This window comes from Bubalus bubalis, chromosome 20 (genome assembly GCF_019923935.1).
Source record: "Bubalus bubalis isolate 160015118507 breed Murrah chromosome 20, NDDB_SH_1, whole genome shotgun sequence".
Lineage (NCBI taxonomy): Eukaryota > Metazoa > Chordata > Mammalia > Artiodactyla > Bovidae > Bubalus > Bubalus bubalis.
Genome location: NC_059176.1, coordinates 36027973 through 36097516, shown reverse-complemented (window position 1 = coordinate 36097516; position 69544 = coordinate 36027973). Strand labels below are relative to the sequence as shown.

Sequence of the window (69544 nt, the reverse complement as noted above, 5' to 3'; positions counted from 1 at the left end):
CAGTCCATCCTAAAGGAAATCAGTCCTGAATATTCATTGGAAGGACTGATGTTGAAGCTGAAACTCCAATACTTTGGCCACCTGATGCGAAGAACTGACTCATTTGAAAAGACCCTAATGCTGGGAAAGATTGAAGGCAGGAGGAGAAGGGGACAACAGAGAATGAGATGGTTGGACTCTCAGCGACTGAACTGATGTTAAAACTATCAATTTGTACAGTTGAAATGTGTTTGTTGTTGTTGTTGAGTTGCTCAGCTGTGTCTAACTCTTTACAACCCCATGGATTGCAGCACCCCAGGCTTCCCTGTCCATCACCATCTCCTGGAGCTTGCTCAAACTCATGTCATCCAAACTCATCAGTGATGCCATCCAATTATCTCATTCTCTGTTGTCCCCTTCTCCTCCTGCCTTCAGTCTCTCCCAGCATAAGGGTCTTTTCTAAGAGATGAGTTTATTGTTCATCAGTTTTACTCCCAATTATTTTTAAACTGTTAAAAATAAAAGCCACCCATCTGCAATCAATCAGTAGGATGAATCCAACCCTGCCCTTCTTCAGAGAACTTGTTTGTGCCAATAGTTATGAACAGAAAGGGCTTCCCTGGTGGGTCAGGTGGTAAAGAGTCTTCCAGTAATTCAGGAGACCCAGGTTCAATCCCTGGGTCAGGAAGATCCCCTGAAGAAGGGAATGGCAACCCACTTAAGTATTCTTGCCTGGAGAATCCCGTGGACAGAGGAGCCTAGCAGGCTACGGTTCATGGGGTCCCAAAGAGTTGGACACGACTGAGCGACAAACACCTTCACTTTCTGAACAGTAAAGCATGAACAGTGAGGTCAAACTTCTGGCTCCAGTCCTGGATCCATGGCTTGCCTCCCTAAACCCTGGTTTTCTCACTGTGAAATGGAACTGATCATATTACCTAGCTCCTGAAGTTGTTGGGAGGGGAACATGGGAGAATTTAGAGTGTTTAGTAAACAGGTTGTAATTGACAACATGCATAGGGTCCTGTGGGGACCCAATGGAAGGGGGAGGGAGCTGTTACTTTGCAGGGGAAGGAGGCTGGAAAGGTTTCTCCATTTTACTTGTTATGAACCAAATCTTGAAAGAACAGTCATCTAGAAGGAGGTTTGTGTTGGGGAAGGGGAGGCTCACCAGGCAGAACTAAGCTGGGGAGGCATCACAAAGACTCGAAACTTCTAGAAGCTTCAGTAGTTGTGCTGCAGATGGAGCTTAGAGACCAGGAGCATCCTGGTGAGTTAGGGCTGTAATTTAGGTGGGAGTCTCATCCCTGAGGGTCCCCGAGGAGTGCTGGCTTCATCCTCCAGGGCAGGGCTTCTCAGACTGGGATATGAAGAAATTTTCTCCAGAGACTAAGAGTTCTCTGAGAAATTTTGAATTTTTTATGTAATAAAAGACAAAAATTAAAAGTCCTATTTTCATGCAATGCTTTTGAATTGAGAGACATTTTCACCTAGTAGAAAGTACTCATTTCTGAAGACCGTCTTGATAAGGGTGGTTCTGAAAGTATATTATTGTGCAGCCATAAAGGCAATGGCAACCCACTCTGGTACTCTTGCCTGGAAAATCCCATGGACGGAGGAGCCTGGTGGGCTGCAGTCCATGGGGTCGCTAGGAGTCAGACAGGACTGAGCGACTTCCCTTTCACTTTTCACTTTCATGCATTGGAGAAGGAAATGGCAACCCACTCCAGTGTTCTTGCCTGGAGAATCCCAGGGATGGGGGAGCCTGGTGGGCTGCCGTCTATGGGGTCGCACAGAGTCGGACACGATTGAAGCGACTTAGCAGCAACAATTTTCCTTAAAAATTTTTTTTCACAGCTATATATTTTTTAATTGAAGTATAATTGATTTACAATGTTGCATTAGCTTGTGCTATACAGCAAAACGATTCAGTTATATCAGTTCAGTCACTCAGTTGTGACCAGCTCTTCGCCACCCCATGGACTGCAACATGCCAGGCTTCCCTGTCCATCACCAATTCCCAAAGTTTGCTCAAACTCATGTTCATCAAGTCAGTGATGCCAACCAACCATCTCATCCTCTGTTGTCCCCTTCTCCTCCTGCCCTCAATCTTTCCCAGCATCAGGGTCTTTTCCAATGAGTCAGTTCTTCACATCAAGTGGCCAGAGTATTAGAGCCTCAGCTTCAGCATCAGTCCTTCCAATGAATATTCAGGACAGATTTCCTTTAGGATGGACTGGTTTAATCTCCTTTCAGTCCAAAGGACTCTTAGGAGTCTTCTCCAACACCACAGTTCAAAAGCATCAATTATATACTTTTCGGTTATATCAGTTCAGTTCAGTTCAGTTCAGTCACTCAGTCGTATCCGACTCTTTGCGACTCCATGAACCGCAGCATGCCAGGCCTCCCTGTCCATTACCAACCCCCGAGTCCACCCAAACTCAAATCCATTGAGTCGGTGATGTCATCCAACCATTTCATTCTCTGTTGTCCCCTTCTCCTCCTGCCCTCAGTCTTTCCCAGCATCAGGGCCTTTTCAAATGAGTCAGCTCTTCCCATCAGGTGGCCAAAGTATTGGAGTTTCAGCTTCAACATCAGTCCTTCCAGTGAACCTCAGGACTGATCTCCTTTAGGATAGACTGGTTGGATCTCCTTGCAGGCCAAGGGACTCTCAAGAGTCTTCTCCAACACCACAGTTCAAAAGCATCAAGTCTTCAGTGCTCAGCTTTCCTTATAGTCCAACTCTTACATCCATACATGACCACTGGAAAAACCATAGCCTTGACTAGACGGACCTTTGTTGACAAAGTAATATCTCTGCTTTTTAACATGCTGTCTAGGTTGGTCATAACTTTCCTTCCAAGAAGTAAGTGTCTTTTAATTTCATGGCTGCAATCACCATCTGTAGTGATTTTGGAGCCCAGAAAAATAAAGTGGGCCACTGTGCCCATTGTTTCCCCATCTATTTGCCATGAAGTGATGGGACTGGATGCCATGATCTTAGTTTTCTGAATGTTGAGCTTTAAGCCAACTTTTTCACTCTCCTCTTTCACTTTCATCAAGAAGCTCTTTAGTTCTTCACTTTCTGCCATAAGGGTTAGGGTTTCGGTTATATACATTTTTATTTTTTTTTATTTATTTATTTTTTTAATTTTATTTTATTTTTAAACTTTACATAACTGTATTAGTTTTGCCAAATATCAAAATGAATCCGCCACAGGTATACATGTGTTCCCCATCCTGAACCCTCCTCCCTCCTCCCTCCCCATTCCATCCCTCTGGGTCGTCCCAGTGCACCAGCCCCAAGCATCCAGTATCGTGCATCGAACCTGGACTGGCAACTCATTTCATACATGATATTTTACATGTTTCAATGCCATTCTCCCAAATCTTCCCACCCTCTCCCTCTCCCACAGAGTCCATAAGACTGTTCTATACATCAGTGTCTCTTTTGCTGTCTCGTACACAGGGTTATTGTTACCATCTTTCTAAATTCCATATATATGCGTTAGTATACTGTATTGGTGTTTTTCTTTCTGGCTTACTTCACTCTGTCATCTTCTACGAGCATCTGAGCTCCAGGAAGGAGACTGCAGTGTGGAAATCTGGGCCTCTCAGCTTAAGAATCTAGACCTGGAGATTACAGACTGAGGCCTGAACTGCCGGGCAACCCCAGTCCTGTAGTGCCCAGTCACTCTGGCCCTCTGCCAATCCAGCTGCCCCCTGGCATTCAGCTCTAGAATACAGAAGCTTCAGGATCCAGACCTGAGTAAACCCCAGCTCCTACGGCAGGACCTAGAAGCAGTTAGAGCCCGGTGTGCCTCCTCCGCCAACCTGGCAGGGGCCCCACCACAGACTGACCCAGAGCCCTGGCATGGGGCTCACTCCCTTTCCTGTGACACGCTCGCCTTTCCTGTGACTCACTCCTGCCCACCACACAGTTTCCACCCTACTCACTCCCACTGCTCTCACATTTGCAGATGGAATTTCAGGAAGCAAGCGGGCAGCTGGTTTTAATCCCCGAGCCTCTTCTGAGTGGATTCTGGGACCTCTTTTTTGTTTACTTATTGTCAGACAACATTGCAGAGAGGCCAGGGCTCAGAGCATCGTTCAGAGCACCAGGGTGGTCCTCAGCCCTTCTCTCTCACCTGGCATTCGTGGAAGGTAATTCTGAGAGCGAGTGTGTAAAAAGCAGGGGCTGGAGGGACTTTCCTGGTGGCCCAATGGTTAGGAATCTGCCTGCCAATGCAGGGGTCATGGGTTCAATCCCTGGTGGGGGAAGATTCCATATGCCTGAGGGCACCTAAGCCCGTGAACCACACCTACCGAACTTGTGCACCTAGAGCCCGTGCTCTGAAATAAGAGGAGCCACCACAATAAGAAGTCCACATGCCACAACTAGAGAAAAGCCCATGCAGCAACAAAGACCCAGTGCAGCCATAAATAAATGAATATCAGGGGCCAGAACTCTCCACAACATCTTAATGGGTCACTGGACCAGGAATTCTCACATCATCTTATTGAAACTTACAACCAGCCTCCAAGGTAGCTGAATCTAGAGTTGGAAACAATTGCTGGGCTTTATCCCATCAGAGGTAACCACCGGCTTGGGGAGACTGGGGACTGGATGGATCAAAGCCACACAGACTGCAGGGTTCCACAACCCATCCTCGTCCAGGGCTTTGTAAATGTTAATACAAGAAACGTCATTTAGGAATAGGGTTGTGGGGTCCACTTTACAATTCTAGCCGCAAAGGGGACAGGCCAAGAGTTCCCACAAAGGGACTGCTTTCAAGACAAGTGCTCTGTCATCACTGATAAATGGTGTTTGGTACCACTGTTCTCTGGCCCACCTCCTTTCCCAGGCAGCTGACTATAAAACAGTATTTCCAATCACTGAAATTAACAAAACCCAAGCACTCCATCAAAAGGCACAGTGTGGAGGACCTAGGATTTCTACGCAAGAAATGCTGGCCTGCTGACCTGGCAACGCATGGTCAAATATGAACCTATGGGAGGGAAGAGAATGCGCAGGGCAAGCATGAGGGAATGAGGGACAGAAGGCTGGACTGCCCAGAGAGGAAAAGCGTCCCTGGGCAAACCAGCGTCTCCGAGGGGTGGAGCTTCGGATCCTCAGGCCAGGTGTGATTGGCTCAAGCTGCCGGGAGGGCAGCCAATCAGAGGGTGCGAACCGGAGGGCTCCCTGCGGGGATCCTGGAGAGCATCCTACCTGCTGCTGGCTGCGTGGCAGGGTAACCAGAGGACGGGGAGGCAGGGACTGGCCATCAGCTGCGGGTCACAGAGCGGGGGTGGGCAGGGCATCAGGGGACTTAGTCTGGGCCTGGCAAGGACCCTGAGTGTCACAGACCGCAGGCATGAGGATGGGCAGGCCAATCAACGCTGCCCGTTCGGACTCTGATTTGGAAACAGGAGCTTTGGGTCAGTTTGGTTTTTCAGTTTTGGTGAGCCAGTTTTGGCCACACTGTGGGTCATGGCCCAACCCCAGGCCTTGGCAGTGAAAACGCCAGCTGCACTCCCGAGTACCCTGTAGATGAACTCTCCAAGGGCCTAGAGAGAGAGCTCCATCTGGCCCGTGGCAAGGCGCATCCCAGGTACTGCCCCAGCCTCCAAGGCCCCCTGCCTGGAGAAGACCTGGCCACGCGGGTGGAGAGCTTCCAGGATGCGATGTTGGCCCCTTGTCCCTGCGCCTCCCCTCCCCTTCCTTCCCCACTGGCCCAGGGCAGTGTTCTCCGTGACAGCATGGCAGTGACAGATGCTTAAGACCCCCCACCCCCACCCCGCCGCCACCCCCAGGCCTCTCTCTTATTGGCCCTGGGAATCGAGAGCCCATGCCAAGCCCCCAGCGCCTCAGACCTTCTCCTCAGGTAGGAACCTTCCCCAGGAGGGGCGATTCCAACAGTCACCCCTGAACCCCCCAGACTTGCCCTACCTTTCTAAGCAGCCCAAGGGAGCGGGTTCAACCACAATGACCACACACACTTCCAGTGGCCCTCAAATCTGAATAACATATCAACAGACCTAAATGTCCTGTGACAGATAAATGGATGTGGATAGAGAAGATGTGGTGTATATACATTATATCCAAATCTACATATGCCATAGGATATTCAGATCAGATCAGATCAGTCGCTCAGTCGTGTCCAACTCTTTGAGACCCCATGAATCACAGCACGCCAGGCCTCCCTGTCCATCACCAACTCCCGGAGTTCACTGAGACTCACATCCATCGAGTCAGTGATGCCATCCAGCCATCTCATCCTCTGTTGTCCCCTTCTCCTCTTGCCCCCAATCCCTCCCAGCATCAGAGTCTTTTCCAATGAGTCAACTCATCGCATGAGGTGGCCAAAGTACTGGAGTTTCAGCTTTAGCATCATTCCTTCCAAAGAAATCCCAGGGCTGATCTCCTTCAGAATGGACTGGTTGGATCTCCTTGCAGTCCAAGGGACTCTCAAGAGTCTTCTCCAACACCACAGTTCAAAAGCATCAATTCTTCAGCGCTCAGCCTTCTTCACAGTCCAACTCTCACATCCATACATGACCACAGGAAAAACCATAGCCTTGACTAGACGGACCTTTGTTGGCAAAGTAATGTCTCTGCTTTTGAATATGCTATCTAGGTTGGTCATAACTTTCCTTCCAAGGAGTAAGCGTCTTTTAATTTCATGGCTGCAGTCACCATCTGTAGTGATTTTGGAGCCCAGAAAAATAAAGTCTGACACTATTTCCACGGTTTCCCCATCTATTTCCCATGAAGTGGTGGGACCGGATGCCATGATCTTCATTTTCTGAATGTTGAGCTTTAAGCTAACTTTTTCACTCTCCACTTTCACTTTCATCAAGAGGCTTTTGAGTTCCTCTTCACTTTCTGCCATAAGGGTGGTGTCATCTGCATATCTGAGGTTATTGATATTTCTCCCGGCAATCTTGATTCCAGCTTGTGTTTCTTCCAGTCCAGCGTTTCTCATGATGTACTCTGCATATAAGTTAAATAAACAGGGTGACAATATACAGCCTTGATGTACTCCTTTTCCTATTTGGAACCAGTCTGTTGTTCCATGTCCAGTTCTAACTGTTGCTTCCTGACCTGCATACAGATTTCTCAAGAGGCAGGTCAGGTGGTCTGGGATTCCCATCTCTTTCAGAATTTTCCACAGTTTATTGTGATCCACACAGTCAAAAGCTTTGACATAGTCAATAAAGTAGAAATAGATGTTTTTCTGGAACTCTCTTGCTTTTTCCATGATCCAGCAGATGTTGGCAATTTGATCTCTGGTTCCTCTGCCTTTTCTAAAACCAGCTTGAACATCAGGAAGTTCATGGTTCACATATTGCTGAAGCCTGGCTTGGAAAATTTTGAGCATTACTTTACTAGTGTGTGAGATGAGTGCAATTGTGTGGTAGTTTGAGCATTCTTTGGCATTGCCTTTCTTTGGGCTTGGAATGAAAACTGACCTTTTCCAGTCCTGTGGCCACTGCTGAGTTTTCCAAATTTGCTGGCATATTGAGTGCAGACTTTCACAGCATCATTTTTCAGGATTTGGAATAGCTCAACTGGAATTCTATCACCTCCACTAGCTTTGTTCGTAGTGATGCTTTCTAAGGCCCACTTGACTTCACATTCCAGGATGTCTGGCTCTAGGTCAGTGATCACACCATCGTGATTATCTGGGTCATGAAGATCTTTTTTGTACAGTTCTTCTGTGTATTCTTGCCACCTCTTCTTGATATCTTCTGCTTCTGTTAGGTCCATACCATTTCTGTCCTTTATCGAGCCCATCTTTGCATGAAATATTTCTTTGGTATCTCTGATTTTCTTGAAGAGATCCCTAGTCTTTCCCATTCTGTTGTTTTCCTCTATTTCTTTGCATTGATTGCTGAAGAAGGCTTTCTTATCTCTTCTTGCTATTCTTTGGAACTCTGCATTCAGACGTTTATATCTTTCCTTTTCTCCTTTGTTTTTCACTTCTGTTCTTTTCACAGCTATTTGTAAGGCCTCCCCAGACAGCCATTTTGCTTTTTTGCATTTCTTTTCTGTGGGGATGGTCTTGATCCCTGTCTCCTGTACAATGTCACGAACCTCATTCCATAGTTCATCAGGCACTCTATCTATCAGATCTAGGCCCTTAAATCTATTTCTCACTTCCACTGTATAATCATAAGGGATTTGATTTAGGTCATACCTGAATGGTCTAGTGGTTTTCCCTACTTTCTTCAATTTAAGTCTGAATTTGGCAATAAGGAGTTCATGGTCTGAGCCACAGTCAGCTCCTGGTCTTGTTTTTGCTGACTGTATAGAGCTTCTCCATCTTTGGCTGCAAAGAATATAATCAATCTGATTTCGGTGTTGACCATCTGGTGATGTCCATGTGTAGAGTCTTCTCTTGTGTTGTTGGAAGAGGGAGTCTGTTATGACCAGTGCATTTTCTTGGCAAAACTCTATTAGTCTTTGCCCTGCTTCATTCCGTATTCCAAGGCCAAATTTGCCTGTTACTCCAGGTGTTTCTTGACTTCCTACTTTTTCATTCCAGTCCCCTATAATGAAAAGGACATCTTTTTTGGGGGTTAGTTTATTACTCAGTCATAAAAGAGAATGAAATAATGCCATTTGCAGCAACATGGATCTAGAGATGATCATACTAAGTGAAGTGAAGTAAATCAGAGAAAAACAAATATCATATGTTATCTGTTATATGTGGAATCAAAAAAATGACACAAATGAATCTATCTACAAAACAAAAACAGACTCACAGACACAGACTTACAGTTGCCAAGGAAGAGGGTGGGGTTGGGGAAGCAGTTTGGAGTTAGCAGATGCAAACTATTATATGGAGAATGGATAAACAACAAGGCCTTACTGTGTAGCAAAGGAAACTAGATTCTACATCCTGAGATAAACCATAATGAAAAAGAATATTAAAAATGTATATAACCGAAACCCTAACCCTTATGGCAGAAAGTGAAGAACTAAAGAGCTTCTTGATGAAAGTGAAAGAGGAGAGTGAAAAAGTTGGCTTAAAGCTCAACATTCAGAAAACTAAGATCATGGCATCCAGTCCCATCACTTCATGGCAAATAGATGGGGAAACAATGGGCACAGTGGCCCACTTTATTTTTCTGGGCTCCAAAATCACTACAGATGGTGATTGCAGCCATGAAATTAAAAGACACTTACTTCTTGGAAGGAAAGTTATGACCAACCTAGACAGCATGTTAAAAAGCAGAGATATTACTTTGTCAACAAAGGTCCGTCTAGTCAAGGCTATGGTTTTTCCAGTGGTCATGTATGGATGTAAGAGTTGGACTATAAGGAAAGCTGAGCACTGAAGACTTGATGCTTTTGAACTGTGGTGTTGGAGAAGACTCTTGAGAGTCCCTTGGCCTGCAAGGAGATCCAACCAGTCTATCCTAAAGGAGATCAGTCCTGAGGTTCACTGGAAGGACTGATGTTGAAGCTGAAACTCCAATACTTTGGCCACCTGATGGGAAGAGCTGACTCATTTGAAAAGGCCCTGATGCTGGGAAAGACTGAGGGCAGGAGGAGAAGGGGACAACAGAGATAGAAATGGTGGGCTTCAGTCCATGAGGTCACAAAGAATCAGCCACGACTGAGCAAGTAACAATTTCCTTATAAAGTTGGGCTAAGTGTCTCACTGGTCTTTGTAGGATAAATGGATGAATAACTGTCAGGCCTTTATCATAGGCCCAGGCACATACAGAATGGAAGACACATGTGGGCTGTTACAATTATTATTGTTAATCTAGGATCCATCACTTTCTGGCAGGCTATTTGCTTTACTGAGTCTCAGTTTCCAGCTTTATAAAATGGTACTAATAATGTCAGCCAAATAATAGTCAACCAGTAGTTCACTCTGGGAACCTGACTTTGCCCCTCTCTTCGCTAGGAGGGGTCTGGTGTCATGCTCTAGGAGCATTCACTATGGGGATTTGGCTAGGTCTTAGACAGGATTCCTAGAGCATCTGGATCACTGAATGGCACGCGAGTTCCCTTTTGTCTCCTGGTGACTTCTCAGCTCCTTTACCTGCATGTCATCAGGTCCCTCTGGTTTGCAGCTGGACTCAGAATGGATTCACCTTGCCTAGGTGGACTCTGCTCAATCAGAGTCACCATCCTTCCCGGGACAGTTCTGCCAGCTGCCCTGACATGCAGTGGAGTTGGACTTGGTTTTAGAAGCAGGATGGTTTAGTGAGATGAGATGAGCAGGGGCTTTAGAATCCAACAGAACAAGGTTCAAAGCTCAGTGCTGCCCCGATGGGCCTGTGCCCTGGACTGGTCACTCCAGCCTCAGTGTTCTTATCTAGGGTTGTGCCCACTGAGTGCCTGGTCCTGAGGAGGTGCCCGACAACTACCCCCAGATCCTGAGAGAAAGGTGCTGTGGACGGGGGAGGCAGGGAAGGAGCTCTCCCCAGTGTTCAGATGCTAAGTCATGTCTGACTCTTTGTGACCCCCCTGGACTGCAGCACGCCAGGATTGCTTGTCCTTCACTGTCTCCAGAGTTTGCTCAAAGTCATGTCCATTGAGTTGGTGATGCCATCCAACCATCTCATCCTCTGTCGTGCCCTTCTCCTGCCTTCAATCTTTCCCAGCATCAGGGTCTTTTGCAATGAGTCGACTCTTTGCATCAGGTGGCCAAAGTATTGGAGTTTCAGCTTTAGCATCAGTCCTTCCAATGAATATTCAGTATTGATTTCCTTTAGGATGGACTGGTTTGATCTCCTTGCTGTCAAGCGACTCTCAAGTCTTCTCCAGCACCACAGTTCGAAAGCATCAACTCTTTATGCTCAGTCTTCTTTATGGTCCAGCTCTCATATCTGTACATGACTACTGGAAAAACCAGAGCTTTGACTATATAGCTCTTCCTAGGTTCCCCCGCTAATCAGCCGAAGCTCTCAGTCCTAGAGGATGCCCTGCTGCTCAACCTCTGCTGCCTCCTGCATGACCTACCCAGGAGGACTGAACGAATGACTTGTAGACAAGTGCTTAGCACAACGTAGGCCTTTCTTCATTACAGAAATGGCAGCATCCTTCTCTTCCCAGGTTGGCTTTTTAATTTTCAAGTCCGCATCACGTTTTCCAGCACCCTCTACCCACCACACACTTCTTTAGCATTTCTGCCTCCTCATTCAGCCCGAGCCTTTCCTGAGACTCTAACTAAGCTCTCCCCTTTGACATGATGGCCCAGGCCTGGAGCTCAGATTCTGGTATTGTCTTGGCCTCCTTTGAAGGACAGCCTTACAGTCCATTCCTGGGGGAGCTGTGTCCTTTGCCACACGTAGGGGTCTTGTCCACCTCCTGTGGATGCACTCATCTCACAGGCTGGTGCCTTTGACCTGGGATCCATCTAGGCACATGCCGTGCCTTGAGTCTGCTCCTCTGCTCCATCGTCTGCACCACACTGCCTTGTCTGTCATCAAGGAAGAAAGATCATTTCTCTTCCGGCTGCCGTTTGTGATAACCACACGGGATGCTGAAAACCAAGGCTGCTTCCTTTCCAAGCGTCTCCTCTGGCAGACCAGCACCAGTCTGAACCAGAAGGGGCCTGCATCCTGTCTCTTGTTGCTCGGGGACAGCCCAGAGGCACACCTGGAGCCCTACTGCCTTGTTGCCTGCAGCCACACCCCAGGGCTGGACTGCAGCCTAAGAAGGGACTTGGAAATGGACACAGCTTTTTAAAGAATGCCTGAGTACATTTTTTTTTTTGGCAAAATGTTTGAAAAATGCATAGTTCCTTTTTTTTTTTTTTTAATCCTGTGTCCATTCAACCAATCCAAGAAGGACAAAGTCACAGGAGGTGAGAACTCTCCTCTTGCTCCCAGAGGCCTTCCCGCATCGTCCTCAGCCTCCTGTGGCTGCTTGACTCAGCACCTTGACTCTGCCTGACCCCATCCGCCCCTGCCTGAGAGTGCCTCCGCCGACCCCATCGGCAAGGGCTTCCATTCTGCACCTACCTGGCCAAGGTGACTCACCCGCACCTCAGAATCAGTCTCGTCACCCCTGCCTGGTGTGTGTTGGCTCCCGATTGACCCTGGGGGCCAGCCTGGATGTGGCTCTGAGCTGGCTCTTGCCCACCACACCCCTTCCTCCCCCAATCCTCATGCTCCAGCCTCCCCATCCCACAGGGTGTCCAGAGTCTTCCCAGTATCCCAGACTGCAATGCCTCCCACTCAGCCTGCACTCCCCTCCTCTCAAAGCTCACTGTGGTCCCCTCACTGGACACAGAACCCTCTGGGCTAGAGCACCACCTGGCTCATCCAAATAAATCCTCGGGACCCAGCAGCTGTAGAGATGCACAGGCACATTCATCTATGCCCACTCACCTGCATCCTACCCCACACCCAGCCTTGGGATGGTGTGAGAGCTGCTGTCTGGATGCAGCTTCCTAAGGAAGGAACACCCTCCACCTGACTCAGAGGAATTGGTGGTTAAAAAGAACTGCTTCCAAGGATGGAGTGTGTTCCAGACCCTGGGTGGGAGGTTTTTTCATTCATCACATCTAGGTGTTGTTCCCATGCTATGGTCGGAATATTTATGTCCCTCCCAACCCCTCGCTGGAATCCTAACCCTCAATGTGATGGTGTTAGGAGTTAGGGCATCTGGGAGATAATTAGAACAGGAGGGTGGAGCCCTCATGGATGGGATTAGTGCTCTTTTAAAGAGTCCCCGCAGAGCTCCCTGACTTTCCTCCACGTGAAGATACGATAAGTCTTTGACCAGAAAGAGGACCCTCCTGACCAAGCTGGAGCCCTGATCTCTGGCTTCTAGCCTCCAGAACTGTGAAACATACATTTCTGCTGTTTATAAGCCACCCAGTCTGTGATATTTTATTATAGCAGCACAAACAGACTCAGACACTCCATTTCCGAATCAGGAGGTGGGGACTCAGAGAAGTTAAGTGACCAACCAGAGGTCACACAGCTCCAGAAGGGTGGGGCCAAGACCACCAGGACCAGTGTTAGGTCCTTCTGACCTCAAACATCTGTCCAATCCCAGGACATGTGCCTGTGGGTGGCTTAACCAGCTAACTGTGCCTGCTGGCCGCTGTGGCTCCTGCATCTAAAACTGTGGTTGCCAAACTAGCCCATGGGCCATATTTGGCTGATGGTCTGTTTTGGTGTGGTGAACGTGAAATGGGCTTCTTTTTTTTTTTGCTGCGCTGGGTCTTCACTGTGGCACGTGGGCTTCAGTAGTTGCAGTGTGTGGGCTTAGTTGCCCCATGGCATGTGGGATCTTAGTTCCCTGACCAGGGATCGAACCCACATCCCCTGCATTGGAAGGTGGATTCTTAACCACTGGACCACCAGGGAAGTCCCAAGAGTCTTACATTTTTTAGGGGCTGTAAAATCAAAGAAGAATATGTAGCAGAGACTGTATGTGGCCTGCAGAGTCTAGAGATATTTACTACCTGATCCTTTACGAAAGAAGCATGGCCCCGCCGCCCCGATATAAAAGGTGGACGTGCATGGGTGCTAAGTTGCTTCAGTTGTATCCGACTCTGCGACCCTTGGACTGTAGCCCGCCAGGCTCCTCTGTCTATGGGATTCTCCAGGCAAGAATACTGGAGTGGGTTGCCATGCCTTCTTCCAGGGCATCTTCTTGACCCAGGGACCGAACCCGTGTCTCCTGCATTGCAGGTGGATTCTTTACTGCTGAACCAGCAGGGAAGCCCAATATAAAAGGTCCCTAGGACCATCTCCTTTGGAGCTTACATGTAGCCCTAGGAGTTTAAGGCAGGCCTTGCAGTTTATCTTGGCTTGCCTTAGAGGGGCCAAATGCTGGAAGGGGTGCTGGCTGAGGAGGGGCTCCGTGGTTGGAGAGGGGAGCCAGAGCCCAGAGCAGGCTGACAGTCTGAGAGTGGAAGCTGGTTCCTAGACCCAGCTCAGAGCTGGACTTGGCATGGCTCATGGAGACCTTAGTAATATGGACCCTTCCAACCCACAACCTCAGAGACCCTTTGTTCAGTACTCACGGTGTGCAGATGGGGACACTGAGGCCCAGAGTCAGACGTACGTGCTCAGGGTCAGTGTGCAGATTCCAAGCCCAGGGCCGTCTCCTACCTTCCCCGCTGCATTTTGGAAGCCTTCTCGCCCTGCGCAGCCCAGGTCCACGGGCCATTTCCTTGGCTTCTTTGCTCCTTCAGTCGACATTAGTGAAGGGCTGGTGACTCGGTTCACTAGCGCTGGGGTGCAGAGGTGGAGAGGCAGCAAGAGGGGAGGTGGCCTGCTCAGAAAATGTAGCTGGCGACCATGGATGCTCTGGGGCCCTGCGCCGGAAGGCAAGGCTCTGGGGAGGGGCCTGCTTCTAGCAGAGGGAGCAGCGGTCACGGTCTTGGTGTTGGCTGTGTCAGAGAGGAGTGAAGAGACCCAAGTTTGCCCTGGGGTTGCTGTGAGGTGATACAGTAGGAAGCAAGGCTGGAAACAGGATCAGGCCCAGGGCTTGGGGGTCAGTCGGAAGACCACGCCGCGCTGTGTCTTGTAAACAGGGCACGGGTCAGCTGGCTTGGTGTTTCGGCAAGCCCCCTCTGGTTCCCACCAGGAGGGATGGGGGCTGGGCAGAAGCTTATTGGAGTCCATTTAGGTCACAGAGGGAAGTCCATGACCTTCCTGGTGAGGGAGGTCTTCTTGGTCCATGAACCAATTGTGAGTGGGTTTTTCTGGAGCTGCACATTTACTTTTCAAGTTTAAAATTTTATTTTTAATTTACTTAAAAAAACAATAATTTCAGGGCTTCCCTGGTGTTCCAGTGGCTAAGACTCCATGCTCCCAAAGCAGGGGGCCCAGGTGTGTTCCCTGGTCAGGGAACTAGATCCCACATGCCGCAACTAAGACCCGGCAGAGCCAAATAAATAATTAATAAAAAAATAATTTGACTTAACTAAGTATTTTTGGCCACTCTGGGTCTTTGTTGCTTTGCTCGGGCTTTCTCTAGTTGCTCCGAGAGGGGGCTATTCTTCATTGCAATGCGAGGGCTTCTCATGGCGGTGGGTTCCCTTGTTGCAGCTCGCGGGCTCTAGGCACATGGGTTTCAGTAGCTGTGGTTCACAGGCTTAGTTGCTCCGAGGCATGTGGAATCTAACCAGACCACGGTTTGAACCCGTGTCCCCTGCATTGACAGTCAGATTCTTAGCCACTGTGCCACCAGGGAAGTCCTATCTTAAACTTTTAAATTTCCGTAAGGAAACAGGCTGTCCTTCCTGTCGGCCGTGAGGAGGCTTGCAGCAGGATTCTTACCCAAGTCCAGGGACTGATAGAAGGCAACAGATTGAATTGCTGCTGACCTCTGACTGAGGCAGTTTCTTCAATTCACAGGAGGCCAAGCCAAAACCAAGCCCACTATGCTAATAGCCTGGCTATACTTTGTCACATATATTTTTATGTTGCATTGCGATCATTGTAGACATCTCTAAATGTAGTTTATGCCCATCACTATTTCAAAAGCCTGGTGGTTATTAGGCCCATTGTTATTAGATCTTGTGTGATTTAGTGTGTTGATAAGATTGTGTGTGTGTGATGAATTTGATTTTTAGTATTTTTTTTATTTTTAGTATTTGATAATAATTATTTTTTTCTTTGTGAATTCTGTTTATTTATTTAATTTCTTTATTATTTTGGCTGCACTACTCAGCTTGAGGGATCTTAGTTCCCCAACCAGGGATTGAACCCAGGCCCTCAACAGTGAAAGCGTGAAGTCCTAACCGCTGGACTGCCAGGAAATTCCTGCTTTTTAGTATTTTGTTGACTACGTTTTAATATGATTGGTTTCCTTGTAATTCTAGCTTTTAGTCTCAGCATTTAAAGCCTTCATTATGAGAAGGGGTGCACAGTAACAGTCCATCCCTCTCCCCTCAAATCCTCAACCTGGCTGCAGCCCTTACACATGTTCAAATGTAGCTTTTCTTCTGGAAACTTCCTGGGGCAGGGATGGTGCCCACTTATTTGCTCCCGAGATTGTAGCATCAAGCCCAGCCAGGGGCATGTGCTTAATTCCTGTGTGTTTCATTGACCTGGAATGAAGTGGTTTGGCAGAACCGGCCAACAGACCCTGGTCTCTTGAACTCTGCCTGCAACTTCACCAAGCTTACCATTAGTGGTCCCCCATCCGAGGTTAGAAGCCTGCCTCTGAGACTGATTCGTGGGTCTGGGGCCCCTCTGCTCCCTGCCCCACCCTGCTGGACCCCTAGTGTTCTATGCAACGTGTTTCCAGGTCTCCAAACCACCACACCTCCCAGGCCCCAGGCATTTCCAACTGGAAGAAGGTGTCTTCAAAACCACAGTGCCTTGTGGTGCTTAGAGCTTCCCCGTGCCTTGTCATCCAAAACTCTGGGACCTTGCTTCTGCTCCTCCCATTCATCACTTTGTAAACACAAAAAAGCTGAGCTTTTGGAAGCCAGTCAAGTCACACATCAGACAAGAGAGTAAAGCCACAATGAACCAATTTAAACGCCTGCACATTCTAACGCGCTTTTCAAAGGAAGCTTTCAGAGGCAGGGGGTGGCTGCAGGGAACATATTAAGTTGTTAGAAAAACATCAAAACAGCTCTGAAGGAGAAACAACAGGTTGGGAGACTGAGCTCTGGGAGCCCAGGTCCCAGAGGGAAGCCCACCCTGGATCCCCCACTGCCTTCCCCTTGTCCAGTGTGCATCTTGCCATCTGATGGCGGAGCTCCCAGTGCAGGGCCGGGGTGGGGCAGGATGCCCAGATTCCCAGTTAACCCCTGTTGAACAACCGACTGATAATTGAGAAACAACAAACAACAGGCATCTCAAGTGAATGATTTTAGTGTTTTTCTATATATGTTGTTGTTTAGTCACTAAGTCCTGTCCGACTCTTTTGCGACCCCATAGACTGTAGCCCACCAAGCTCCTCTGTCCATGGGATTTTTCTAGGCAAGAATATTGGAGTGGGTTGCCATTTCCTTCTCCCTGGGATGTTCCTAACCCAAGGACTGAACCCTTGTCTCCTGCATTGCAGGTGGATTTTTTACCGAATGAGCCACCAGGGAAGTTATGTGTGCAAGAATCCGGGGTCATGGAAATTTTCCCTTAGATATACATCATATCTAGGGACCAGTACAATGCAAATACTTCCTGTTTTTCTTCATCCTGAAGTCTCCTCTTCAGCGTGCACTGAGGGAGGGAGTCCCCTCAGGTGGGTGACCACAGTGGCTGACGCTTGATGTTTGTAGAACTGGAATGATGAGCTACATTCTTTCCTTTACAGTACTGAGTCTGGGAGGAGCTGTGTGGGCTGGAGTCAGCTGGAGGAGGCTGACTGCCCTGTCAGCTTCTCACTTAGCCTTGAGCTGGTGATTATAAGCTGAGTCCCAGGGCCCCAGGGCCAGAGTCACCTGCTGCAGTACGAGCAGAGACAGCGGCAGCTGTGGGGGCAGCATGCTAGCCAGGGGGCTTCCCCTCCGCTCAGCCCTGGTCAAAGCCTGCCCACCCGTCCTGAGCACAGGGAGGGAGGGCTGGGGCCACCACAGGGTGGGCACTGGAGAGGGAGCTGGCATCTCCACAAAGACCCCTCGCCCCTACAGTGAGATCCCCTCCCCTGGTGACAATGGCTGGCTTAACCTCTACCATTTCTGGAGGGAGAAGGGCTCACAGAGAATCCACTTTCGCCACATCGAGAACTTCCAGAAGTATGGCCCCATTTACAGGTAAGCCTGGCAGAGGATTGGGGCTGGCGGGATAGGGAAGCCTGTGGTGGCCCCCTCCGTGAAAGGTCTGCCCTCCCCTTCCAGGCTCTGGTTCACCTCTGACTTTATTTCTTCCTGCCTGGCGGTGGCAGGAGTAGAGTTAATGCTTCCCAGACAGTGGGTTCACTTCCCAGCCCTGAGGCCTCAACAGTCCCCGGGCTCTACACCCTTAGAAACTTTGGGGAGGTGGGGAGGCCAAGAAAATAAGCCCCGGTACCTCCATTATCTGCAGGACACTTTGCAAGGTGTGGTTGTCATCCCCATTTTCAGAGGAGAAGGAAGTTCAGAGAGGTTAGGACTCTAGCCCTGATCACTCAGCTAGAAGACCGTCCTGCTAGGGTGCTGGTCTTGTCTCCCCTTGGCCTGTGGGGCTCTGAGTGGCTGATAGGTCCCTTCCGCTAGGCCTGGCTGCTGTCCCTCTTCCCCAAACATCCGCCTTGCTTCCAGCCAGGAGGGAGACCCTTTGGTCTTTTGGCCTTGCTGTACCCCACCTTCTTGCCCTGGGGTGGGGGTGAGGTCTGGGGGCTGCCCTTCGGAGGGAGGCCCCACTTGTTCCGGTTTAGCAGTTTCTAAGGTAGGTGGGCTTCAAGAGACATTTGGGTTCCTTTCTGAGAGCATAGGTGAGGGGGATTAGAGGTGGCAAGGGTGATGGCTGAGGGCAGGGAGGGGATACCAGGAAATATAATGCTTTACTTTTACTTTATTTTTTTTTGGTTGGGGGGATGTACCGCGTGGCCTGTGGGATCTTAGTTCTCTTCAGGGATCGAACCTGTGTCCCCTGCAGTGGGAGCACTGAGCCGTAACCACTGGACTGACAGGGAATTCCCCCTTTTACAGTTATAAGTGCTTTTTTAGAACTGGTTGGAGACAGGGCACCCCTTTAGCCCCAGGCTGAATGTTAGGTTTGGAAGAAGTTTGCTCCTTAGTCTCTCTTCTTTGTCTTTCTGTCTCTTTCTCTCCCTTCTAAGCCTCTCTCCCCAGTCTTACTTCATGGATTTTTTCATTATTCCCTGCTTCCTCCCCTCCTCCTCCTTCCTGTTCCTAGCCCCTTGTAGGAACTCTTTATTTTATAAAGCCCCTATTTTCTGAGTCGCTGTCATCTGAGTCTTGCAACCTGTCCTTAAATTTGGCATTATTCCCAATTCACAGATGGGAAAACTGAGACCCAGAGAGAGGGTCTTGCCAAGGTCACACAGTTCATCAGGGCGAAGCCAGGGCTTGAACCCTGATTGTTTAGCTTCCAGTTCGGGGTGTCAGGCTTCCCAGGGGGCGCTAGTGGTAAAGAATCCACCTGCCAGTGCCGGAGATCCAAGAGATGCAGGTTTGATCCCTGGGTCAGGAAAATCCCCTGGAGGAGGACATGGCAACCCACTCCAGTATTCTTGCCTGGAAATCCCATGGACAGAGAAGCCTGGCGGGCTAGAGTCCATGGGGTTGAAAAGAGTTGGACATGAGTGAGCATGCATATTATTATATTATTCAGGGTGTCAGTATTCTAACTATAGCCTTGAAATAACAAACTTCTAAATGAACATGAGGAATTTCCAAGTTTCATGGACTTTCCCTTAATACAAGTCTATTTCTGTTCTTTATTCAATAGTTTAGAAAAATTGATATCAAATACAATCTCAGTTTTGATAATATTTATGTACCATTCAGAATGCGAATGTATTTATATGCTACTTTGTGTTGTCCTATAACAATGTACCAAGGACTTCTTTTCTCTTTTCTCTCTTTAATATAATTTTAAAAGGCAGCATAGTAGCCCATAGTATGGATAAGGCATATATTTTTCAGCTAGCTTTTAAAAGTGGATATTTAGACCACTCTAGGTTGTTTTTTTTTTTAACTATTAGACATCCTTATACATTTTTTTTTTCTATGAACATTTTCATCCATCAGGCATCACTGATGTCAGATAGCTGCCTTGGGCTAGATTCCCAGAGGTAGAATTGATAATAACAATAGCAGTTCAAGGACTTTGCTTAGCTGTTTTTAATGGAGTCAGTGGTTTGAGGATGTGTGGCAGCTGGAAAAACACTGAGGGGATTTTCTGGGAGGCCATGGTTGGCCAAGGAGACTTGGGGAAGATAGGCCTGGGCTCTGTGGGTTAGTGGCTAAAGCCGTGCTCTCTCCCACTCCCCAGCCTCGCCTTCTCCCCTCCCCCTCCCTCTCCATTCTCAAGGGAGAGGGAGGAAGAGAGGGGAAGGAGGGTAGAGAGAGGGAGAGAAAGAGAATTTGGCTTATACTTGTATGCTTTTATATTTTACCTTGAAGTGTATCTTGAATTAACTTTCTTATGCAAAAGGCAGATACAAGTGAGAAGCAGAATTTTCTGTTGTTTCATGACAGTTGTACATTAATACTCTGCAAAGTGCCTTAAGGTATATTTATACCTGGGGCTTGATGTTTTACCTCAGTTTTATTTTAATAGTGACAGAGTACTTTGTTGGGCCTCTAATTCCTGGGGGAGGGTGACCAGTTCCAGAACTTCAATCCTAGAGCTTAGAAGGGACTGCCTGGCCTGGTGTGTGACCTGCCTAGCAAGCTACATGGAGTCACTCTAGTCCAGAGTTACTCCCAGCTGCCATGAAAGTGCCATGTTTCTGAGCTCTGCATAGGTGAGAGGGTGGAGGGTGCTGAGAGTGTAGACACACAGGAAGAATGAACATTGGAGGACCTGATGATCCAGGGGAGGCCCTGGGTAGGGGTGGGCTTGGTCCTGAGGATGTGTAGGAGCCACTGTGATGATAAGATGAGCACGAAGCTGTTACTTAGAGAATGTCTTCCCAGGTGGCACAGTGATAAAGAATCTGCCTGCCAACGCAGGAGACGCGAGAGATGATGGTTCAATCCCTGGGAAGGAAGATCCCTTGGAGGAGGGCATGGCAACCCACTCCAGTATTCTTCCCTGGAGAATTCCATGGACAGAGGAGCCTGGTGGGTTACAGTCCATAAGGTCACAAAGAATCAGACTGAGCACAGATACACACAATAGAGGCCACACTCATAGATTTCATATCATCTTATTCTTCAGCAATCCTGTCAGGCAGGTACTGTATTTATCTCCACTGAAGAAACTGAAACTCAGAGGATGAGACTAAAGTTATACAGTGAGAAAACTATGGGCCAGGATCCACTCCCAGCCGGTCTGCTCTGTGCTGTCAGCCGCAAAGTGGTTACAGAGGAGCTGGGTCCTGTGCCCTGATTGTGCAGGGTCTGCAGGACTCTCCTCAGATCCTTACCTCACAGCACCCCTCTTCTGCCCCTCCAGGGAGAAGCTTGGCAATTTGGAGTCAGTTTATATCATTCACCCTGAAGACGTGGCCCATCTCTTCAAGTTCGAGGGATCCTACCCAGAGAGATATGACATCCCACCCTGGCTGGCCTATCACCAGTATCATCAGAAACCCATTGGAGTCCTGTTTAAGTGAGTCCTGGGCTCTCTCCCAGGGAATGGAGGGAGATGCTGGGTGGCTGGAGCAAGGGCAGAGGCTGGGGGTGAGATGCTGGGGCCGTGCTTGTCCTGCCCTTTCTGTTAACAGCTGGGCCTCTAGACAAACCCCTGTCATCTTCCTGCCTCCATCAAACAGATAATGGGGAGGGTGAACTGCCCTGCCAACCTTCAGGAACATGGTCAGGAAGAAGATTTTACTGAGTAATTAAAGACCTTGAAAAGTTCTCATTCATTGGTTCATCCAGTAAGACTCATTTTATTGAGTGCTTCCTATGTGCTAGTCCTGGTGCTGAACTCTGAGTGACAAGTAGGGTGGAGCCCTGCCCCTAGGAGAGTCCCTTATAGTCTAAAGGAGCAGTAAGAAGCATGAAGAAATCAGTGTATCTAAATGCATAGATACCATTTTCCACCAAATTGCTCATCAAAAAAAGAAAATGTGACTGTAACAAGTGTTGATGAGGATATGGAGCAACTAGAGTGCTCCTAGCTTGCTAGTGGGACTGAAAGCTGATGCCACCACTTTGGAAAATGGTTGGACATTACTTCCTGCAGTTGAATGTTTATAAAGCAGCCATTATAAACCCATGCTTATAATGCAGTCATTCTGCTCTCAGGAATATACTCCAAAGAATACCCGCACCCCACCCACTGAGATGGATATGTACTAAAATGTTTGCAATGCAGTAGTTCATAATAGCAAAAACTGGGAAATCACCTAAATGCCGAACAGGAGCATGAAAAGAGTGACAGAGGCAGACCCCAGTCAACAAGAACAGACTCCGTGTCTCACACAATACAGATGATACAACAATACAGATGATACTTAGAGATACAAGTTGAGTGAAAAAAAGCAAATCATGACAGCTTTTATAAGAAGTTAAGTTGAAAACAAGCATGCATTTTTATTTTATTATTTTTTTCAACATGCATGTTGAAAAGCATGCATTTTTAAAAAGCACGTTTTGGAAATATATGTTGATCAGATAGTAACGGCACCCCACTCTAGTACTCTTGCCTGGAAAATCCCGTGGACGGAGGAGCCTGGTAGGCTGCAGTCCATGGGGTCGCGAAGAGTCGGACGGGACTGAGCGACTTCACTTTCACTTTTCACTTTCACGCATTGGAGAAGGAAGTGGCAACCCACTCCAGTGTTCTTGCCTGGAGAACCCCAGGGACAGGGGAGCCTGGTGGGCTGCTGTCTATGGGGTTGCACAGAGTCGGACACGACTGAAGTGACTTAGCAGCAGCAGCAGCAGATAAAACTATTTACAAAAGCAAATAAGAGATTTAGGTTGGGAGGCAGGGAGGCAGGATGTGGGAGGACTGCGTTGGCATCTGAAAATTATCATCAAGTTTCTAGTATTCATGTTGGACTGTGAGTTTATAATAACATTCTTGTAAGCATAAAAAGCCCCCAAATAACAAAGAGGGCTTTACACGGATCTATTTTCAAGAATGGGTGTAAGTTGAGAATAGGAATGGGTATTAACCCAATTCTGGGCACCTGAGGTTCCCCACCAATGAAAGTAATGAGACATTGCGGGTGCAGAGGTTAGTCAGCTGTGCCCATGCAGGGGCCAGAAAAGGTGATGTAGAGGGACCCTTGAATGGTAGGAGGTGAGACTGACCAGGAGGAAGTGGAAGTGGTGGGGAGGGCAGGCCTGCAGCAGAGGCCAAGACTACAGGGCTTGACAGTTACTTAAAGGCTCTAAGAATAGGATTTCCATCTTGTTTAAAGCAGCAGCAGCAGCAGCAGCAGAGGGAGTAGAGCATGGTTGGGGGTTTGATCTTCACCCTTTTTTTTTTTCCTGTCACACAAGCCTCCCTATTCCCTCCCCTCTGTCCTGCCCAGGCCAGGCAGAAGCTGGGAAGAGGGGAGGGCAGGGAGGGCTGTGGATGTGAGCGCTGGACTTTGAGCTGTGGCTCAGCCTCCTGGGAAAGCCTAGTCAGCCCCCTCTGTATTTGCCAGGCCTGGGGTTTGTGACCATGAGGGCCCGATGGCCCATGTTTTCTCAGGAAGTCAGGAACCTGGAAGAAAGACAGGGTGGTCCTGAACACGGAGGTGATGGCTCCAGAGGCAATAAAGAACTTCATCCCACTGCTGAATCCAGTGTCTCAGGACTTCGTCAGCCTCCTGCACAAGCGCATCAAGCAGCAGGGCTCCGGAAAGTTTGTAGGGGACATCAAGGAAGACCTGTTTCACTTTGCCTTTGAGTGTAAGGAACTTGAACCTACCTGACCACAGTCCTGGGGATGGGAGAACCCAGCATCTCACCTTGAGACCCAGAATAGACTCCGAAGAAGTGTCAGGATTGGTTTCTGGGAGGAGCCGCTGAACACATTCTCTGTCATCAACTACCGGGGGGAGAGCTGCACGCTCTCATCTGATTCATGATATGGAGGCAAGAATTTGTAGAATGTGGGTCCCTGTCGCCCCTTTTCTCCAAAAGCCAGGGTTTGACTTGGCCTTTCATTCAGCAAATCTCTCTCTCTTGGGACAGAGACCTTCCCTTCGAAGTCTGGGAGGGGAGGGGAGGGTTAGGTGGGTAATTGAAACAGGGTATTGGAGGATGTGTAGGAATTTTCCAGATGGAATAAAGAGGTTGGACAGTGTAGGCAGAGGGAATAGCATATGCAAAGGCCCTGTGGCTTGATGGGGATCACATGGTCACTGCAGGACATTTGGAGTGCCCAGGGTTTGGAATAAAATTCCTGACCCAAGAGGCGGGAAACCTTTGGGGGTTGTTGTGACTTCTTATGACCAGCCAAGTGGGCCCTGGATGGCCAGTTACTGTGGATTGATGTCCCCGCAGGCACCCATCTGACCTGTTCCAGGAAGTATTTAGCCACTCTGGTCAATTATAGATGAGAAGTCTCTCGTCCCAGGAGGAAAGCTGAGAGGCTGCTGGGGGGTGCTGCTGGAAGGGGGATAGAGCAGTTTCCTCCCCGTTTGAGCCTTTTCTCAGCTGTGCTGGAGGCTCTGCCTCCCACTCGAGGGATCCCTTTTTAGGGTCTGTCCCATGACTCTCTGAAGGGCCTGACTGACTGCCACAAAGGCAGTTTTTCTTACTCCTGCAATTTCAGCCCTTTGGGACCCAGCTCTCAGTTTCTTTACTGAAGGAGGCTGAGGTTGGATGCAAGGGCTCCCATGTGTTGGGGAGGGGGCGATGGTTTCCTGGGAGCTGAGGCTCTCAGATGGTCAGGTTGGATGAGATTCTCCAATTTTGCAGCCATCACCAATGTCATGTTTGGGGAGCGCCTGGGGATGCTGGAGGAGACAGTGAACACCGAGGCCCAGAAGTTCATTGATGCCGTCTACAAGATGTTCCATACCAGTGTCCCTCTGCTCAACGTCCCTCCAGAACTGTACCGTCTGTTCAGAGCCAAGACTTGGAGGGACCATGTAGCTGCATGGGACACAATTTTCAATAAAGGTGAGGGCTGTACCCTGGGCAGTCATAGGTGGAAGCCAGGAGACCCCTGTCTGCCTCTGGAGATGGGAAATCCAGGCCTGGGTTGGAGGGTTGAGGGTTGGGGGAGCGGGGAGAAAGACACAGAGGGAGAGAGAAAGTCATTTGGGAGCCTCAGACCTTGGCCTGCTGCTTTGTCCCAAGTTATGACTTGCCATGTAGAAAACCCATGGATGGCCATCGGGAAGGCCCAGGAACCCCTGAATATGGTTGGCAGAAAGCTGACTCCGGGGGATGATCAGATTTTTCTGGAGAAAGAGGATTAAAGAAGTCTGTCATATTCTTCCAAGGAGCCCGGGATTCCCAACATGGGTTAAAGACCAGCATTTCAGACATGGCTGTGCTTGGTGACAGAGCAGGGCTTCGGTGACAGGGATTCGTAAAGGGTGGAGAAGGCTGACTGGGATGTGGTGATGATGCCAGGTCTGGAGTTAAATCCTGCCTCTGCCCTGACACCCTTGTGACCTTGTGCAAGTTATCATCTTAGATGGACTTCTGTTTCCTTATCTGTAAAATGGGCATGATAGCACTTACCCTAAATAATAATTAAAAAAAAAAACCACAACAGGTATGAGGAACTTTATAGAGCATGCTCCTCAGAGAAACAGCAGCCAAGAAAGTGCAGGGCTCCAGAATCCTCAAGCCCTTGTGCTCCTTCTTGCCCCTCTGTAGAGAGCCTCGCTGCTTTTTCTTTTTTTTGGCCACCTTGAAACATGTGGGATCTTATTCCCCTGCCCAGGGATTGACTCTGTGCCCTCTGCAGTAGAAGCATGGATTTTAACCGCTGCACAGCCAGGGAAATTCCTGGCCTCCCTCTGTTTTCTTTCTTCCTGCCCCACAGCTGAAAAATACACTGAGATCTTCTACCAGGACCTGAGAAGGAAAACAGAATTTAGGAATTACCCAGGCATCCTCTACCGCCTCCTGAAAAGTGAGAAGATGCTCTTGGAGGATGTCAAGGCCAATATTACGGAGATGCTGGCAGGGGGTGTGGACACGGTGAGGACCCAGTGAGGAGGCTGTAGGGGTATATCCGGTCCCTTCCTGTGCCCCTTCCCCACAGCCTTCCTCATTGTCTGAAACCCCTGTCCATGAGGGCTCCATCTCCTCCTCCTGACCCCACTTCCTAGATGCTAATCTTCTAGGAGGGCGAGCTCAAGTCAGTCATCCACTGAGCATGCCTTGAGGCTGATCCACCTTTTTTTCTTTGCCAGTGAAGAGGGGGTGACACGATACAGGTGGGTGACACAGCTTACTCGGTATCAGGAAGGCAGGCGGGATCTCAGAGAAGCTGGGAGCCAACCAGTGGAATTTGCCCTGGGCTTGCCCTCCATGTCTTTTTGTTGCCTTCCATGCCCCCTCCTCCAGACCTCAGTCCCCCTTGATGTCCCCAGTGTCTGAAGGCATCATGCATGGTGTCTCCCAGAGGTCCACAGGCAGAATAATATCCAAGAAACTTCTTTTTTAGTATTTATTTTATTGTATTAATTTGGCTGTGTCAGGACTTGGTTGTGGCACGTGGATCTTTAGCTGTGGCCTGTAGGGTCTGGTTCCCTGACCAGGGATTGAACCCGGACCCTCTGCACTGGGAACGTGGAGTCCTAACCATTAGACCTTCAGGGAAGTCCCAGAAGCTTCTGTTCTTGAATGTCAAAACTTCTCTGTCCTGTGTGCCTTCCCTTTTCCTAAACCTTAAACTTCCTCAAGCCAATGTGATGGTGAGGGTTAATTCATTAGCGTTTCTTGATTGCTAGTTACGATTCAGGCCCCAAGACTATAAAGATGAATACAGCAGACCTCAAATATCCTAAATGGCTCAGACAGGAAGCGTGTATAAGTTTGTGAGAGGTGCCATGACAAAGTAGTACAGACTGGGTGACTTAAACCACAAAAGTGTAGTGTCTCATAATTCTGGATCAACGTATCAGCAAGGTTGCTTTCTTCTGAAGCCCCTCTGCCTGGCTTGTTGATGGCTGTCTTCTTTCTACATCTTCACATGATTTTCCTTACTTCCTTCTTTTTCTTTTCAAAAAAATATTTATTTGTTTGGTTGAGCCAGGTCTTAGTGGCAGCATGCAGGATCTTTGGTTGCAGCATTTGAATTCTGATTCCACGTTCTCAATGTAGGGGGCCTGGATTCGATCCTTGGTTGGGAAACAAGATCCCACATACCTCAACTAAGAGTTCCTGTGCTGCAACTAACACTCCCTTTTCTTCTTACACGGACACCAATCCTATTTGATTAGGGACCCCCCCCCCATATGACCTCATTTTACCTTGTTTAGTAGCTAAGTTGTGTCCGCCTCTTTTGCAACCCCATGGACTGCACCCTGCCAGGCTCCTCTGTCCACGGGATTTCCCAGGCAAGAATACTGGAGTGGGTTGCCATTTCCTCCTCCAGGGGATCTTCCTGACTCAGGGATCGAACGGTGCCTCCTGCATTGGTAGGCGGATTCTATACTGCTGAGCTACCAGGGAAGCTCTCGTTTCACCTTAATTATCTTATTAAAGGCCCTATCTCCAAATACAGTCACACTGTGAGGTGCTGGGGGTTATGACTTCAACATATGAATTTGGGAGGGACACAGTTCAGCCTAGGACAAGGAGGCAGCCTGGGCCCAGACGGCCACCTCTTCACCTTAAAGGGCTGGATGACGAGGTACTGGGTACTGACAGTGCTAAGAAGAGGGGAGAGACCAATGTGGCCTTACAGGACAAGGAGAGCACTCCACAGAGTAAAGTCAACTTGTCTTCCCTCTTGTGCCAGGAGGAGAGAGAGGAAATAGCATTTCAGGACTGGGGAGAAGCAGGTGACAAAGCCCCTGGGTGAATAACTTCATTTCCTAGGTATTCTATGTACACTGTGCTCTAACCTCTAATGCAGGAGTTTCCATTCCTGGGCTGCAGATGGAGGCTTTGAGCATATTTTAAACATAGTTCATTGTCAGTCATGTAAAAGGGATTCCCCCCTAAAAGCTCACCTGCACCAGAGCAGCTGTTATTCTTGGGTAACATTTATTAAGCAAGCACTATACAGCAAGCAGGATCCCAAGCTTTTCACATTAACTCTTTTAACCCGTTTAGCATTCACAAACAACACTTTGCAGTATTTTACTGTTCCCCTTTGTTGAGATGAGGAAACTGGGGCACAGAGAGGTTAAGGAACTTCATTAAGGTCACACAACCAGTAATTCAGGTGAAAGTGAAAAGTGAAAGTGAAAGTCACTCAGTCGTGTCTGACTCTTTTCCACCCCGTGGACTATATAGCTCACCAGGCTTCTCTGTCCATGGAATTCTCCAGGCAATAATACTGGAGTGGGTAGCCGTTCCCCTCTCCAGGGATCGAACCCAGGTCTCGTGCATTGCAGGCAGATTCTTTTACCATTTGAGCCACCAGGGAAGCCCTAACTTAGTTGAATACAGCCAGTAGTCCCTCTCCTCATCCTGCAAAAGCCATGTCGGTCTCTCCTCTTTTCTCAGTGTTGTCAGTACCTGATGCCTCGTCACCAGCCCTGTTACTTATTAAACAAGTATCTCCCGAGTACCCACGCTGTGTCAGGCCTTGGAAGAAATGAGACAATTACATGCATTTGATCTGAGCCTTGAGGGAGGGGTACACACCTGCTTCCTAGGCTGGGGAAGGGAACTGTAGGAAAAGGGAACAGCATGAGGAAGATTTCTGGGCTTCAGGAACTGTGTGTGGCTCAGGGTGGCTGGAGCATGCTGGAGAGAGGTGGCAGTGGGCTGGGAGCAACCGGCAGGTGTTAGAGGGGGTCCATGGGTCTGGTCACAGCCTCTGGACTTGATCTGGGGACTCCAGGGATCCAGGCAAGAATTTCAAGCTGGGAAGTGACTGGACGGCATTTTTCACAATTGCTTCCACTGGGAGGAAGAAGAAGCACGTCCAAACCTTTTGGACCAAAATATGATCCTTGGCAAGTTAATATGCCAACACCGTGTGTCTAGCTCTAGGTCATATTCCAGTTCCATCACTGAAGAATCTGTACTATGGGGCCTGAGGAGGATCACTCATACCTCCAGTGAAAGTTAACACTCACTACATTAGCCCTGAGATTAGCTGGTCAGTCTCAGTATAGACCACATGCTAATTGCAACTCTGACATAAAACAGGTCTGGTTGTTCTGGTTTCAGCATTTTTGAGCCTCACTTTATGCTATACTACTATAGGCAGATGCTACATTTAGGGGGAAGTTCTACTGGGGAGCTGCTGCTGCTGCTAAGTCACTTCAGTCATGTCTGACTCTGTGTGACCCCATAGACGGCAGCCCACCAGGCTCCCCCATCCCTGGGATTCTCCAGGCAAGAACACTGGAGTGGGTTGCCATTTCCTTCTCCAATGCATGAAAGTGAAAAGTGAAAGTGAAGTCGCTCAGTCGTGTCCGACCCTCAGCGACCCCATGGACTGCAGCCTACCATGCTCCTGCGTCCATGGGATTTTCCAGGCAGGAGTACTGGAGTGGGGTGCCATTGCCTTCTCTGCTACTGGGGAGAGGGCTGCTCATTTAATAGGCATTTCAAGAGGAATGGCAGTCATCAGGAGTACAACCATTACAGAAGTAGGATTTGGCCTCTTAAGGCCTCTGGAGTCCTTTGGAAGAAGGCATTAGTTATATGGCTGACCCTCTACTGGTGGGGAAGATGGGAGGGCTCTGGTGACATGAGTGGGGAGGGCAGGGATAAGTGCTGCCCCAAACATTCCTGCTTGGACCACAAGAAAAGCTTCTTGGACATTTGCCTTTAAAAAAAATTTTTTTTAAATTATTTATTTGGCTGCACCAGGTCTTTGTTGCAGCATGCAGGATCTAGTTCCCTGACTAGGGCTTGAACCTGGGCCACCCCTGCTTTGAGAATGCAGAGTCTTAGCCGCCAGACCACCAGGGAAGTCCTGACATTTGCCTTCTGAATTGTGTTTTGCTTTGTGTGGATAGTGGTTTCTGGATCCCTGGACGAGGGTGAGGGGGAAGTGTTTGGCAATGAAAATTTAGCATGGGTCTAGATGCCCCATGAGTAACCAGCCCTCTGGGTTTTCTGCACCCCCACACTCTCCACCAGACATCCATGACATTGCAATGGCACTTGTACGAGATGGCACGCAGCCTGAAAGTGCAGGAGATGCTGCGGGAGGAGGTTCTGAATGCCCGACGCCAGGCAGAGGGAGACATAAGCAAGATGCTGCAAATGGTCCCACTTCTCAAAGCTAGCATCAAGGAGACGCTGAGGCAAGCCCACTCCCACCTATGCCTGCCCCGCCCCACCCCACCCCCTCAAATCCCTGGGCAGGGACAGGGTGCTGCCTGAGCACAGGGTTACAAGGATGGGCTGGTGGAGAAGATGGGTAGCAGGAAGTGAGGAGTCTGGGGAAGACAGCTGGGAATGGGGAGGAGGGGTCCTGCCTCCAGACCACCACACCCCGCCAGGGTGTGCAGCTGGAGCTGAGCTGCCATGCTGGGGGCCGGGCCTCTGTCCAGGCCTTGGGGCATCAGCTTCTGAATGCTTTTCACTGGCAGACTCCACCCCATCTCCGTGACCCTGCAGAGATACCCTGAAAGTGACTTGGTTCTTCAAGATTACCTGATTCCTGCCAAGGTAGGTGTGGCAAGATGGCTGCAGGCTCTGTCAGTCAGACAGGGGAGGCCAGGGGTGGACTGCAATTGCATAAGATAGTGGCAAGGGGGGCTTCTGTCCTGCCTTTCTTCCTGGGGCTGGCTGGTGGGGTCCTTGGCAGCAGTGGTCCCAGTGTGAATGAAGGGCAGAGGGGATGGTCACAGTGGATGGTGGTTTTGGGATGTTGCTGGACTTCTAGGTTAGGAGGGAGATTCCATGGGCTGCCTGGGTTTCTGAGGGTCCTCTGGGACTGAGGAAAGGGGCAGGACAATCCCTTGGCCCGTCCCCAGCCTAGTGTCTTCGGTGGTACGCATTGGATGGGCGAGGCTCAGGGAGAGGTGGGGCCTTATTCAAGATCACATAGTGGGTATTATGCTGTGCTGGTATTGTTCCCTGCTGTGAGGAGGTAAGGCCTATTCAGACCTCGGCTCACCTTGTCCTCAGACACTGGTGCAAGTGGCCATCTATGCCATGGGCCGAGACCCTGCCTTCTTCTCCAGTCCGGAAAAGTTTGACCCAACCAGGTGGTTGGGTAAAGACAAGGACCTCATCCACTTCCGGAACCTGGGCTTTGGCTGGGGAGTGCGGCAGTGCGTGGGCCGGCGGATCGCCGAGCTGGAGATGACCCTTTTCCTCATCCACGTGAGTCTGACCTGGGGACATCTGTCTCCCGGGACTTGGTCTCCCCTCCCCCACAACCTCCTGCGGTCTCCTTTTGGGGCAAATCCACTCACCATCCACGGGTGCTCCCTGGCCATAAGTTCCCACAGAACTTATGATGGGAGGGGGGTGGGGTGGAAAAGGTTTCATAGAAACCAAAGTGAAAGCCTGAACCAGGGGGACAGAGGGCTAGTGGTATTTTCAGGCTCTGCACAGGGTTCAGTAGGAGCTGGAGGTAGACCCACTTGGAGCATCTCACATCACACGCAACTGCTCCCAGGTGAATGAGCCTGGGCTGGGGGAGACAGACCCACCCCTCCTCTCCCCTAAGCCCACTACCCCTCTTTCTCAGATTCTGGAGAACTTCAAGGTTGAAATGCAGCATATCGGCGATGTGGACACCATATTCAACCTCATCCTGACGCCGGACAAGCCCATCTTCCTTGTCTTCCGGCCCTTCAACCAGGACCCGCCCCAGGCGTGACCGGAGAGGGCGGGCACTGCCCTTTCCACCAATCCAGCTAGCTGGGGTGTGGGAAGACGGTCCGAGGGGGTGGGACCATGGAGGTACCCGCACCTCCATTGCTCGCTCAGTCCACACCTCTTGCACCTTTCTGGCTAGGTCTGACCGGATGAAGCTGGCACTCAGGGGTCAGCTGCTTCCGCTCAGCTGAGGCACCTCTGTCTCACTCTACCTCTTCCCCCTCTTCGCCCACCCCATGAAGGCAATAAACGGGTGAACGCTGCCAAGTGCTTTCATTTTCCATCTGACCCCCTAAGGTAGTCATCACTCTTGGAGAGATGCTCTCTGACCCAGGTCAGCAGATAGGTCTGAGTATGAATGGAGAACTGCTGCCCTTGAAGCCATTTCTGCTGGGACCCACCCACCGATAGCAGCTCAGGAGCCAGTAGGCTCCACCTCCCTGTTGTCCCGTTGCTTAGGAGGCAGAGCAGATGGAGGGCTATTCCCATTGCACCGCTGGGGCAGCTGGCATAGGGATAAAGAACTCGGCAGAGTTCTGTTGAGAGAACAGGGCAGCCTGAGAGGTTGTGGGCCAATCCTGGCTCCCGGGGCCCACCTATCATGGGTGAGGCTCCTACAGTGCTCTGCTTGGCTGAGCCTTGGGTGGGAATTCCCTGTGGGGCCATGAGGACTTCCTGCCAAGGGCCAGTGAGAGTCTCGAGCATGATGTCTGGGGATGATGTGGTGAAGAGGACGTGGGTGAGGGGCTGGTGTGAGGTGACTGACTCTGGGAAGAAGAGGCCCGCATGCTTCCTCTACCCCACCTGACCACCCTTCTCTGGACTTCCCCAGGCCTTAACTTCCTGCACCAGTGGGATGGACCCACAGGTCCAAGCTCTGGGCATTAGGCGGGCAGACTGGGGCAGTCTCTGGTGCATTATTTGGACTGCCTGACAATGGTCTCAATTTTAACCCTCTTGGCCCCCTTTGAGTTCTGTGACTCCTAACTTGACCAGGTACCTGATCCTCCCTGGCCCTTGGCTACCCAAGTCCAAGTCAGGCAGACATGGGGGACTAGTGCTGCTCAGGATAGCAGCCCAGATGGCTTGGCCTCTTCTACTAGGATCTGCAGGTTCTGAATTCACTCTTGGAGCCTTTCTGCTTTTCCTCATCACAATCCTCTTCCTTGTTGTCTTTATCCTTCCTGCTTCCTTTCCTTTCTCCAGGCTTGAGTCAGTTTTGCTTGGAAATGTTAGAGTTGGAGGGCCTTACAGTCACAGATGTTAGCCCAGAGAGGTTGCTTGAGTCACTCAGGGTAACACAGCATGCTTGTAGCTAGAAGCCAGGCCTTCTAACTTTCAGTGGAGGGCTCCTTCTTCTAGCCCCTTCTGTTTTTCTGTCCCTGGATGTGTTTAGACACAACACTACCAGCTCAGCCTATCCCTCGTGAATAGAGTATTTCATACTAATATGTAACTGATTGTCCCAGGCAGGCTTCAAGTCTTTTGCTTCCCAAGAAACAGATAAACCAAACGTGAAATAAAGGATTTTAGATATGATACATGTTGAAGGGCAAGTAGAAAATCCCAGCCTCTCTTACCAGCTGACCTCTGGTGGTCTCAATTCTTTTGGAGGTCTGAATGGGACTTGTCTCCCTGGTTCCTGCTTTGAAAGGCCTCTTCCTTTTCCCTGCCCACCCCTGTCCTGAGTCCACTATGGCATTTGACTCTCTAAAGAGGGTAGCTCCTGGGACAGGCAGGAGGCTATAGGGCTACAGCAGAGGGCCCAGACCCAGAGTGGGGTGTGGAAGGAGGAAGCTTAGGTACCCCAAGCTGCCCTGCTCTGGGAAAGGCGTGGATGCTCACTGACATACAGCATTTAATAAAGTCATTTTAAGGGGGTGGGGCTGAGACTCCAGCACGCAGAGCGGGTGGCCTGCTAGGAGTCAGTCTGTTGAGATTTCGAGAGCTTGTTGAGCTTAGTCTCTGAGCTGGGCATCAAGGGGTCCAACTTGGAGGGTTGCGTTTGGTCCTTGGAAGGGTTCTGTGGTGGCAAAGCGAGATGAAGTGAGTATGCCCCTGCCCCTAGAGGAATGAGTCAATAAAATGCATCTTTCTTGGAAAGTCATGCCTCAGACAATCCGAAATCCAGTGGGTCATAACTTCTCAAATATTTCCAAACTCATTTAACCACAGTAGGTCATACCTAATTTTTCCCAGAGTCTCCAGGGCTCAGTGGGTGAGTCTACTAAGGTAGCCCGGTATTCCTCCCACCCCCCAGCCCCCCATCCTTTTCAGATCTGGTCAGGAGCCAGAAAAGAAGCAAAATATTGATAATTCAAGAGCAGGAGCAATCAGGGGGTTTGCTTTGTGGGGCTGGGTGGCCCAGGGCTGAGCTTGAGAGGCCTATTTGTTCTTGGGAAGCTGGCGAGGTTTCTCTCTGGCAGCACGATCCCATCTCTGGCAGGTCTGCAGCACTGCACTTGTCCGAGAAAGGCATGTTCACGGGGGAATCTTAGGCACTGTGCGGTGGGGTGGGGCCACAGCTACTCTGCCCATGAGCAAATCCAGTCCTAAGGTACAGCCAGTGCCAGGGCATTCGAGAAATGCCCTGTGGGCAACCTGTCAACCACAGCCACCTCATTGGTGATACTCATCACTACCTGAAGGGGAGGACATGTCTTGGCAGGATTCACTGCCCCTTAGACTAGGGGCATTGAGATGGGGCAAGAGCTTCAGCTGGTAACTGAGCAGAAGCTGAGCCTGGGTCTTCTGACTACCAGCCAGGAAGCAGGATCGCCTGGACAGTTTTTCTCAGGGTCTAGTGACTCTGGAGGTGGGGTGGCTGCCAGACTCACCACCTGAGCCCCAAGAAGCTCCCCCATGGGGATCACTCACGGGCATGTCTGTGGCGACCATGTTGGAAGGGTGCCGCAAACCATATTCTTGTTCCTGCAGCCGTGTGGCCAAGTCCTGCTTCTCTCGTCCCCAGCGCCGAGCTGAGTCCTCTAACTATAGACATGAAGAGGCATAGATGGAGAACCATTAGGCAGCATGGCCCCTCCCTGAGAGCTAGGACAGCCTACCTGAGCCTGCTCTTTGGGGAAAAAGCAAAACCCCGGTTCATGTGGGCTAGCTACTACCTTCCCAAGAGACCTCAGGGTGACAAGAGTGGGTGAAGAGGGACTAAGTGACAGCTTGACTATGACTGATGGATCTTCTCTTAGTTTCACCAGCAGACTGAGCCCAGACACTATTACAATGGGTCCAACCAATCCTCCATCACGGGGCTCCAGCCCTCCTTGTACGTACGGGAAGCCCTGTCTCACCTCTACCACTGTCATGAGTTGAGCCCCCAAACTCCTCATTCACTGAGCCCCAAACCTGATCACACAGGGAGCCCTGATCCTGATCACAAAGTGAAAGCCAAAGTCGTTCAGTTGTGTCCAACTCTTTGCAGCTCCATGGACTGTAGCCTACCAGGCTCCTCTGTCCATGGAATTCTCCAGGCAAGCATACTGGAGTGGGTAGTTGTTCCCTTCTCCAGGGGATCTTCCCGACCCAGGGATTGAACCCAGGTCTCGCCACCAAGGAAGCCCCCTTGGTCACAAATGGAGCCCCAACTCTCCTGACACACAGATCCCAGACCCTCCTCACAAACTGAGCCACCACTCTGATCACACATGGAGCATGGCCCCAGTCACACACCAAACTCGGACCCTGGTCCAAGTGGAGCCCTGACCCTGGATGCAGACTGAACCCTGACCCTCCTCACTGAGCGCAGACGTGGTCACACAGGGAGCCCCGACCCTGGACAAACACTGAGTCCTGACCCTGGTCACACATGGAGCTGCAACCCTCCTCACACACTGAGCCCCAACCCTCCAAACACATGGAGACCTGACCCTTCATACAAGGAGCCCCAACCCAGGTCACAAATGGAGCTCTGACCCCAGATGAAGACTGAACCCTGACCCTCCTCACTGAGCCCAGACATGGTCAAACAGGGAGCTCCATCCCTGGACAAACAACGAGCCAGATCCCGGTCGCATATGGAGCCCCGACACTGGTCATATACAGAGATCTGACCCTCCAAACACACAGAGCCCCCACTCTCGAGGCTTTATACATGGAGCTTCAACCCTCCTCACGCCCTGAGCCCCAACCCTCTTCTAACATGCAGACCTGACCCTGGTCACCAGTGAAGCCCCCGTTCTTCTCACAGAGCCCTAACCGTCCTGAAACACAAATCCTGGTCACAAAGCAAGTCTTGACCCTCTTCACACTTGGAGTCCCAACCTCCTCATACAGGGAGTCCCGACCCTAGCAAACACCAATCACCAGTGCCAGACACACACAGAGCTCTGACCTTGGTCACACAGAGAATTCCCACCCTGGTCATGCATGGAGACTGACCTGAGCCCAGGCCTACTCTAACAGGCAGCCTTGACCCTGGTCACAAAGGGAACCCTGACTTTCTTCGCACACTGAGCTCTGACACTCCTCACACAGGAAGTCCAAACCCTAGACCAAAACTGATTACTGAGACACCCGTGTCATCCAGCAGTTGAGAATCTACTTCGCAACGCAGGGGACACAGGCGTGCTAAGCTCCCACATGCCTCGGGGCAGCTAAGCTCGCATGCCACAACTACTGAGCCCGTGCTCTCCACATCTAGGGTCTGTGCCCTGCAAGGAAAGATCCTGCACGACACATCGAGGACCCCGTGTGCTGCAACTAAGGCCCGAAGCAGCCGAATAATAAATAAATATTAAAAATAAAACCACCCATCACCAACCCTCGACACACACAGAGCCCCCACTCTGATCACACACGAAGCCTTGACCCTCCTCACATATCGAGCACTGACCCTAGTCACACATTGAGCCACGACCCTCCTCACAGAGGAAATCCCCACCCTGATCACCCCCCAGGGACCCAATCCCCCTCAAACACTGGACCCCAATCCTGATCACACAGGGAGCCTGACCCTAGTCACACACCAGGCCCTGGTCACAAAATGGAGCCCCCAATCCTGGTCACAAATGGACCCCTGACCCTGGATGCAGACTGAGTCCTGATTCTACACATACACACTGAGCCCAAATGTAGTTAAGAAGGGAGTCCTGATACTCTAAATACAGGGAGCCCCAGTCCTGGTCATGAATTGAGTCCTGACCCTCCTCACACATACAGTCCTGATCCTTTTCAAACACAGAGTCCCGACTCTGGTCACAAATGGACCCAAACCCTCCTCAAACTTGGAGCCTTGACCCTCCTCACACACGGAGCCCCCAACCCTCCTGAAATATAGAGGCGGAGCCGGGTCTCTGACTGAGTGGAGGCTCCCTGGCCTGTGTGGCCCCTTCACCTCACCTACCTGGCTTTCCAGGGACAAGATCCGGCTCTGAGCTCGTTCCAGCTTGGCCAGGAGGTTAAACTTGTCTGAATTACTGGCAAGGAGATCCTGTGGGCAAAGCAGAAATTCGCACATGGTCCCCATGAGGGGCTGTAGCTGTGTGAGCTCTGGAGGCCAGGTGACACTGAGGGAGAAATCAGCCAGGTCCAAGCTCCAAGTTCAGCTCCCAGTGCAGAGCCCCAGTTGTTCAGTCGCTCAGTCGTGTCCGGCTCTTTGCAGAACCTCAGACTCAGGGCCAAAGCCCCTGTCCAGGGTTTCACACTTGGCATGTGCCTGATTCACAGCTGTTCTCCCTACATATTTCGAGTGTATGAAATTTTTGTATATCAATTAAAAATGTAAAAATATACCAGGGAGGGCTTCTCTGGTGGCTCAGGGGTGAAGAACCTACCTGCCAGTGCAAGGTACACGAGTTTGACCCCTGATCTGGAAAGACCCCACATGCTGCGAAAGCAACTAGGCCCATGCACCACAACTATTGAGCCTGTGCTCTTAGCCTGGGAGCCGCAACTACTGAGCCCACGTGCCTGGAGCCCGTGCTCTGCAGCAAGAGAAACCACTGTGGTGAGAAGCCCATGCACCACAGCGAAGAGTAGCCGTTGCTTACTGCAGCTGGAGAAAGCCCCCACACAGCAATGAAGACCCAGCACAGTCATAAATAAATGAATAAATCTTTTTTAAGAAAAGATGTATTAATACTAGGGAGCACTAGGTTAGTGCACAGAAGGGAATCTTGAGCTGGGGAGGGGGGGTCTTTCTGTAAAGTAAAGGATCTGTTTGTAAAGTGAGGGTTCCCCGTCTTCCGCTCTTTACCTGGATGTCCACGCATCGAGGGTGCTTTCAAACAGAACTCACCTCCTGTGAATCCTGGGATGAAGAGAAAAACTTTGCTGTGCCCAGCCCACCTGGCTTGAAATTCCAAATGTTTGGTCTCTGGGTTTGCATAAAGCAGGGACGCCTGTAACAGCCTCAGAAGGAGAGAGGGGCCAGGGACACCCACCTGTGCGGGCAGGGTGCCCTGGAGTGGCCCGGGGCTTCTGTCTCTTGCAGGCTCTCTGCCAGGTCTCCTCTTGCTCCCAACTCCCCAGGGTCCACCTGGGATCAGGGAAAGGGTTCTCCAAGGCTGTACCAACCCCAGGAAATGCTCCAGGATGGAGTTCTGAGAGCCCTGTGTGGAGCCCCACTGCAGGCCAGCAAGTGGCAAATGGGCTCAGGGGTCAGCTAGGGGCTTGCTTGCTCTCCCAGGTACTAGATGAGGGTAAGGGTGAAGCTTTCAAACTCGTGAGTGTTCTCCAGGGGAAAAAAGCCAAGGCCCGAGAGCTAGAGACTCTCCAGAGATTCCAGGCACACTGAAGACACTGGGAAACCTAGCTCCTGGTCTGGGGCTTCACCTTGGATTGTGTGGTGAATGGTTTCTGGGCACCTGGTGACCTGGGTAGGCAGGCCCAGGACCACGCTTGTGCTGGTGGGTCTTACCGGCAGGGCCTGCGACTGCAGAATGATGGGGGCCGACTCGTGGCAGTTCTTATCCAGCTCTGCCCGCAGTCTCGAGTTTTCCGTGAGCAGCACTGAGTAGACGTCAACAGGCAGATTCTCACCCGTAGGACCCAGGGGAAGGCCAGAGGCTGAGAGCGTGGGGAAGGCTGTGAATGTGGCCATGGATGTGCATGAGATAGGCTTTCCTGCCTCTGTGTGCCTGGTCCAATCTGCCTCAGTGTTTTCCTTCTTTCTGCTCGTCCTCTGCTCCCCAGCCTGCTATGGCTCCCTACTGCCAGTGAGATCAGGTCCACATGCCTCCTGAGGCCATAGTTCTAGGCTCTTTAGAATCTGACCTGGGTGATCTCCCTAATCACTGCCCTGCCCTTTGTCCTGGGTCTGTTTCAGCTCCTCATCTCTATCTTTCCTCCTTTTTCTGCTTCTGGCATCCTTACTCCCTGGGCCAGGGCCTGGCTGTTTCCTTGCCCGAGATTGCCTTCTCATCTCTCATGCGAACCTCAGCGTTCCTGAAAGGCGGGCCCAACTTTCATTGTTTGTTAAAGGCCTTCAAAATACGCCCCCACTGACACCCCCATGCAGTGAAGGCTGTCACAGGGCTGGGCTTATGGGGGTCCCCAGTGAGGTGGCACAGAAATCCTCTGCTTGGGCTGACCTGATCCCGTGTGACCTGGTTCTCTTTTGCTCATCAGAGCTGCCTCGGATGGGCAGTTCTGGATGGCTTTGGTTAACACTGATGGAGAAAGTAAATCATGGACTTAACCAAAATATTTTTTTTTCTGTTTATTTTGTAGAAGCAGACTCTTTGAAGATGTAGGGAGATGAGCATATAATTTGAGGGAACTGCTGCCTGGGAAAGCCCCACTTTGCAGGTAGCCCATTTCTGTTCACTTGAGTCTCAGAGCTGCTTCTGGAAGGTCAGATCCTCTTTCTAGCATGGTGCACATGCTGTGTCCCCTCCCTTGTGTTCTGAGGGGCTCCCTGGCAGGAGAAGAGAGTTCAGGGGCCTCTGGAAGTGCTGAGTGTCTGAATGAATGGGGAACTAGCACCCTCTGTGCAGTTTGAAGGTGCTGCTGAAACTGAGAGGCTCCAAGAAGGCAGGGCCTGCAGGGGCGGGACGACAGCCGGGGAGCAGACTCACGCATGCTGGGCTTTCCCTGCGGCTTGTCCTGCAGGTGCTTGCTCCTCTTGCGCAGCTTGTCCTCCAGCACTTGCTCCATCTTCTCGATCACCTGGAGGGTGGAGCACAAGGGCTGGGCTGGCCCGGGGGCACCACACCTTCCCCTCAGTGGCCGGATCCAGGCAGCCTGGCCCTTCTGCTACCTGCCTTCTCCTGGTGCCTCACGGTCTCCTCCAGCGCCTTCATCTTCTGCAGCTTGTCCTGGTAGTGCTTCAGCAGCGCAGCCTGTGGCTGCTGAGCCTGGTGTAGGAGGAGCAGCTCCTTTTCTCGATCATTCTTCTGATGGTGGTGGGGGGGGTGCAGAGAGAGGGGAGAAGGGGGAACAGGGGTGCCCTTGGCCCTGAGGGTCCACCCCAGCTCCCTCTGCTCAGTCCACCACTTCCCTGGCCCCCTGTCCCCTATGTCCCTCTCCCTTCTACTTGCAGATACTCCCTCCCAAGTGCCCTTCCCCCTGCCCTCTGAGCCCTGGCTTACTAGAGTCAGTTCATTCTGCAAACGCTGCACCTTGTCCCTCAGCTTCTTCATGTCCAGCTCACTCAGCAGCAGTTTCTGCTTCATGGATGCTAGTGGTGGTGGAGGAGCTGGCTCAGGGAGGAGGCACCTCCCAATTCAAATTGGAATACTTGAGGCGGGTGCGGGTGGGGAGGGCAGATGTCTCTCAGTCCTGGGGCTTGAGACAGGACTGGACTCTCAATTTCCTTCCCCAGAGAGGCCCCAGGCTCCTATTGATTAGCCTATGTCCCGCAGCAAGCACACCTGGGAGAGGCCCCCACCTCCCTGTTCCCTCGGTGGCCTGCACGCCCTCACCCAGGTTCTGGGCCTTGTCGGGGCTGGCTGACTCCTCTTCTACCTCCTTCTGGGCCAGCTGGCTTCTCAGCATGCGGTTCTCTGCCTCCAGGATGCTGGTCTGTTTCCGCAGTGACAGGATGTCCTCTGCCATCTTCTGCATGGCCCGCCGGTAGTTGTTCATCTCCTGTGGACCCCGGAGCTCAGAGCTGAACCCCCAGCCCCGTGTGGCTGCCACCCAACATTGATATTCACACTTAGAGGTCAGTAGGTCACTCCCGAGGCCAAAGAACAGAGAGAATCCCAAGCTGTGCCCTCAAGTCTTAGCAACTCCTTGGAGGGGTGGTCATGACAGAGTCTTCACCCCTCCTGGTCAGTGAGAACAGGTCTGTAAATGTGCTCTTCTGGGGGTTACATCTTTTCCTGAGATGCCTTCTAGGGGGGACCCAGGCCTCAGACACCATTGAGGAAGCCCCTGAGCGATGGAGACTTGAAAAGCTCCGGGCCAGCTCTCCAGGGCCTGGCTAAATCAGGGCCATTCTCACCTTCTCCCTTCTCCTTTCTTCCTTCTCTAATCCCTCTTCTTCCTTGAGTCACTGAGAACCTAGGGAAGAATCTTTCTGAAATCTCCCTGAAGGCTCCTTGGGAGCTGCCCCTGGACACCAGCCTCCCAACCAGCCCAGGGGTCTTGAAGGGACCCAAGGTAAGCCTGGGAGACCCAGATAAGGACTCAGGGTCAGTGCTGGGATCCAGCTATAGGATCCAGGGTATGAGGTGGGGCCAGGATGCCAGGCTCTGTCATTAGGTTAGGAGTAACAGCAATACTTGGAGAAGGCAATGGCAACCCACTCCAGTACTCTTGCCTGGAAAATCCCATGGCCGGAGGAGCCTGGTGGGTTTCTGTCTATGGGGTCGCACAGAGTCGGACATGACTGAAGCAACTTAGCAGCAGCAGCAGCAACAGCAATACTAATATCTGGTGTTCACTGAGCATTTCCCATGTTCTAGGTCAGGCCCACCTCCTTCGTTTAGCCTGTGAGGATGGGTTCTATTATCATCCTCATTTTATTGATGATGAAAACAAGGACCAGAGAGGTAAGTAGCCTGCTTAGTCACAAAACTAATGAGTGGCAGGGTCAGGGTCTGAAATCCAGGCCTGCTGGCCCTTGAATCCTTGTTCTTAAGCACTGTGCAATCCTGTCACGATGCCCCATGTAGGGAAACTTCACAATATTTTGAGAAGTGATGAAAACAGGTTACTACAAAGAATTATGATTTCAACTTGGGAAAAAAATTCATGATTACCCTTGTGTGTACATAGGAGAATTCATAGGTTATATTTACATTATTTGTTTTATAATCAGAAATTCTCTGTTATTTACAAACACTTTTGTGAAGGTAGTTTCTTAAATATAAATAGTACAAGAAAATAGAAAAGAGAGACTCAAAACGTGAAGCCAGAAAGGTCCGTGGAGGGGGAGGAGGTAGGAGCTAGGTTGGGGGTGGAGCAGGAGGAGGGAAGCAAGGCCAGGGGGAGCTTGTGGCCTGTGGCCTTCCTGAGACTGTGCAGGCCTTGCAGGCGGGGGGTGGGGGCTCCAGCCAGAAAGGGGCTCCCAAGTCCTCAGGAAGCAGAGCTCAGTCCCCAACTCCCACCTGGGCCCCATGCTGACTGGGGATATGGCCTGGCTCCCAGTCACTGCCTCCAACCTGTTGCATGGTGGGCTGCTGGCTTCTCGGGGCGGGGTTTCCAGACAGCAGGGGCTCATCAGATACCACTTGTCACCTGCTGCTGTCTAGCCTTCTGGCTAGACTGCCTCTGAATGGTGCCAGTGCTGGGCCCATCTCCCTAGCACCTGCCCCAGTCAAGTTTCAGGTCTTGGCTCCTGTAGATCTGCCCATCTGGTGCCGTCAGACAGCTACGTTAACTAGGACACTCAGCCCAGAGACTGCACCCTCACAGGGCTTTGTGGTCGGGCCCCAGGCAGAAGCCCAGCTTGGCTACTGACTCACTGAGTGAGCTTGGATGAGCCCCTTCATCTTTCTGAGCCTCAGATTCCTCTGGCAGGAGGAGCATGGAGTTGCTGCAAGCTCAGAGGTCAGGGGCCCTGCCTCAAGCAGGCAGGGCTTGGAGGCAGCAGTTCCCATCCCACCCCATCTCTGTTCTAGTACCAGCTTTAGTTAACAGGTCAGACCCCTTCCTCTTCGTCCTTGCTACCTTCAGCCTGGGTTCCTTTGCTCCCTCCTCTGCTGTGCTCTACATCTTTAATGTATAGCAGCCCTTTGATGGACAGGGGTTTGGGAGTCTCAGTAGGCCGTCAAGAGGAATCACATGATATTTTTGAAAAAGAAAATTCATCTCTCCTTTCCCTCCCTAGCCTAGTTCAGGCTCTTCTCATGTCTTCTCTGAACAATTACAGCAGTATCCAAGTGGGTTTCCTTGATTTAGAATTATCTTTTAGAGAAAACACAACTTGTCCAAGAGAACAAGTTCAAGGATGCTCCACACACTGCAGTTTGTGATTTTATTCTAGGAAATGCTCAGTCTCTGGATACAGGCGGTACTTACAAGGAATGACCTAGATTCAATTATTCTGAGGCAGAGATGTCCACACTGTATTTTTAAGTGGAAAAAAAAAAGTAAGAATGTGGCAAATTAATATGATCACATCCACAACTGGTATGTGTATGTGTGAATGCACGTGTGTACATGTGTGCATGAGTGCATACATACAGATGTATAGTAACAGTAGTAACTGCTCAGTTTGGGAAGGAAAAGGAACACTTGCTTAATCTCTGCATTTTTCTAAGAATTTACTCATGTTATTCATCTAATTAAAAATAATTTAAACCAAAATACATTGAGGGCTATACCATATTCACAGATTGAAAGACGAAATGTTTAAAGAGTTAGTTCTTCCTTACACTGATTCACAGATTCAATGTATTGTCAGTTAAGATCATAACCGTCTTGTATATGTGGAGAAATAGATAAACTTGTTCTATGAGAAATGAACAAGTATCGCCAAAATACTTTTGAAGAGAAACAGGTGGGAAGACTTGCTGTATCAGCTGTCAAGATTTATGATAAAGCTACAGTAATTAAGCGGAGAAGGCAATGGCACCCCACTCCAGTACTCTTGCCTGGAAAATCCCATGGACAGAGGAGCCTGGTAGGCTGCAGTCCATGGGGTCGCTAAGAGTCAGATAGGACTGAGCGACTTCACTTTCACTTTTCACTTTCATGCATTGGAGAAGGAAATGGCAACCCACTCCAGTGTTCTTGCCTGGAGAATCCCAGGGACGGGAGAGCCTGGTGGGCTGCCGTCTCGGGTTGCACAGAGTCGGACACGACTGAAGCGACTTAGCAGTAGCAGTACAGTAATTAAGACAGGGTAATATAACCGCAAAGTTTGATAAGCAGGCCAAAGCATGAGAGAGCCCTAATACAGATCCACACATATATGGACTCTTAACACATGATGGTGTTACAGGGTGGTAGGGAAAGGATAGTCATTTTTAAAAAAGGTGCTGCATCAATTGATATCTGTCTGGAGAAAAGGGAAACTTGACTCTTATTACATACCATAATTAAAAATAAATCCAGCTGGACTGTAGATCTAAGTGTAAAAGGTAAAACAATAAAGCCTCCAGGAGACAAGGATAGGAATATCTTTATGAACTTGGGATAGCGAAAGGTTTTTCAAAACAGGACAGCTCAAACAAGGGGGAGATTTCCCTGGTGGTCCAGTGGTTGAGATGCGGGCCTTCATTCACCACTGTGGCCCCAGGTTTAATACCTGGTCGGGGAACTAAGATCCTACAAGTCACACAGTGTGGCAAAAAAACAAAACAAAACCCAAAACACACCAAAAACAACCAAACCAAAATATGCCAAAAAAGCACAAATCAGGATGGAAAAGATTGATAAATTTGTACATTTAAATTAAGATATTTTATTCATATAAAGACATCATTAACAGGGTGAAATGGGCAAGGAAAGTGGGAGAAGATACTTGCAACAAACACAACCAAAGATGAACTCATATTCAGATATGAAAGCAACTCCCAGGCTTCTCTGGTGGTTCGGTGGTAAAGAGTCCACCTGCCAATGCAGGAGACACAGGTTTGATCCCTAGTCCAGGAAGATCCCACATGCTGCAGAGCAACTAAGCCCGAGGGCCTCAACTATTGAGCCTGAGCCCTGGATCCCGGGAACCACAACTACTGAAACCCAAGCGCCCTACAGCCCACGCTCCACAACAAGAGAAACCACCGCAGTGAGAAACCCACGGACCACAACTAGAGTTGTCCCTGCTGGAAGCAACTAGAGAAAACTGCACAGCCACGAGGACCCAGCATAGCCAATGAATACATAAGACATAAATAAATAAAATTATAAAAACAACTCCCACAAATCAATAAGAGAAGGTCAGACTATGCAATAGAATAATGGACAAGAGATTGGAACTGACCCTCAACAAAATAAGCCAATAAGCATCTGAATCGGTGGCCACCCTCTTTAATCCTTTAAACTCAAAAAGATTCTGCTATACGCCGCCACATTGACTAAAACAAAAACAAAGCAACCCTGACCACATCAAATGTTGGTGATGATGTAGCACAAGTAGAACTTTTAGTCTCTGCTGGGGGAACACGAAGTGCCCCCATCCTTTCACAGATCTGTTCGGAAACTGGATCTTATTGAAGTTGAATGCCTGCATAGCCTATGATCTGGCAATTATACTCCTGAGTATATACCCCTCAAAAAATGCACATGTGAATGCATCAAGAAGCTGGTGTAAGAACATTACTAGTAGTATTATTTGTAATAATCTTAAACTGGAAATAACACAAGTACCCATCACAGTAGAATGGTGGGAGAGTCATATGGTAAGATGCTACACAGCAATACAAATGAATGAATGACGATCATGGACAACCACATGGAGGAATCTCTCAAACTAATTGTGAGCAAAAGAAGAAAGACACAAAGTACCTACTCTACAATTCCATATAGATTTTCTCTAAAAGCAAGTAAACTTCAGCGAGTTAGAAATCAGGGTATTAGATCCCCTTGGGAAGGTAGAGAGATGACGAGGGCAGGAGGGAGCTTCTGGGGTGCTGGCAGTACTCTTCTTGACCTGTAGGGCCTGTAGGGGGTTACATGTGTGTGTTCACCTTGCGATGATTCATCCCTTGAATACATTTATGTTTTGCATATTTGTTTGAATGGGTGTTGTACTTCACATTAAAAAGTTAAAAATGTTTAATGAATTAAAAAAGAAATGAAATCCTGGTTCAACTTTGGTTAAATACAGGAAGCCTCCACATTGCCACCCCTTTGGAGATCATCCTGGTTCTCAGCAATAGTGGGTTCCTTTCCAGCCCTGAGCTTTGGATGCTCCTTGTGGGCCCTGGTTCTGGGCCCTGATCGAGCCTCTCCACCCTGTGAGGCTTACCCAGTCCTGTCCGGGAGAAATGGCCAGATCTGCTCTACCTCCCTGGCAGGGCCCTCTGAGAGCAAGCAGGCCACACGCTGACCCTTGCTGAGGGCCTAAATGATGCCTCAGAACATCCTATGAGACTCAGATTAATTCACGTCTCCCATCGCCTGCAAATGTGAAGCGAGCCTTTGCACCCAGACCCTGCTAAAACCTGTGCTCTTTGCACCTACTGGATTGAGGCAGGTTGGGGCTTCACCCAGAGGGAAGAACACTGGGATCCTGCCTTGACAGTAGCTGAATCTGTCTCCAGAAATTGAGGGGCACTGATGGGGGTGGTGGCCAACACAGGCACCAGTGTCCATATGATGTCCCAAGGTCCCAGGATACCTTCTGTCCCTGATGCCAAGGCTGCCTGGGGTGGAGATGGAAGAAGGGCATCCCCAGCCTGCTTCTCAGGGAGCCAGAAGTGCCCAGGTCTCCCTGTGTTGGGACAGGTGGGCATGCGGCCTGCCTAGCACAGTGAGAAAACTGCTGGCCTGATCCCATTGCTGCTTCACCAGCTTCTCCTTCAGTGGGTCCTGCTCAAGGTAGGGGTGAAGCGAGAGAGGCCCTGGGCAGGGAAGAACCTGCTGGATGCTGGGGTCCGGGTACCTTAGTCTATGTGTGTGCAGGTGGGGAGGGCTGAGGTCATCACGGCTGTGGTTCAGAATGAGCGCCTGAGGTTTGGAGCAGCTTTCTTCCCGCCCTGCTTCAACTTAGAGGCAAAGTCTAAGGCTTGGGATTCAAGGCCTCTTATAAGCCACCCCCTTATGCCCATCAACCCCACCCTTCCCCTCCAGCACTCTTATCTCCCCCTTCACATCTCTACTCAGGCTGAACTATTAATATCTGCAGAGAACCTCTCCCCCATTTGCACTACCTAATCTTTGATCTTTTATAGTCCACTCAGTAATTTGTAGTCTAAGGGACTGCAAGGAGATCAAACCATTCAGTCCTAAAGAAAATCAATCCGGAATGTTCATTGGAAGGACTGATGCTGAAGCTGAAGCTCTAATACTTTAGCCACCTGATGCAAAGAACTGATTTATTGGAAAAGACCCTGATACTGGGAAAGATTGACAGCAGAAGGGGACGACAGAGGATTAGATGGTTGGATGGCATCACCGACTCGATGGACATGGGTTCAAAGCTCCGGGAGATGGTGAAGGACAGGGAAGCCTGGTGTGCTGCAATCCATGGGGTCGAAAAGAGTTGGACATGACTGAGCGAATGAACAACAACAACAGTAATTTGTAATTGCATGAGGACTGCTAGTGTGTGGTCTCCTGAGTGTGCATGTGTGTGCACCTGTGCACGTGTGCGTGGAGGGAGTCCTGGGGAAGGGGCTGTGGCCCCGGCCTACTCCACGGGTCTAATCAGCTCCTCTTCTTATTGGGCTCACCCTTTCTAATGCCCTATTACCTCTCACTCAGGAGTTTTGGGGGTGAACAAAGCTCTATTCTTAACACCCCTCCTTGACAAAGAAAGAGAGATGAGGTCCAGAGGAAGGGAAAAAAAGAAATGGAGGACAGTGTGGCTTCTGCTGAAGTGGGGGGAGCCTTACATCAGCCACATGGTGGATGGGTTCTTGGGTGCTCCATCCCTCGGAGGTTAGCCCTACTGAGCTTCCACAGGCCCCGCCACCACCCCTAGCCAAATCTCCCCTGGATGGGTGGAGAGGGACATGGCCCTGGATCACCTGCCCTCAGGCTCTACTCTTGCCGGCTCCCTCTGTCCCAGGGGACCCAGAGGGGCGGCAACCTCCCTTCCTCTCCAACTCCACTCACCCCCACAGCTGAGCCCTGCTTCTAGACAGCAGCCCTGACCTCTCCCCACAGACTGGGCTGGGCTCCCGGCTCAGGGCCACGTTCTGCGTCACAGTGCAGCCTTGAGAAAACCCAGGACACCACGACCCAGATTCCTGTGGTGCGCCGGCCCCCCACTTGCCCCCTCCCCCTCCAGCTCCCAGGCTGCTCTGCTGTGGGGGTCGTGGGCGGGACGTCAGCCTCACTCCTATCTCTCTGGGCCTGCACATGCTCTAGTGACAAGGACTCTACCTGTGCCTGACCCTGAGTGCCCACTGTATCCCCCTTACCCACTGGGACCCCGGCTCCCTGAGCAGCTGAGGTGAGAAGCACCAGGTGGCCCTGGGTTCATAACTCCCCTGCTACAGGGTGTTGGTGGCCTTTGCTGCATGCACCTCCTCTCTGGCTTTGGAAGGGTAGTAACTATGCTCTGAGCCTCAGTGTCCTCATTTGTGGAATGGGAAAATAGTCTCATCTCAAGCGGTGGCTGTGGAGTCAGGAAGTGTGATGAGGGCCTGTCTGGCTCTGGTATATAGGCTGCCTGCAGACACCACTTCCCATCTTTGTTTTTTTGGCCACCTTGGCTTGTGGGATCTCAGTTCCCTGACCAGGGATTGAACCTGGGCCACAGCAGTGAAAGCCTGGGATCCTAACCACTAGGCCACTAGGGAACTCCCTCTACCTCCCATCTTTGTACCACTTTTGATAACCTACAAACTCGATACAAAGTAGAAATCACCTTACACATATAAAGAGGGGGTGAGACAATGTGGAATTATTGGACATAGATTAAAAAAAAGTATCTGTGTGATAGCCCTGAGTACCAAGTCCAGAAGGTATGATTATCAGACTGCTCCCATTTTACAGAAGCTGAGGCCCAGCATCCACCTCAGCCTCCCTCACCTTTAATAAAGGAGGAGGGACGGTGGTGATCTTTCACAAAAGCCTGAAGAGGGCAATGCTTGCCCCTCTCCCCCACAAAGAACTTTCTTACGGTGGAATCAGAGGCACTTCAGCCACTTGTGGATGTTCAAATATCCCTGTGGCCACAACCAACTATGTTGACCAAAGTGAAAGTGAAAGTCGCTCAGTTGTGTCTGACTCTTTGTGACCCCATGGACTATATAGTCCATGGAATTCTCCCGGCCAGAATACTGGAGTTGGTAGCCTATCCCTTCTCCGGCGAGTCTTCCTGACCCAGGAATCAAACTGGGGTCTCCTACATTGCAGGCAGATTCTTTAACAACTGAGCTATCAGGGAAGCTCTTATACCTTCACTGTTCAGATGGGGAAACGGAGGCTAGAAGGCGGTAGTGTGCCCAAGGTCACAGAAACTCAGTTATAAAGCCTTGACTGGAAGCAGCTCAGTAAACACCCAGTCAACCAGTACTTGCTGTGTGCCACATGTGAGCTATGCTGGGGCCTCAGAGCCCAGAGGAGTTCAGGCTGTTCCAGGCCGTGGTGGGCTTCCCCCTACACTGAGGAGGTGGCAGGAAGTGCCTGTGACAGAGGGAAACTCAGAGGAGGTTCTTAACCCAGCCTCAGGGCAGGGTGGGGCAGGAAGGCTTCTTGGAGGAAGTGATCATCTGAGTTGACTCTTGGGAATGAGCTCTCTGGAGGTGGAGAGAGGGCTCTCTGGGCAAAGGAGCGTACACTGCTCAGTCGATCAGTCATGCCTGACTCTTTGGAACCCCATGGACTGTAGCCTGCCAGGCTTTTCTGTCCACTGGATTCTCTACGCAAGAATACTGGAGTGGTTGCCCTTTCCTCTTCCAGGGGATCTTCCCGACCCTGGAGATGCAGAGTCTCCTGCATCTCTTGCATTGGCAGATGGGTTCTTTACCATTGAGCCACCTGGGGAGCCCCTGGGCAGAGGAGGCGCTGTGGCAAAGACAAGGAGGTGAGATTAGGAACAAAGCAGATGAGAGCAGGGTGCGGGGAGGAGAAATAGGGGTTCAGCTGGAGAGGTAGTCGGGCAGACAGAAGATGGCCTTGAAGGCCAGTCTCAGGGCCTCAGACTCCGTTCTGAAGGCCATGGAAGGGCCTAAGCTGTGGGGCAGGGGGTGCCTGTGGCAAGACCTCTGAGGATGCTGAGCCCAGAAGACAAATCAGGAGAATGAAGGCTGAGAACAGCGAGTCAGGTGAACTCGTTGGGACCTGTATCAGGGGGAGGCAGTGGGTCTTCAGGGCAGGAGGTGCGTGCATGGAGTACGGAGGCTGAGGAGTTGGCCTGAGGTGTGGCCCAGGCTGGGTGGGAGGGACCTGCGTGGCCTCCAGGTGAAGGTGGTCACAAGCAGCTGATGGTGGTAAGCTAAAGAATCTCAGCTGGAGATAAAGGGGTGGGAAGACAGCCTCCCAGGTGTGATGGAAACCTCGAAGGGAGGAGATTTTCCAGAGTCAGAGGAAGTGTAGGGTGGGGAGAGGGGTTCAAGGACAAAGGAAAAGGGTGGTGGTGGGACAGCCTTCCAATTCAGGGAAATTGCCAGAGGGGTGGGAGGAAAAGGGGTGGGTGCAGCTCTGGTCAAGGCCACAGAGCTTAAGAAAGGAGGGGAGATAGCCTTCTGCTTTGGACAATGGCACATGCAGTAATATAGACCAACTTTCCCTGTAGATAAGCTGCAAAGCTGGATACAAAGTAGAAATTGCCTTCTGAAACATATAAAGGACTGGTGTGACGGTGAGGAATTAATGGACACAGGTAAGAGAGGAGGTTGGGGTGGGGTGAGGAACCCATACAGTAGAATACTTTACAACAATGTAGAAGAGGACCCACAGCACCCAGCAACCATACAGATGCCTCTCACACATAAAGCTGAGCAAATGAACCGTACACAAAATAAAACACACATGGCGTGACGCTCTTTATAGAAAGTTAAAAGCGGGGACTATTAGGTCATAGTGATTAGGGAGGTGTTGATAGTATAAAGAGATAAAGCAAATGGGACTTCTCTGGTGGTCCCATGGCTGACTGACCTCCCAGTGCAGGGGCTTGGGTTTGATCCCTGATCAGGGAACTAGATCTCATGTGCGGCCAACTAAAAATCCTCATTTTCCAGAAAACCCCCTCTCCATCCCTAGGTCTCTTTTCCACCCTGTATCCTCAGCTAAGGATGCCACATGCCACAACTAAGACCCAGCGCAGCCAAATAAATACATAAAAAAAGAAGAAGAAGAAGCAGAGTATAAGACATGAGCGGGTCCAGGGGTCATGTCGAGGAGATGAGCAGCACCAGGGACTTGGGGTGCTGGTGATGTTCCATTTCTAGACCTGAGTGCTGGTTTCATGGATGTTTACTTTAAGACAATTTGGTTGTGTTTAATTTTTCTGTTCAGCACAATTGTCTCCATAGGGGTTGTAGTTCACAATTTAAAAGGGTTTTGATAAAAGGTGAGGTTTACTAGCTTTCCAATCTGCAGAGGAAGCCTCTAGGCGTGACCTCAAGGAAATGGCCCCTGGTGACCTTGGCCAGCACTCTGAGTGCCAGGAGGAGGGTGTGTGGGAGGAGGACAGGATGAGAGAGAAAGGACAGAGGTATCTGGGGATACCAGGTGGAAGAGAGACCTGGGGATGGAGAGAGGGTTTTCTGGAGGATGAGGAGACATGCAGGGAGAGGTGTTTAGGGGTCATGGATTGGAGCAGAGAGATTGAGGGCATTGGCGGGGGCTTCATGCTCCAAGGGGAAGGAAGAATCCTGGGGTGTCTGGATCAAAGGTGGCATGGGTGACAGGGCTCTGCAGGGGGTGGAGTGGGTGCAGAAGGTGGGTGGGGAGGCCCAGCCAGGGGGGTGGGTTTGCAGGGTTGGCATGCACCCTTCCAACTTTGCCCTTCCTTGGGGAACCACCCAATATCTGGGTCTCCAGGCCTCAGGGATCCCTGACTGGCAGGCTACCTGCAGTGTGGTCTGCCTTTGCAGCCAGCAGAGGGCACTCGCCTTCCACAGATGCTCTGACTTCGGCCTGCAGAGGGAAGCATGGCCTGACTGGGCCCTGTGCTCTTGGGGAGCATGTCTAGGGGTGCTGTCCAGCCCCAGGCACACATGTTCTTCCTCCAAGCAGTCCAGCCTGCCATCTCACACCTCCTGCCCCAGAACTCTTTATCTAGGAGACTCTGCTGAGAACTACCCATGGAGGCCAGAGAGGTGTAGTAATTTACCCGAGCTCACACAGCAAATCCTGATCCTCAGCTGGGACTTCTGTCCTGAGCCAGCCCCAGGGAAAATGATGGGGTTGAGTAGGGAGAGATGGGACTTGGGACAAGAGCCATTTCAAAGCACTGAAGCGACCCTGATGGAAGTAACACATACATAGCTGACCACTGTGCCAAATGAACAGTTGAGAGGGACTAAGATGCAGTTTAAAAAGTGTACACCACCCCCTCATGCACACACACTAAAGCCTAAATCTTTACAAGTTCTCATCTACCCAGGAAGATACACAAAGCCCAGGTTGACCTGTAGGGGTCACTGAGCCTCATGACCGCAGTTCCCCTTTGTTGAACGTGTTACCGGCCAGGCCCTTTATATACTTTTTCTCTGACCTGAGCAATGAGTCTGCGAGGGAGGCATTTTCAGACCCAATTTGCTGAAGAGGAAGCTGAGGCCCAGAGTGGGAGGAGCTGAGTGATGTGTTCAAGGTTGCCCCGCTCACAGAGGCAGAGCTGCAGTTCTACCTGGGTCGCTCTGGGCATTGTTGAGGGAGGCTGCTGTGGAGCCCAGGAAGCCAAGCCTGGGGCAGGGTTACTGAGCTGCTGTCTCCAAGGGGACAGGATGAACTGCCACCCTGCCCTTGACCTTCTCCATTCTCCAAGGACTGGGGCTAACGCCTAGGCAACGTGTCTGCCTGGGGGTGGGTGTGTGCACATTCCCTTCAAGCAAGGTAAGTTTTTGGAGCCCTTAGAAGCTGCTTTTTTGAGTCAGAGACAGAAAGATTCATTCCTACCCACACATCCCCTTACCCTGGTCTGGCCAGGCCTTGGTGTTTCTGGACTTCTACACAAGCAAGGAGGGCCCATTTCTATTCCCTCATAATCCCTCTGCATGTGTGTGTGTGTGTGTGTGTGTGTGTGTGTGTTCAGTTGTGTCTGACTCTTCACGACCCCGTGGACTGTATCTTTCCAGGTTCCTCTGCCCATGGGATTCTACAGGCCAGAATACTGGAGTGGGTTGTCATTTCCTCCTCCAGCAGACCTCCCCAACCCAGGGATCAAACCCATGTCTCTTGTATCTCTTGTATTGGCGGGCAGGTTTTTTACCATTAGGACCACTGGGAAGGCCCCGGCCCCTGAGAAACCAGCTAAGAATGTAGGTATATCCACCCTCTCCTCAGGGATTCCCTCTGCCCAGAGGGGCACAAGGACAGGCAGCTTCCTCCACTGCTCCTGGATGACTGGTCTGATCTCTGGAGCAGGCAGGCCTCATGGTTCTCTGCTTCTCTTACGTTTGGTCTTTCTTTGTGCTGCCTCAATACACAGCCTACCTCTCTGATCAATGAAAGAGGGCTAAAAAGGCTGTGTTCCTCCTCTTATTGAATCTAATCTCCCTCCGCATATAACTGGCTGAACCTCAGAGACTTTGCAGAATGGCACATGGCAAAGTTCTGGGACTTCTCAGGCCAGGTCATCAGAATCTTCATAGCGTCCACCCTTCTTCCTGGAAGCCTTGCTGTTCCCCCAGAGAAGGTCCACTACCCTGAGGTGGCCACGCTGTGAGGAAGCCCAAACTAAGCGTGTGGGAGAGAGATGCCTGCCTGGCCCCAGCCTCCCTGGCCTGGGAAGTCATGGCGGCTGGGAACCCACATATCATGGATCGAGACCAGGCCTCCCTGTTGTGCCTTGGCCTAGCTCCTGACCCGCAAAACTGAGAATGATAAAAGAAGACATTACTGCTTTAAATTCGGGATGCTTATTATGCAGCAAGAGGTAACTGGAACCTTCTCCCTGGCCTCTGGAGCCCTCCAACGGCTCCACGTGCCTGCATAATAAACTTCCAACTCAATTTCAGGGCCATCTGTCACAGCACAACTATATCACCTGGCCACCAAGTTCACGGGCCAGCCTTCCTGGGCTCCTCCCTGTCTCTGAAATCTTACTGCTCTGTCTAGAAGCCATCCTTGACCTCCACCCCCACTCTAGCTTGGCACTCCTTATCCCACCAGTCTTCGCTTAGCTCCTGGAAAGTGTTAGTTGTTGGGTCACGTCCGACTTTTTGTGACACCACAGTCTGTCCATGGGATTTCCCAGGCAAGAATACTAGAGTGGGTTCCCATTCCCTTCTCCAGGGGCTCTTCCCAATCCAGGGATCGAACCTGGGTCTCTGGCACTGCAGGCAGATTCTTTACATTGTGAGCTACCAAGGAAGCCCTTAGCTTGTGGAAGATCCTGACTTATGGAAGGACCACTCCTCCTCTCCACAACCTCTGGTTGCCATTGTGAGTTGGGGAAGTAGGGTCAGGAAGACCCCCAGCCCCGGACTGGTGGCCAAGGACCCTGCCAGATTTGTCATCATTTGATGGGCAGAGCTCCCATAGGTCCCCTCAGGATGTCTGAGAGGTCACTCTTGGCTAATCTGTAGCTTTAAGGGGAAATTAACCACATCTCTTTAAAATGGAAACACTCAGTTTGTACCGATTGGTGTGGTTTCTGTAGTTCCTGAGATTGGAAGTCTGAGCAAGAGCTCAGTTCAGGGGAGCTGTCTCAGGGAGGCAGGGGAGAGGACAGAGGTTGTGCCTGACCACAGCAGTCAACAGCAATTCCGAGACACTGGACCTGATCTGTGTGATTATTTATAGTGTTTTTGTGGTCTTGAACTTTTGCATATGAATCAAAAGTTTTTTCTACCATGAGCATAAGCCTATGAAGAACTTCAAAATTAACCCAATTGTTGGGTTTATGGTCAATTACCAATATGATCAGTACTTCTTGGTGGATTTTTCCTCTTTGAGGCTCTAACTGGATAGCCCTTAGGAAATTTATTCTAGAAGAAAGAAGTTGTAGTTCTGTCTGAGTCACTATTGATCTTACTAGATGGAACCCACTTGGCCAATCAATCATACTGGCTCTAAGCAAGATCTTTAAATTTACTCAGGCTCAATCAGAGAAATGACCTAAATTTCAATCAAAGAATATAACTTCTCGATTATTAGGAGGGACCCCCCCTTCAGTTATGGGATGGATTTATACAGCTTACATCAGGCTATTATGGCTTAAATTGAAGGGACCCTCCTCCCTTATGTCAGGGACAGTTAAATCATACTAAGGATAATCAGCCTAATAACACTAGGAAATTGGGGCTGGGTGCCTTACGAACAGGGCCAATACATCATTGCCCTTAAAGATAGAGATGGATACTAAACAGATTGGGTCAGCTGCCCAGGGATGTGCTGGGCAGCATCTAATGGAAGTTCTTGGCTTAAATTCTTACTTATGACCTTATAAAGCCTACTAGTTACATTGGAGGAGGAAATGGCAACCTACTCAAGTATTCTTGCCTGAAGAATTCCACGGCCAGAGGAGCCTGGTGGGCTACAGCCCACGAGGCCTCAAAGAGTCAGACACAACTGAGCAACTAACACTCACTCACATATTATTATATTCTGCCTATTTTACAAGATTATTATTTCTTGTATTCTCCAATGTGTGACAGCTACTGATAAAAATGAAGGCTGGGTGACTTGAAATGACTGACCAGATAAATAGTTCTGCATAAGATCAATGATTGCAATAGTGTAATTGCAGATACGGGAAGAAGCAAAAGAGGGAATCTTCTCCTAGACCATAACAGATTAGACATGTCCAGAGACTTTGGGCTGCGTTTAACAGGGTCTAGTCCAGTAATAGTCCACTGAGGGACCTAGCAATGGAATCCCTGCCCAACTCAGCAACAAGCATTTCTACTAAAAATTGGTCATGCAGCACCTCCCAAACCTTGGTTGAATTGATATTTTCCCTCATCCAGTTCCATGTATAGTATACCCTGAAAGAAATTCAGGGCAAAAATCAGGAACGAGGCACTCTGTGCTCTGGGGAAAACGGCAGAATAAGCCTTCAGATAGTTAGGTATATTTTCAGGAGAAAATTGTATGAATCCAGAATTTTGCATCTTCCCCTACTTAGAAAAGCACTAAAACCATTAACTGAGATATCTGTTCCTCGTAACTAAGAGCAGCCTTCTACCGAGATGTGTGCTTCATGGCTGAACCCCTTTCTCCACAGTCACATATGTGCTTGCGGACCTCCCCCACTACCTCTCTGAAGGAGTTCCATCAGAGCTACGAGAGAGGCTGTCTCCTGAGCTATTGTCCTAAGACCCTAGATAAAACTGAACTCACAGATCTCAGGTTGTGCAATTTTTTTTTTCCAGTTGGTGCCTCCACCTGACACCTCCATACCTCAGATGTCAGCTGAGCCTCCCAAACACAAGCAAATCTGTGCAAATTGCAGTTTAAAACAGGTTCCCTGAGGGGGAGGCAGTTGCCTCTTTGTTCAGCCCAAGGTTACAGCAATGAAACAAAAGGAGTGAAATTTCCTTTCCTCTGTTCTTTCTTTTCCTTCCAGCGGCAGCAGAGATGGCGCCTGGAAAGCTTTTGTGTTCAGCACACTGAAGCTTTGAGGGGTGGTGGCAAGGCCTTGGTTGCTGACCCCAAGCGCTGCCTAAGTGGCCCCTGCCGAGCCAGGCTGGCTAATTGAGCAGGGCCTGGACAATGGAGGATGGGTAGGGCTGGCTTAGGGGAGGGGCTTCCTGGAGGATGTTTTCTCCCATTCCCATTTCCCTTCCCAGGCCTCCCTCCGGACCTTCAAGGCTCCACTCTGTACCCTCTTCCTCCAGGAAGATCTCCTGGGCCACCTCCATTACACCTCCTCAAGTTTGGAGATCAGAGACCTGCCTCTCCTACACTCAGCTTGCGGTTGGTCTTTGACCTCAGCCCAGGGAAGTCGAGGGCCAGGCACTCATGGCATTGGTGAGCAGACAGATCCCTGCCCTGGCTTTACAGGTTCTGCTTACTCTCCCATAATGGACCCCTTCCCCTGTGCTCATGTTCTGCCAGCCTCCTCCCTAGTTAGAGCTTTGCTGTCCCTGAGTGCTCCACGTCGGGTGTGAGGAGAGCCCTGGTTGGAGTCCACAATCTTGGGTTTTAATCTAGCCTCTGCTCAAATCAGTTGTGTGACCCTAAGCAAGGCCCTGACCTGCTCCAGGTCTCCTGATCTGCCGGCTAGAGATATGCTCCCTCATGGGCCTGCTCTGGGTTCTTGCCACGAAGAAAGAACAAAGGCTTTGGCTCCTGGAGTCTGAATGAGAAAGGTATCCCCATCCCAGGCAAGGCAGGCCCCTTGGCCTAAGGCTGATTCCCCTCCTTTTGGGTGACCCCACCTGCCTCTGATGCTGGGTAAGACGGAAGGCAAAAGGAGAAGGGGGCAGCAGAGGACAAGAAGGTTGAATGGCATCACTGATTCAATGGGCATGAATTTGAGCAAATTCCAGGAGATAGTGAAAGACAGGGGAGGCTGGCGTGCTGCAGTCCATAGGGTTGCAAAGAGTCTGACATGACTTAATGACTAAATAATCTGCTTTGCTCTTCACCCTCACTGGCCCTTATGAGCTCTGGCCCTATCAACAAGACCTCCTGGCCTGACTTCCCCAGGCTAGCCCAGCCCCAGTCACTTTCTAGGATATAGGGCTGGACCTCCAAGAGACCAGAGCCAAGCCCCATGTTAGCAGGATGCAGTGGTCACTGTAAGAGGTGTTCCCAGAAGTCGTTCTCTCTTCCCTTTCTGGGTTCCCAGGTGTGGGCTCGGGTAGCTTGGGCTGGGCCTGGAAGCCCCACAGAGGTTCCAATGACCACAGGCATCCAGTGGCCAGTGGCTGCGGGCCTGATCTTCTAGTCCTCCCTCTACCTTGCTCTGGGAATACCTTTATTGGTTGCCAGGCAACACACCCCAACACACCTGGCTGCTAGGTGAGCCAACCCATCCTCCCAGAACCAGCGGTATGGGGGCAGACTTACAGAGTGGCTGTCCAGGAGGCCTGGGGCAGCCTGGGGGACTGGAGGGGCTGGAGACTCTGGTTCCCCCATCTTTCCTGTTAGCAGTTCTGCTCCCCAGGATGGGCCCCCGGAGACCGTTGCTACAACAAGTGCCTGCCTGGTGACTGAGCCCTGCCCTGCGCTGGAAGCAGGCAGGCCCAGGGGACCACTCCCACTTTGTTCCAGGGTGAGGGCCAGGGTGAGGGCATCTGGGTGGGGTGGCTGGAATCAGGCTAGGATCATTCCTTAGCCAGGGAACTTCAAGGAGATGGCAGGACCTGGAAGGGCTGTGGGGCCAGGAGACCAGGAAACAGGCAAGACCCTGAAGGGCTCTGACCTTCCCCAACCCCAGTCTCAGTACCCCTGCCCTGACCTGCCCTCTATGTAGACCTCAGTCTCCCGTTAGTCTCGCCCTCCATCCCCACTGTCTCTGCCTTTTGGTTACCCCGCACCCTAGTCTTCCCCTCTCCTCTTCCCTTTAGCCTCCTCCTATTTCTAGCCCTCAGGCTCCCTTCTCTCTGGCCCTTGAACCCCCAGCAATCCTCTGCAGTGGTCCAGGCCGGGCTCACTTTTCTCCTGCAGCTGCACAGCGAGGCCTAGGGCCCCAACCCTACCCCCCGGGCCTTCCCATCTCCGCTGTCCTGATAGTCTGGACAAATTCCTTTCCTGTTAGTTCAGTGGAGACAACATGGGTGGATGTCTTTAAAAGGAACTCCCTGGGAAGCAAATGGAAAACAAACCCAAACAAGGCAGCCCACCACCTAGAAACGGCCTTGGTCTCTAAGGCAAAGCCATCTGCTCCAACTGCCCTTGGCCTGGGACTGCCGAGACACCCTCCTAGGGCTTGGAGTTGTCTGTCTGGCTTTGCCCCAGCTGAGCTGGGTCCAGCCTGTCTATCCCAGGCAAGCGTGGTCCCAAAGCCTCCTCTGATAGCCCCACCCCTCCATCTGCCCCTAGCAAGATGCCTACATGAAGCTGGGACTCCATATATATTTGTTCATCTGTTTAATAAATGAATGGAGAAATGACGGGGGTTTCTGGGGTTTCAGTGGGGGTTCAAGAAGACAGTCCAAGACAGACAGCTTGACCTGTTTCCAAAGCTCCAGCCTATCTAAGGCACCCCCACCCCTGACTTCTGGGTGCTAGCCCAGGGTTCTGTGTGGGTGGGGGCCCCTGTCAGTATTATAGGTGGGCTCTTACTCTTTTCCTTGGCAGGCCTCATTTCTCACTGAATTTACTCTGAGACCCTGTAGAATTCACTTGTTCCTCATGGGGTTTCTTCCTCTTTATGATATCATAAAGGCAGGAGTATGGAGCAGGATAAGCCCCACACAGCTCTGGGGCTCATACCTGAGCTGGCTGGGAGCCGTGGCAAGGCAGTGGGCTTTGTGTTTGCTCGGCACTGTGTTCGAGTCCCACCCTGGGCCTCGGATTCCTCCTCTGTGAGAAGGAGAGTGTGACCACACTCACCTCCCAGAGCTGCTGGGGGGCACGGGGTGGGGGGGTAGAGCTCTAAGCAGGGTGCCTGGGATGTGAGCAGCTCTGGAAATGTTATCTCCTCTGTGGGACCCCTGGGGGTTCTAACCCTTCTCTAAGGAAATGAGGCTTATGAGGGATTTGGCCACCCTCTCTGGGCAGCGCCAGCCTCTCAGATGGCATCCCAGATATGGGCCTAGACTTTCCTGATCCTGCCCCTCAGCCTCCCCGCAGGGGAAACGGGCTGCTGCCTTCTGCTGTGTCTCCCATCTCCACCCACCTCCATCCCAAGATCCTGGGGCAGAAGCCTGGGATACAGGCAAAGCCAGAGTAACACCCCCTCCCAGCCCGGCCTTCAGCTGCCCGCCCCCTCACTGAGAGGGGCCCTGGGCTCCCACGCCTGCCGCGCTGCCTATCGATTAAATCTGCTCCCATCCTCGGGCGTGCCATGAATTTTTCATCAAAGGCCTGTAGACTTTGGGAAACGCACAATTAGAAGCCCCATCAATAATGCACCATGCAGACGCATTGCTGAGCTCAGCCAGGCCCCAGACACGGCTGTCTTCCAGTCTGCTCTGGTGGGAGGCGGGAGTGGAGCCCTCGGGGGTCCATCACTGGACCCCGTAAATGTGGGATGCTGGGAGGTGGGAAGAAGCGGGACCCAAAGACTTGAGCCTGCCCCCCTGAAGCCTTGTCTCAGTCACTTCATCCCTAGAATGGGTGCTGAGGAGCCCCTTACTCCTTAAAGCATGGTGAGGGATGGCAGAGAGTTGCTAGGGGAATTCTAGGGTTCTTTGTGGGGCTGGGGGATGTTCTTCCTCTGTTGATCCAAGGAAAGCAGGGTAGGCACCAGGCTGGGGTGGGGAGGCAGTTGAGGGAAGAAGAGAGAAGCCTGGTGGCACTGAGGCAGGGGTTATTCACCCAACTCCATGGTCAAGATCCAGTGTGGCCCCAGCCCTGCCCTCTCCAGCCTCAAAGCCCAGTTCCCCTTCCACGAGCACTTCTGTGGCCCCAGAACCAAGGCTGGGGGAAGAACAGAGGCTCTGTTCTGTTCTCCTCTGAGCCTTTGCAGTTCTTCCACAGGCAAGATGGAGGCGCCTTCACCCTATCTCTGCAGATCCCTTCTTAAAGAGTCTCCCTCCTGACAAAGCCTTTCCACTCTCCTTGGCGAGAAGGGATGGCAGCTTCCTTTGGTGAGTTTCCAGAGCTTGAACCAGACCCGAGCGCTCATCATGGGCAGGCTGTGTTCTAAGTACTTTGTAGAGATGAATTTGATTTCACCCCGCTAGGAACCCAGTGAGGCAGCTGCCACTACATCTATTCTACAGAGCGGGGCAGTGCAGCAGGGACCTGTCCCAGTGGAGGAGATGGCTCCAGAGTCCACTCTCTTAACCACCTGCCCAGACTCTGGGGCTGGCTCTCCTGTCCTCAGTTGGCCTTCGGGTCCCCCGAGGCAGGGCTTATGCTCCCCACTTCCTTACTGACTAGGGCTGGGATATTGCCACTGCAGGGCCTAGGGCTCCCCTGCTCCCAGCTCAGGGGAACTTAGAACAGAGCCTGGAGGTCTCATAACACTCACCCTGACCTACTCCCCCCACCCTGCAGGCTCCAAGACTGGCTCCAACATTCTGAGGCTGTCCTGAGCGCTGCCCTTCCCTGCAATAAAGCACATCAACACACGGAAGAGGAGACTGGGACTGAGGTGGTTTGTCCCATGGTTTCTGGAACGTTGCCGTATTTCTTTGGGCCCTGCCAAGCTATGGGCCTCTGCTTCAGCCTGGAAGGGGGCTTGTGGGCACCCCGGGCTCTGTGTCCCTGGACATGGGCTGTGTGGGGCCTCAGACACCAGCACCTGGAGGCCTGGCATATGCCAAGGGGGTGTGGGTCTCCATTTCTAAAAGCCTCTCCTGGCAGAAATGCCACTGTGGGTCTGAAATACACATGGAAGCCGTGAATCACACATCCCTCCCCTTCTGCCACCCAGGCAAATCCCTGCTCCAGGTGCCCAGGCAGGATAAGCCTGGAGCTGTGGCAGGGGACTCACTATGACTCTAACACCAACATCTACACAGGGTTCTTGTGCTGGGCCTGGACCTGGGTTGGGCTGGGGGAGGGGGGTGGGAAGCTGGGTAGAGCCCCCTCCTTGGGTGCCTCCCTGGTGGGGCAATGCACTGGGCCCTGATGAATCCATAGCCCCTTCTGAGGCCTCCAGGGTTCTATTAGCAGGCAGCCCAGGGAGAAGGCAGGGCATAGCCCCCTATCTGTGGGGGAGGCTTGAGTACCTCTCTTCTCCAACCTGGGATAAGGACACTAGGGTCTATCTATTCAACACACACTGCCCAGCAGCCCTGTTTGACCAGGCCCGTACTGTGCACCAGGGACACACATGTGACCAAGGCTTGGGGCTTGTACTGTCCCCGGGGAGCCTGTAGTGGCTGTGGCAGCAAGCAGAGTGTGATATGATACACAGGATGGTCAGCGCATAAGTGGGGGAGCCCCTTAGCCAGCCCTTCCTCACCCCAGGATGCATGCAGGCAGAAGAATAAAGGGAGGGTATCCCGGAGCTGAAACGAGTTTTGAAGGGTGAGTAGGAGTGTGTCAGGTGAGAAGGGAGTGAGGAAGGGGTGGGTTCCTGCAGAGGGAGCCACAGGAGCAAAGGAGGGAAGGTGAGAAGCAGCCTGGCACACTGGCCGAAGGGCAGACAGTCCGGATGTGTGCTGAGGAGGGGTGGTGAGAGATGAGGCTGGTGTGACTGCAGGGCCCAGTCATGGGGACTTTAATGCCAGGCTGGGGTCTAAGCCTATCAGAGTCAAGAGAGGTGGGCTGGGCTGGAGCTAGATGCTGGCACCAAGCCTGACGATGAATTTCCCAAGACCTTTGGGTGTTTCCCTGGTGGCTCAGATAGTAAAGAATCTGCAATGCAGGAGACCCCAGTTTGATCCCTGGGTCAGGAGGATCCCCTGGAGAAGGGCATGGCTACCCACTCCAGTATTCCTGCCTAGAGAATCTCATGGACAGAGGAGCCTGGCAGACTACAGTCCATAGGGTTGCAAAGAGTCGGACGTGACTGAGCGACTAACACTTTCACACTTTTCCCAGAATAAGACCTGGTTGCCTTGTAACCATGCCCAGCGAGCTGCAGAGGGCACCAGAGCCCAGAGAGGGCAGGGAGTTGCCCTGCCTCCTACAGACCTCAGTGGCAGAGCCAGCTTGGCATTCATAGCTCATCAGGGTTGGGAAAGCCAGCTGCTTCAGGATCCATGTGGGGGGCTGGAAAACAGTCTATCAGAGTTGGAAGGACCGAGACCTTCTGGAGGAAAGAGTGGCCCTGAAGGGGTTGTGCTGGGATGTTGGCTGCTGAGAACCTGGGGATAATGGGCAGCCAGCCTCCGGCAGGTGAACTTAGAGTGCTGCCCTTTCTCTGGTTGGGCCACCTATCCTGACATCTTGGAGCCACCAGGCCAGCCCTATCTCACCTCACAGGAAGCAGACTTGGCCGTGACTTCTCAGTGCCCTCCCACCCTGTGGCTCCATGATGTCCCTCTTCTTAGAGCAGGAACCTGAAAACCTCAGGCTGTGCCTCTCAGCTCCCCCCAGGGCAGCCAGCTTTCTGGGGGACAGTTTGATTGGGATGGGAGGACCAAGGCCCTGCCTGGTGGGGGAGGGCTCAGAGGGGATCTGCAAGGACCACAGGTCAGGCCCGGCTCCTCGGCTCACCGGGTGAGGGGCTAGAGGTGGGGAGGGAGATGAAAGAAAAGGAAGACTTGGTCCTACCTTCAGGGGGATGGTCCTAGATTGAGGGAGGGGATGGTGCCCCTGCCTGTGGAGCTCCAGTCTGGGGGGGGAGCCATGGCCCTGCTCAGGAGCACGTCTGGCAGGGAGGCAGGACCCACACACTCCCTATAAGGACACATGAAAAGAACAGATGGTGCCAACAAGTGCAAATTAATTGAGCAAAGCCTGTGTACATAGGTGCCGAGAACAGGCAGGCTGACAGGCCTGGGAGGGATGGAGGGGGGCGGGGAGGACGGGTGAGAAGCTGTAACGAGCACTTATCGATGTCTCTCTGGGTCTGCAGTTGCTAGCACAGTTATTGACAAAGCCTGTCTATAAATCTCCTGGCCGTGTCTCCAGAAACCTTAATTACGGGGCCTCATTACCCCTCACACCTCTAGACACAGGGGACCAGCCTGAGCCATGGCGGCTGCTGACACTCTGGCTGGACTGTGACAGCGGGTTGAGCCACTGCACCAAGAGGTGCCCAGCCGGGATGCCTAGGGGGACACGACTTTGGGTCCCAGGCCGCAAAGAGTGGGCAGAGGTTCAGCCTCCAGACGAAAGGCAGCGGGGTGGAAGAGACTTTGAGGCCAGGGAGCTCAGGGTTTGCTTGCCAGTTACTCTTGGCTCTGCCAGGCACTAGGCCACTCTGAGCCTGTTTCCTCATCTGTACAGTGGGAACAGGACTGGGGTGAAGACTAAGTGGGAAGCGTTTGTAACAGTCAAGCACCAGGCCTGGCACCGGTGCATGTGCAACACAGCCCTTCCCTCTTCTCTTGGTCACACTGCTTGAAGCCACCGAGAAAGAAGGCAGCAGCCTCTTGCATGCCAGGAGCTGGCCTGGCACACCGAGCTGGACCTTGGTGTTCTCCTATTGAACATAATTTCACAGCATCATACAAGGCTACTCTCTGACCAGCAAGACACTCCGTAATCGTGTCTGAACACAGCTGAAATGTGAACATTGCCCAAGCCACAAGGGTGACAAGACTGAAGCCTTCCCTGGCTAATACAAGTGCCCGCTGTTTCTTTACCAAGAACAGCTGTAGTTTTCGTTGTTTCCCCGCCTCCTGGATGAGAATCACTAAAATCCTTGCTTATAGAACTATCCCCGCTCCTGAGAGCATCTGACTAGAGAAAAGCCCTCTGTCCTTGAAGTCTCCCCTGAATCACCCAACGGGAGCCTGAGTCCTTCCTGTCCTTTCCCAGCACAACTTCCCGAGGTCCCCACCCACCTTCTCTGTTGTCTTTGGCTAGAGGAGTTGGGATTATTAGTAGACCACTATTAGCGTGCTCCACGCCTGAATTCTAGACTTTCATTTTCAGCACCCCTCCCCTGCACAATTCATCATTTCTGTGAAGGTGTGTGTGTCCACCGCTTCCCATTCAGTGTCCCCTCCCTAGGCCAGAAGCAAACTGGAGCAGACTGCAGTAGAGAGAGGTCCTCAGGCTACCTGCCAGGTCTCTGGTGTGGAGGAAGGAGCCCCAGGCTGGACGTCTGGACCTCTTGCATGATTCAAGGGGGCTGAGACAATCTGGAGCTGAGAGAGGGACAGTGAATGGCGAGGGGCTGGGGTGACGAAGGAGTTGGAGGTGGGGTCTCTCTTCCTTCTTTCCTGGGCTCACCTTAGCCTCTGGAAAGCCAGGTCCTCTACTCCAAATGCCTGGACCTGATGTGCCCAAGGGCCAGACTCCCAGGGCTTTCTGGGGGAGGCTGGCATGCCTGGGCAACGCCCCAGGGTACTTGGGGATGGGCAGATGTAATTTCCCACCCCTGGGAGCTCACCGACCTTATCTCTGCCTCACTAGCCGCATCGAGTTTCTTTTTAAGAAACCTTTATGTCGTCTGTCCCACGCCCTCAGTGTCTGGACCCTTTCTGGCTGGTTGTCCCCTCCTGTCTGCAAGCCAGCCCAGAAGTGCTAGACACTGGGCTCTGTTTCTGCCAGGCTCCAGGCTCATCCCCTAGCTTCACAGTGTTTCTGCTTTCAGCCTCCTGGGCGGTGCTTCTGGACAACCATGTTACACTTTGCCTTCAGAGGCTTGAGCCACAAGGCAGTGGGTCCCTTCAAAACTCCTTCTCACTTGACTGGTGACCCAGCCTCTTTTAGGCACTTTGCCCTCATGACTTGGCCCCTCCCCATCCTGGGAATCCCACCCACCCCACACCAGGCCCTGGTCCTCACAGACTTAGGCAGCAGTGAGGGGATGGGCTTCATGGGGCGGTGGAGGTGGGTGGTGGTGCTGCTAAGGGCTCCCTCTCTACCCAGTTTCTTGGGGTGTCCATGCCCCTGGCCAGCTAAGGCCCAGGTTCAAATCCTGACTAGTCAGACTTGCTCCAAGCACAAGTCCTGCCTCAGGGCCAGCTCCCCTCCCATGTCTAATGTCAGGTCCCAAGTCCCTCCTGCTGAGACAGCAGTAAGATCACGCTCTCCAGAGGATTTGGGAAGGTCTGGATTGGGTAAGGCAGAGATCCATGCACAGTGGGGGTCTGGATTCCGCAAGGGAGTGGCTATGTAGTCTGATATGAGGGTCTTGGACGGGCTGAGAGAGAGGAAATCTGGTCTCACCCCCCCATTCCCCAAACTCTCCCATACTGTCCTCCTCACCTCCTGCTGTGAATATTAAGGCACTCAAGCCCCTTCACAGCTCACAGAACCCTTTCCAGGCACCATGGGATTTTTCAAGCCAGTCTGTATCGTTAGTGTAAGCATTATCACTATTCCCATTTCACAGCTGAAAAGACTGAGGTTCCTATAGGTGCTGGCTGGGTATTGAGTGGGAAGCAAACTTCCTATCTCTGATCCAGACCTGTTGTCTCCCCAGGTCACGTGGTTGCTTAGGAGGGACATTTTATGCATCCGTGGACCCATTTATGGAGCATCTATCGAGGCTTCCCAGAATGTGGGCAGAGACAGCAGAGGAGCAAAGGCCTTGAGCTGTGAGCAAGCATGAGTAGGCTTGGGTGTGGGTAGAATATTCTGGGTTGGGGCACAGGCTTCAGAGGTCGCAGGGGTCATCAGGCTGAGGGGCTCATGCAGCAGGTAAGGGAACTGTGAAGGCTTAGGGAGCAACAAGCTGGGTGGGTCTGTGCCAGGGCAGAGGGGTTCAGGTGTACAGGAGAGTTCCATCTGGACTGCTGGCTCCTGGACCCTGAGCTGGCTTCCCGGGGGAGCCCCTCCGGTACTCCACAGGAGCCCCCACCTCTGAAAGAAGGTGAGAGGGAGGGGCCTTCATCTTGGCCTCCAGGAGACTCTCCTCCAGTGGCGAGCAGGACTCAGGGACCATGAGATGCCGCCAGTGGCCCACACCAGTCCTCTGAGGCGGTCCAGCTGCCAGGCCCGTGCCCTGGCTGGCCTTTCAAAATCCCTGAGCCGCTATCTGGCTATCCCCAGTGTCCACACATCAAGGTGGATTTGCATATCTGAGGGTGAAAAAAAAAAAACATTCTGTTGCAGAAGCTTAGCGCCACCAGGGCTTCGAGCCCCCTTTTGTCTGTTTGAGTAAGAGCCGGCTGAAGGCTGAAGGATAATTAGTCCCCTGTGGGCAACGCTGCCCCCCTTCCTTGAAGATTTAAAGGCACAGCCCACCTACTCAACCCCTTCTCCTCTCCCACAGTTCCCGCCGGCCTCTCAGCCCTCCCCTTGCGCCCCTCCCGCCCTGTCGGCAGGGTCCTGGCTACAGCGCTGAGGAGGGGAGGGCTGCGGCTGGAGGAGCGATGAATGGGCATTTTATCTGATTAAACTGGGAGTGAACTGGCCCTTCTCTATTATCTTTGGACCTGATTGGATATTTAACACCAAGTGTAGTGTGTGTGTGTCTGTGTGTGTGTGCGCACGCACATGCATGAACTGGGCTTTTCTAGTCCACATCGGGAGGAAATTGGATTGTACTGAAAAGCATTTAATCTGAGCTCAGGAGCCCACCCTAATAGAGTCACTGAGCTGGGGGAGGGACAGTTCTGCCCTTGGCCCTGGACAAAAAAGGGCCCTGCCTTGGGCCCTGTGTCTTATATGGAGTCCTACTCCAGCTCTCCTAGGGCCGATCCCTCCCCATTCGGTGGGAGGAGCTGACTGGCCGAGAGGCTGTGCCCATGCAGGCAGGGTCTGAGTACCGCTCTAGACCACACCCTGGTACAGGGGACCCTGGAATCCCCTCCTGCTTCAAGTGCCTGTCCTCCTAAAGGGGACGGTGCACTCTTACACAGGTGAAACGTCTCCCATGGTCACTGGGTCCATAGGGTGTGGGGCTGAAACAGCCCAATGAAAAGGAAAGGGGGTGCCTCCTGTGTAATGTGGGGGCACTAAGGGCGGGGGCTGGGAGCTGTGCTCCCCATGTTGCCAGGGTTCAAGGTGGAATCTGAGAATCCTCTGAGGTTGTTTCTAAGATATGCATATATAAGACATATATTATTAACATATATAAGTTCAGTTCAGTTCAGTTGCTCAGTCGTGTCCGACTCTTTGCGACCCCATGAATCACAGCACGCCAGGCCTCCCTGTCCATCACCAACTCCCGGAGTTCACCCAGACTCATGTCCATCGAGTCAGTGATGCCATCCAGCCATTTCATCCTCTGTCGTCCCCTTCTCCTCCTGCCCCCAATCCCTCCCAGCATCAGAGTCTTTTCAAATGAGTCAACTCTTCATATGAGGTGGCCAAAGTACTGGAGTTTCAGCTTTAGCATCATTCCTTCCAAAGAAATCCCAGGGCTGATCTCCTTCAGAATGGACTGGTTGGATCTCCTTGCAGTCCAAGGGACTCTCAAGAGTCTTCTCCAACACCACAGTTCAAAAGCATCAATTCTTCAGCGCTCAGCCTTCTTCACAGTCCAACTCTCACATCCATACATGACCACAGGAAAAACCATAGCCTTGACTAGACGGACCTTTGTTGGCAAAGTAATGTCTCTGCTTTTGAATATGCTATCTAGGTTGGTCATAACTTTCCTTCCAAGGAGTAAGCATCTACAGTGATTTTGGAGTCCAGAAAAATAAAGTCTGACACTGTTTCCACTGTTTCCCCATCTATTTCCCATGAAGTGATGGGACCGGATGCCATGATCTTCGTTTTCTGAATTTTGATCTTTAAGCCAACTTTTTCACTCTCCACTTTCACTTTCATCAAGAGGCTCTTGAGTTCCTCTTCACTTTCTGCCATAAGGGTGGTGTCATCTGCATATCTGAGGTTATTGATATTTCTCCTGGCAATCTTGATTCCAGCTTGTGTTTCTTCCAGTCCAGCGTTTCTCATGATATTTGCCAAGATAGAAGAATAGAATGTATATAAGAGTTAGGGGGTCTGGCTTGATTTATAACTTTTGATTATTTGGGGTGTAGGTAATGTGATGTATAGATCTCCACATGTATTCTCAAGGGTTTTGGGGGCCTTGGGGAGGGGACCTGCAGCCACAGAGCTCTGTTTTGGAGTTTAATTGAGACCAAGGCAGTCCTCCCACCCAGACAGGCTGGGAAGACGATGAGTCAGGCCCTTGACTTCAGAGTCACGAGGCTTGGTCAAGGCAGCTGCAGGAGCAGGCCCTGGACGGAGAACCCAGACCTGCGCTGGACCAATGAACGCTCTGCTCTCCCTTAGTCTCACCCTGTGGCCCTGAGATGGTTATCGAGCCTCCAGCAGTTTTCCCAACTGGAAAATGGGGATGATCATTGTACATCCTTGATCAGATTGGTGCAAGGATGAAATAAGATTATGACAAAGATATGGGACCAGAGTAAGGACTCAGTAAAAGATTGATGGAATAATTAGTAGTATTAAAAGGAGGGCTAAGCTGGCTGTTTGTGGAAAGGGATAGGTCCCATTTCCCAGCTTAGCAAATCTTTCCCAGTCTCCCCTGGTTCTGTAGTCCCCTCCTACCTTCCGCAATCGATGACTGGAGCGCTCAGCAATTTATGGCCTCATCATCTCGGCTTTATTTACAGAGAGAGCTGCACTCCTGCCCCACCCACCCACTGTTTAATCAAGGAACTGAGATGGACAGTGATACAGGGCAGCAAGAGCCATCTCACTAAGAAGCGAGCCAGAAGGCCATCCTGCCCTTCACCTGCCTTTTTTGCTGGGATGAAGGAGGACATCATGAAGACCAGGCTTCTCACTCTACAGAGGAGGGAGGCGGAGGCCCAGAGGAGGAAGGAGTCAGCCAGGGTGTCTCCTCCAGTCAGTGGCAGAACAGAAACTGGGCCCCAGGCCTTCAGATGCCTTTCCCGTCCAGTGCTCTTTCAGTCGTTAATTTCCTCTCTTCCCGGTGGCCCCCTCATCCTCTCCCTTTCTGAGCCCAGTTCTTGGGTGCTTGGGGCTAGGCCCTGATTTGGCCAATTTCCATTTTTTAGATAAAGAAATTTAAGTCCAGAGAGGGAAGAGACTAGCCCAAAGGCTGCACAGTACCTCTTGGTGAGATACTAGGCCAGGGTCCCACTTGGGGGATATGGGGACACACACACACACACACACACACACACACACGTCATCGCCACTCAACAAACTGCTCTTGCAGGAACAAGTTCACTCACCTACACTTCTCTTCTACTGGCAAATCAATGATTCACCATGGTTTTCATACCAACAGCTCCTGATAGCAGTGCCATCTGTGGGCCCTACCTGGCATTCTCTATGAAATGTGCCCTGCCTGGCAGTGCGGTTAGGGCTAGGTGTACTCCCCTCTGTGCTCCTACAATCCCCTGAGCCGACTGTTCCCCAGCCCTGAA

General features: G+C 51.2%; 3 protein-coding genes across 11 annotated transcripts; 2 read left to right on the top strand and 1 right to left on the bottom strand.

Moving 5' to 3' along the window:
* The first annotated feature begins 17271 nt into the window (after nt 1-17271).
* On the top strand, nt 17272-31672 carry LOC102400151 (cholesterol side-chain cleavage enzyme, mitochondrial). The gene is made up of 9 exons (XM_025271874.3): nt 17272-17675; nt 20989-21144; nt 23188-23387; nt 24402-24605; nt 25483-25640; nt 29715-29881; nt 30170-30248; nt 30711-30908; nt 31279-31672. The coding sequence occupies exons 1-9, from the start codon at nt 17407-17409 to the stop codon at nt 31408-31410; spliced, it is 1563 nt and encodes a 520-aa protein (XP_025127659.1). The 5' UTR covers nt 17272-17406; the 3' UTR covers nt 31411-31672.
* A 1257-nt stretch (nt 31673-32929) lies between these two features.
* On the bottom strand, nt 32930-57758 carry CCDC33 (coiled-coil domain containing 33). The gene is given in 10 exon segments (XM_044932939.2): nt 32930-34400; nt 36769-36855; nt 37808-37824; nt 37827-37902; nt 38284-38450; nt 39443-39533; nt 39629-39760; nt 39956-40044; nt 40289-40454; nt 57555-57758. Coding segments are annotated over 10 exon segments (1092 nt in total). The 5' UTR covers nt 57624-57758; the 3' UTR covers nt 32930-34202.
* On the top strand, nt 48850-61838 carry LOC102415182. 9 transcript variants are annotated; one of them, XR_006546950.2, is made up of 5 exons: nt 49468-49696; nt 50167-50253; nt 56330-56510; nt 60132-60241; nt 60654-60732. XR_006546950.2 is itself a non-coding variant. In XM_044932935.2 (4 exons), the coding sequence occupies exons 1-4, from the start codon at nt 49353-49355 to the stop codon at nt 61000-61002; spliced, it is 672 nt and encodes a 223-aa protein (XP_044788870.2). In that variant the 5' UTR covers nt 48850-49352; the 3' UTR covers nt 61003-61838. The 9 variants fall into 9 exon arrangements, 5 of the variants coding, with proteins under 5 accessions (XP_044788870.2, XP_044788868.2, XP_044788873.2 ...); XM_044932935.2 differs by lacking the exons at nt 49468-49696; nt 60132-60241 and adding an exon at nt 48850-49455 and having other exon boundaries at nt 56378-56510; nt 60654-61838; XM_044932933.2 differs by lacking the exons at nt 49468-49696; nt 60132-60241 and adding an exon at nt 48855-49455 and having other exon boundaries at nt 60654-61838.
* The last annotated feature ends 7706 nt before the right edge of the window (nt 61839-69544 follow it).

Excerpts from the sequence above, each read along its gene's own strand:
- LOC102400151 (XM_025271874.3), top strand. The coding sequence starts at position 17,407 with ATGCTAGCCAGGGGGCTTCCCCTCCGCTCAGCCCTGGTCAAAGCCTGC. Across the intron at positions 23,388-24,401 it reads GTTTCACTTTGCCTTTGAGT|CCATCACCAATGTCATGTTT; the intron begins GTAAGGAACTTG and ends CCAATTTTGCAG. Across the intron at positions 25,641-29,714 it reads TGGCAGGGGGTGTGGACACG|ACATCCATGACATTGCAATG; the intron begins GTGAGGACCCAG and ends ACTCTCCACCAG.
- LOC102415182 (XM_044932933.2), top strand. The coding sequence starts at position 49,353 with ATGCAGAGTCTCCTGCATCTCTTGCATTGGCAGATGGGTTCTTTACCA. Across the intron at positions 49,456-50,166 it reads GCTGTGGCAAAGACAAGGAG|ATAAGCTGCAAAGCTGGATA; the intron begins GTGAGATTAGGA and ends CTTTCCCTGTAG. Across the intron at positions 50,254-56,329 it reads TGAGGAATTAATGGACACAG|GCCTCCCTCCGGACCTTCAA; the intron begins GTAAGAGAGGAG and ends TTCCCTTCCCAG.